This window comes from Dermacentor andersoni, chromosome 3, assembly GCF_023375885.2.
Source record: "Dermacentor andersoni chromosome 3, qqDerAnde1_hic_scaffold, whole genome shotgun sequence".
In the NCBI taxonomy this organism is placed as follows: Eukaryota; Metazoa; Arthropoda; class Arachnida; order Ixodida; family Ixodidae; genus Dermacentor; species Dermacentor andersoni.
The window spans coordinates 133,553,712-133,625,800 of NC_092816.1; the positions used below are offsets into that span (position 1 = coordinate 133,553,712).

Here is a 72,089-nt window from a genome sequence, read left to right on the forward strand (position 1 = left end):
ACAGCGAAAAAAATTAAAAAAGAAGAGGGGAGAGAAAAACCAGGGTGCAGTGGGACAATTGCATTTGTTAGATTTTAGCCTGCTTTGAACTCACTGTTCTAATCCCGCATAGTCAGAACAATCGTTAAAGGAACACAGCAATTCGGTGAGTTGGTAAGTTAACATTCTTTTCGTATATGTGCAGCGCGACGAAGACGTGTCATTCATTCTTTATCCCGCGTTTCTGGCGCGCTGCACATACCAAATCGTGCAAGTCAACAAGCTTTGATGCCAGGTGCACGCATTTCAGCGTGTACAGGAGTCATACTCGAGATATACACTGCTTTGTGTAAACAAGGCGGACGCTCCTCGCACATCCTGGTCCTTTCAGAGCTGGCCGGTCTCGGCCCTTATGCAGTAGCCACACCGGTTCGTCTCCGGCGCACGGCTGTCCGTCCTCACGGCAACGCGCAAGGAAATTTGCCACCTTTCGTGCTCGTTGTAATGTTTGGTGCGCTCGACACCGCCGTACTCGAATACAAGTGTATGACGTGTGTGTTCCTGCCTTCTGTCTTCGTCATATTGCGCTGCCCCATTAGGATGCTCAACCAGTACCAACTCGCCCAAACGTCGATCCTTCTACAAAGATGTGGACGTGCCCGGCAGGGTGCGCTGCAGTGACCATAGCATGGTAAGACCTTGAGTTAGCCTAGACTTGAGGAGGCAACGTAACAAACTGGTACATAAGAAGCCGATCAATGAGTTAGCAGTACGAGGGAAAGTAGTCATTCCAGATCAAGCTACAGAACAGGTATTCGGCCTTAGCTCAGGAAGAAGACCTTAATGTTGAAGCAATGAAGGATAATATTATGGGCATCATTAAGGAATGTGCAATAGAAGTCGATGGTAACTTCGTTACACAGGGTACCGGTAAGCTATCGCAGGAGACGAAGGATCTGATTAAAAAACGCATATGTATCATCATCATGAGCAGCCTGGTTACGCCTACTGCAAGGCAAAGGCCTCTCCCATACTTCTCCAACAACCCCGGTCCTGTACTATTTGTGGCCATGTCGTCCCTGCAAACTTCTTAATCTCATCCGCCCACCTAACTTTCTGCCGCCCCGTGCTACGCTTCCCTTCCCTTGGAATCCAGTCCGTAACCCTTAATGAACATCGGTTATCTTCCTTCGTCATTACATGTCCTGCCCATGCCCATTTCTTTTTCTTGATTTCAACTACGGTGTCATTAATTAGCGTTTGTCCCCTCACCCAATCTGCTCTTTTCTTATCCCTTAACGTTACTCCCATCATTCTTCTTCCCATAGCTCGTTGCGTCGTCCTCAATTTAATAGAGCCTTTTTCGTAAGCCTCCAGGTTTCGGCCCCGTAGGTGAGTACTGGCAAGACACAGCTATTATACACTTTTCTCTTGAGGGATAATGGCAACCTGCTGTTCATGATCTGAGAATACCTGCCAAACGCACCCCAGTCCATTCTTTTTCTTCTGATTATTTCCGTCTCATGATCCGGATCCGCCGTCACTACCTGTCCAAAGTAGATGTATTCCCATACCACTTCCAGTGCCTCGCTACCTATTGTAAATTGCTGTTCTCTTCTGAGACTGTTAAACATTATTTAGTTTTCTGCAGATTAATTTTTAGACCCACTCTTCTGCTTTGCCTCTCCAGGTCAGTGAGCATGCATTGCAGCTGGTCCCCTGAGTTACTAAGCAAGGCAATATCATCAGCGAATCGCAAGTTACTGAGGTGTTCTCCATTAAATGTTTTCCCCAATTCTTCCCTATGCAGGTCTCTGAATACCTCCTGTAAACACGCTGTGAATAGCATTGGAGAGATCGTATCTCCCTGCCTGGCGCCCTTATTTATTGGGATTTTGCTGCTTTCTTTATGGAGGACTACGGTGGCTGTGGAGCCGCTGTAGATATCTTTCAGTATTTTTATATACGGCTGGTCTACACCTCGATTCCGTAATGCCTGCATGACTGCTGAGCGTTCGACTGAATCAAACGCTTTCTCGTAATCAATGAAAGCTATATATAAGGGTTGGCTATATTCCGCACATTTCTCTATCACCTGATTGATCATGTGAATATGGTCTATTGTTGAGTCGGCTTTACGAAATCCTGCCTGGTCCTTTGGTTGACCGAAGTCTAAGGTGTTCCTGATTCTATTTGGGATTACCTTAGGAAATACTTTGTAGGCAATGGACAGTAAGCTGATCGCTTTATAATTTTTCAAGTATTTGGCGTACCCTTTCTTATGGATTAAGATTATGTTGGCGTTCTTCCAAGATTCCAGTACGCTCGAGGTCATGAGGCTTTGCGTATACAGGGTGGCCAGTTTTCCTAGAGCAATCTGCCCACAATCCTTCAACAAATCTGCTCTTACCTGATCCTCCCCAGCTACCTTCCCTCTTTGCATAGCTCCCAAGGCTTTCTTTACTTTTTCCGGCGTTACTTGTGGGAGGTCAGATTCCTCTAGACTATTTCTTCTTCCATTATTGTCGTAGGTGTCACTCCTACTGTATAAATCTCTATAGAACTCCTCAGCCACTTGAACTATCTCATGCATATTAGTAATGATATTGCCGGCTTTGTCTCTTAACGCATACATCTGATTCTTGCCTATTCCTAGTTTGTTCTTCAATGCTTTTAGGCTTCCTCCCTTCATGAGAGCATGTTCAATTCTATCCATATTTTACTTCCTTATGTCAGCTGTCTTACGCTTGTTGATTAACTTCGAAAGTTCTGCCAGTTCTATTCTAGCTGTAGGGTTAGAGGGTTTCATACATTGGCGTTTCTTGTTCAGATCTTTCGTCTCCTGCGATATCTTACTGGTATCCTGTCTAACGGAGTTACCACAGACTTCAATTGCACACTCCTCAATGATGTCCACAAGATTGTCGTTCATTGCTTCAGCACTAAGTTCCCCTTCCTGAGTTAAAGCCGAATACCTGTTCAGTAGTTTGATCTGGAATTCCTCTATTTTCCCTCTTACCGCTAACTCATGGATCGGCTTCTTATGTGCCAGTTTCTTCCGTTCCCTCCTCAGGTCTACTCTAATTCGAGTTCTCATCATCCTATGGTCACTGCAGCGCACCTTGCTGAGCACGTCCACATATTGTATGACGCCAGGGTTAGTGCAGAGTATGAAGTCTATTTCATTTCTAGTCTCGCCGTTCAGGCTCCTCCACGTCCACTTTCGGCTATGCCGCTTGCGGAAAAAGTATTCATTATCCGCATATTATTCTGTTCCGCAAACTCTACTAATAACTCTCCCCTGCTATTCCTAGTATCTATGCCATATTCCCCCACTGCCTTGTCTCCAGCCTGCATCTTGCCTACCTTGGCATTGAAGTCGCCCATCAGTATAGTGTATTTTGTTTTCACTCTACCCATCGCCGATACCACATCTTCACAGAAACTTTCGACTTCCTGGTCATCGTGACTGGATGTAGGGTTATAGACCTGTACAACCCTCATTTTGCACCTCTTATTAAGTTTCACAACAAGACCTGCCACGCTCTCGTTAATGCTATAGAATTTCTGTATGTTACCAGCTATATTCTTATTAATCAGGAATCCGACTCCTAGTTCTCGTCTCTGCGCTAAGCCCCGGTAACACAGGACTTGCCCGCTTTTTAGCACTGTATATGTTTCTTTTGGCCTCCTAACTTCACTGAGCCCTATTATATCCCATTCACTGCCCTCTAATTTCTCCAATAGCACTGCTAGACTCGCCTCACTAGATAACGTTCTAGCGTTAAACGTTGCCAGGTTCATATTCCAATGGCGGCCTGTCCGGCATTGGAATATGTATGAAAGCCCCGAACCCTACAGCTTGAATAGAACTTGCAGAACTTTCCAAGTTAATCAACAAGCGTAAGATAGGTGACATAAGGAAGTATAATATGGATAGAATTGAGCATGCTCTCAAGAAAGGAGGAAGCCTAAAAGCACTAAAGAAGAAACTAGGAATAGGCAAGAATCAGATGTCTGCGTTAAGAGACAAAGCCGGCAATATCATTACTAAATGGATAAGATATTTCAAGTGGCTAGGAGTTCTATAGAGATTTATACGGTACCAGTGGCATCCAAGACGATAATGGGAGAGGGAATAGTCAGGTAACAGCAGATATGTTGCAGGTTCGTGGGCAGATTGTTCTTTGAAAACTGGCCACCCTGTATACGCAATAAGGGGATGCCAAAGACTTGAAAAATTATAGACCGATCAGCTTACTGTCCGTTGCCTTCAAAGTATTTACTAGGGTAGTCGCAAATAGTGTCAGCAACACCTTAGACTTCTGTCAACCAAAGGACCAGGGAGGATTTCGTGAAGGCTACTTGACAATAGACCATATTCACACTATCAATCAGGCGATAGAGAAATGTGCGGAATATAAGCAAAATATATGACGTTCATTGATTACGAGAAAGCGTTTGATTCAGTCGAAACCTCAGCAGTCATGCAGGCATTACGGAATCAGGGTGCAGACGAGGCGTATGCAAAAATACTGAAATATATGTGTAGCGGCTCCACAGCGACCGTAGACGTCGATAAAGAAAGCAACACAATCCCAATAAAGAAGGGAGTCAGGCACGGATGCACGATCACTCCAATGCTATTCACAGCGTGTTTATAGCAGGTATTCAGAGACCTGGATTGGGAAGAATTGGGGATAAGAGTTAATGGAGAATGCCTTAGTAACTTGCCATACGCTGATATATTGTCTTGCTTAGTAACTCAAGGGACCAATTGCAATGCATGCTGACTGGCCTGGACAGGCAAAGTAGAAGGGTGGGTCTAAAAATTGATCTGCAGGAAACTAAAGCAATGTTTAACAGTCTCGGAAGAGAACAGCCGTTTACAATAGTTAGCGAGCCACTGGATTTGGTAAGGGAAGACATCTACTTAGGGCAGGTAGTGACCGCGGATCCCGATCATGTAACTGATATAATCACAAGAATAAAAATGGGCTGGAGTGCATTTGGCAGGCATTCTCAGATTATGAACAGCTGGTTGCCATTACCCCTCTAGAGAAAAGTGTATAACAGCTGTGCCTCACCAGTATACACCTACGGGGCAGAAATCCGGAGGCTTACGAAAAGGGTTCTACTTAACATGAGGACGATGCAACGAGCTAAGGAAAGAAGAATGATGGGTGTAACGTTAAGGGGTAAGAAGCGATGAGATTGGGTGAGGGAACAAACGCGAGTTAATGATATCTTAGTTGAAATCAAGAAAAAGAAATGGGCATGGGCAGGGCATGTAATATGGAGGGAAGATAACCGATGGTCTTTAAGGGTTACCGACTGGATCACAAAAGACGGGAAGCGTAGCAGGGGGCGGCAGAAAGTTGGGTGGGTGGTTGAGATTAAGAAGTTCGCAGGGACAACATGGCCCTATTTAGCACATGATCGGGGTAACTGGAGAAGTACGGGAGAGGTCTTTGCCCTGCAGTGGGCGTAGCCAGGCTGCTGCTGCTGATGATGATGAATCTGCGTTTGCAGTTCTGCGAACTGTGCCCGAATCTGGCATTTGTAGCAACGGAGAGCGTTGGGCATGTACGGCCTTACTCGAATTTTAGCATAGCCTGCCTCCATGGTTTCTGGCAGCATACTAGAACCAAATGTGAGAATCAGGTGCTCGATGTCGATTTCTTTCCTGTTACATCGTATTTCCATTCGGTTTGCGTTGATAACATTTCGCTTTTTACATTCTTCCAGAAGTTAAGTCTCAGTCATCTCCATCAAGTCATCAGCGAAAATCATTGCCCGAGTGGTCTTCATGATGTGGTGTGGGACCACTGAAACTGGTATGTCCTCGAAAGACACTAGGTTACTTAGTTTTTGCTCTTGTTTTTCATCATGAAGTTTCAAGAACAGGTCGACACTTGCCAGTGTCGATGCTTTATGCCTGGGCCAATCGCTTACGTTTTTGTTTTCGTTTGACATTTGTACACGCGAAACGGCGAGATCATTCACATTTCCTTTCCTGCTTTCTCAGAACAATAGCTTGATTGCTGGCCATATTTTCAATGTGTAGGCCCAAATATTTAAATACCGATTCGGTGCGTCTTGTTTATTAGGTTGATTAGGAAGTCTTGCAAGTGAACTATCCATAGGAAAAATTTAGTTTTTGACAGTAAAGCCAGCCGCCCACCGTGGAGTCCAAAAATGGGACGCCGGAAGTCTTACAAAAAAAACAAGTCATTCGGATGCCAAATATTCGTTTCAGCTATAACGAAACATATACAGCCAAGGTTGGTTGTTGTGCACAAGGTTAACCCTAGCAGCCATGAAAATAGGAAGAAAAAGAAGTGAAGAGAAGACAGGAAGGATTCAAAGTGAGAGAGAAAGACGCATGTTTGAGAGTTGAGCGAGAGGAAAAGCCAGCTGCCGATTTCCGCCTGGTCGGTCAGTCCGGGGGTGCCGTCTACGTGAGGCCAGGCCAATGTTATGTGTTGCCTCCGCCGAGGGTCCTTTGAGGTATACACAATCAGTATCAATTGAACCCCCTAGACACCCTTTTTCCTGAGCAAGGCTAAGTCGCGCACGGTTAAGCGCGAGAGAGTCCAACCCCAATGTGGTCGGGTAGGTGGTATTTAAACACGCCTACAGTCTCGTTACGCAAAGTACCTTAGTGGTTGATGCTGGGACGTGTTCGTAATATTTAACGAGCAGAAATAGCAAGATAACGCAAGTACTTGGAGTAGTGCCAGTAGCAAAGCATGAACACTGTTATTCTGAGCCCGAATTACCAGCGTCACCACAACATGCAGCCATATGTGCCGCCGCAATAACTTAGCGGCGGCATGCATCTCATGTTATGAGGCCGCGGCAAGGATTTCTGTCCAGGAAAGGCGCATTCCCATCAGGCAGGTTGCCAGAACGCTCAGGCGCGCTTAGAATTACCCGTAGTCACCCAAGCTGATTAAGCTCTTTCAATAAGGCGTCACTGGCAGGCATTCTGTAAATATCGGATGTTCACTTTCGTGAAGAACAACGAGACCGACGTATCTACAAGTTAAGCGGCGGCTTCGGTACATCAGCACATCGTTTGTACACATAATAACATACGTTTGTGGCAGCAGTATCTGCAGGGAATTCGGTTATGGCGAGAAAGGGGCGGTTTATTGATAGATAAGGGGACCTTGCGCACCAGTACGAGAAAAATAGGAACTTTCGTGAGTGCGTGCGAAGTAAGTACTGCGTTGGCACCCGCAACATAGCCTAGATGTGCTATCAATTGCTACATTAAGATTGCAGTGACCTAGAGTATTTAATGAAATGAAGCTGGCCTCACTGATGAGGAGCCACAGTTATGTAGTCCAAGCATGCGATGAAAACCACAGTAAATCCAGAGAAAGCATATGCGCAATCAATTGCCCTGTTTCCTTTCAAAGCATCAACATTAAAATGAAAGGAAATAAAGTGGATGACTTTCATCTGGTCTCATTATTGGTTCCTTGGTATGGTTGTGAACTGGCGACTAACGAAACTTCGTGCCCCTCGGCAACCGTTTGCTAGCCCTTCTTGCTAGTTGCATATAGCCGGATTTAAACAAGCGGCAACGCCCTACATCGCCAAGTCATCTGTGATGGGTTCTGGCGTCCTCGAAAAAAGAAACGGTATTATGCAATAAAATGCTATAAGCTTACTTGAGTTACTCAAAGAAATTGACGGGTTACTGCCTTTCGCACTCTTCAGTAGCTTAAAAGTGCGATCCGTCTTGCTCCGGCAACGCTGCCATACCTCGACCATACTCAAGTGGGTTTAATGAGTCATACTTTCCGTTTAACATACATCAAGATAATTTCATAGGGAATTTTCATGATCAATGTCTTCCAGTGAACTAGGACACCCTGAAAGCTCGTTGTGTTAATGTATGAACATCTGAATGATGCCGATAAAAAGAAATTACAGCAAGTAACGGCACGCGGTGCACTATTTAATAACAATGCCGGTTCACTGGTGTCGTTAGCTCGAATAAAAGGCGGAGAGACCGGCGTCACAGAAGTAAGTCTGATAATATGGAGAAGCAGCAACCAAGCCGGTTTTTTTTCAGACAGAAACGACACCACTACCACGTTGTTGCAGATATTTCAAATCACTCGCCAACGGTGTTGGGAGTGGACTTGCAGTGCACTTTTGGTATCGATGATCATGCTCTATTTGGCTTTTCGTATACTGTACCGCAGACCTGACATTAGATTTTGTGTCTAGCAAACGTAGGTTTAATGTACAAAATAAATTACCAGCCCTGTTCTCCGCCCATTATGGTTGGTCGTTCGTCACGCTGTGCTTCAACGAAGTTGACATATTCTGAACATTTCTTGATGAGCAGCTTAGGAGGTGCTGAACAATCGGTGCCGCTATCCAGCTACAAGAGAGTTTTGAGCAAGGCAAGAATAATTGTTGAAAACAAACCAGTTTCCTTAGGCATGATCTTCTGCATAGTCATTTTAATGCACCCGAAAAAAACAGAAGGAACACGAGTTTTCGATGTATGCTATACACCTTTCCACTTCACCACAAGGCACCTGAAACTTTATTTGTGGAAGTCTGGCTGACGTAAGATGCTCCAAATTAGTGTTGCGTCACCTTTACGTTTCTCGAGGAGGTCTGACATCTAACCTGCCACACGCAATCCCACTTTTATGAGATGCCATGCTACTTTAGCGTTGGGAATGATGGAAATACCGCAGTCCTGAAATAAAAAGATGATATTCTTGATTAGACTGAATTTCATGCCCTATTTTCTTCCTTTACGTCAAGTTCCGACGTCACGACTATCAACAGACTAGATGTATAAAGATAAATTTCATGAAGTTCATAATTCTTTGAGGGAGAATTTTTTCGCACTCTTGTGCTATTGCGCCATTTTGTTAGTATCAAATGCGCGTCACTTTGCCAGCGCAGGTTATGCGCCGTGTTCTCTGCAGGTTTCCGTGGCGCTGATTATTCACTTTAGAAAATTTGTTTCTGAGGCGCCTGCGCTATACTTCATGGATGATTCCTGCTTTTGCGACTAGAGGGGAACGAGGGTATTCGTGCTTGTCGACAACGCCTCTGCTACGCTGTACCGATACACTGCGGCGTCGTGCGTAACCAAAGCAAGTCAGGAACGCTGTTGGAGCTTACCTCTGTTTCCAGACTAACGTCCTCTTTGGTAGTGATAGGTGCTGGCTCGATAAAGAGAGACGATTTCTGATTCATTGCTCCGTGAAGCTTAACTGCCCAAACCAACACTGTGGCTATGTGAGACACCACCTAATGGAGGTCTCCGGATTAAGTTTGACTACTTGCGGTTGGAATTGCGCGCTTTCGGAGCTTTAAGTAAGAACCAGTTTTGCATTTATCTCCATCTAAGTGAGCCTGGAACAGAGCACTGAGGAGTAGGTCGCCATAACTACTCAGCTGCAGCGGCGGGTCCGGCTGGATCCGTTGAACGTGCCTGGCATAGCGACTTGCTCGAGCATGCAACGTTGTCTCTAATGCACTTGCGGAACGGGGGGTTGGGGGAGAGTAAGAGACTCATTATGACCTTGCAAGGGCATCAGAAACCGTGCTTGCCAGGCTTGTGTCTCTATCACCGGCGTTTTGTTCGTGTTAACTTCGACTCCTGCGTTCCCGATGCCGCTGTGACATCGCGGGTTGGTGCTTTTTATTCTTGCATTCTACTCGCTACTACCCCACAATGTTTTTTCGTCGCCGCCGGGATCTAACCCCCCAAGTTTCAGACCAGCACAACGCATCTATGAAAGGGCGCGTCGCACAGTCGTTCAGCGATCCTCAAGAAGTATCGCTGCGCGTTGATAACTTACTGCTTCTTGTGATGCCCGCCATACTGCAAACACGTATGTAAATGTGGCGTGGATTCGTCGCCACGCCACCAGTTCTTTCTTTTATTTATGCATGCCGTTTGTCGAATGAAACGTACGTCGCCCTTCTGGCGGGGGCTTCACTAAGCGATCCTGGAATCTTTATAACTTTATTGGGAAAGGGGGGAAGTGAGTTGGCTATTACCCGCCGTAGTGGTTTCGTGGCCGTGCGCTAGTAAGAACGAGGTAGGAAGGAGCCATTTGCACCTTGTGTTCGGCGGCTGCAACAGTGTCACAGCCAGGCACCAATCGAACCTAATAAGCACTGCGATTTGATACGGAGACCTGACTAAGACTTAGATATCCAGCGTTACATCACCGATGCCTGAAGATGATCACGTATTTGATTGCGCCAAATCCTTCTGGGCACTTTGCGCGAGCGATTTTTACCGTGGTTTCTGGCGAGCCTGCTCTTCTGGATATACCGTACACAGTCTTCTTCTCTGTGTTTCGCCACGTATAGCATTTTGGTGGAGGTGCGTGACCCTCATCCACGCCGCCAAGTTCTCCAGGGGTCACTACAATGAGCATGCCACCATGCCTCCCCGTGAATAGACCCCATGATCAATGACTTGGACTCGTGGGATTGCTGCAATTGCCACGCTTGCTCTCCTAGAATGCCTGGTAGGTGTTTTGGCCTGGACAAGGCTGACGTCGACGAATGAATGAAGCTTGATGAACGCGACAGAACTAATAACAGGTGGAACGCAACGATTATGCCTACGTACGATGTTCCAAACACATATTGACGAGTTATCTAGACGAGACATTTTCAAAGATACGCCACATTTTTGGCAACCTCCTTCGACGCAGCGTTGCCTCGAGAAAGGCTTTTGCAAAGCTTGTCCGGACATGAACAATGCCCTACGTCTAATTATTACAAGAAATCACGGTCGTTTGCCTCTAAGGAAACGACCAGATGTCTAAAACAAAGTCGCTAACACACTAAAAAAATCACGGGCGACATTTTCCACTTGCTTGTTTCTTCCAAGCCTCTACTATCCAAGCCATTATAAAAGAATGCCGTCGCTTTGGACAGCAGCACCATATCACGCAGCCCATCGCGCGTCGGCCTAATACCATGCGACAACGTCTTGTAAGGATCTATAGCGTCAGCCAACCCCCTGTTACAGCGTAGCCCACATCGTGCGCCATGGTTTTTCAGGCCGCCTATTCACCATCCGTCTCCGCCACGCCTACAAATCCACCACCTGCCACAATTGCGATGGTTCAGGACCTTGTCCGACCGGAATTCGAGAACAGCGTTCTCAACTCCTTCCACACGTCAAGACAACCCAGCGTCCACCACTTCTCTCGTGGCACTTCTCGTCGCCGACAGTTCTTTCCCGGCACATTTTGAAATTCGTCTAGATAGCGCCTCCGCATGTACCAATAACACTGACAAATTCTAAAAAAATGGCGCGAGAACTCAGTGCGTAAACACTTCACCTATAATGCTACTTGTGAAAATAAGAAGAAACATTGGACTCTTTCTCAGTACTTACCACAAACTTCTCTACAATCTTTTGCGTCTTCATGTCATAAGATAGGGTGTCTTGCTGTAGGAATGGGAAAAAATAAAAAGTGTTACAGGTAAAGGGAGTATTAGGTTTGCAGCTCGAGGAACCGCCTTATTGCAAACAGGGAAGACACAAAAAAATGTTCGTGTAAACATGCAATAAAAGCGTGTGCAAGTTTTAGACAACGAAACTGCCTGCAGTGACTGTACACTCTTGAATACGCGTTTCTTTTGCATGCATGATGACATGGGATGGAAGACTATGACAGAACCATATATACAACCTATATGCATATATATTTGAACTAGCAGACGCGCAGCGTGGTACGCACGTAGTCAGGCAAGTGGCTCGTCATATGTTCTAGTTCTTCACTTTCTTCCGCACGGGCGACTGCACTTCGCATTAGATCATAACTTATTCTTAGGGCTGCTGGAGCGTCATCTGAAGTTGGCTAGAATGTCATGCAAATACCCTAAGTGAACAATTTTGAACGGGATACAACACCTGTAACAGGGAAGGTGATTATTATTTTTTTTTTCAACAGGCCAGATTACGTAGTTCACTTTGCTTAACCTTGAAAAACCTTGTAAGGGACGGTGTAGGGTGAAAGCAGCTTCTCATGTGTACCGGTACAGCGATAAGAACACGGCATAAGAGCTAGAGTTGCAAGAGATATTTGAAAGTTCAGGGGGTGACTGTCCTCTTGGTCATTTGTGATACTTGTAGCACTCTGAGTCGATTGTACGTGACCTCACCAGGCATGCTACTGTGGACAGTGGTGCCATATTCTGAGTTATGTTATGGCACCGGAAAAAGAATGGCGCCAAACAGCATATAGGATAGTTGATGAAAAAGGTAGAAGGGGGAAACAGGTGCTGTTGTGAAGGCAAAATTTGTATGCAAGGGTCACTTACACAAGAGGCATTAGGCTATCCCAATTGCAATGATAGGCCAAAATGCACATTCGTGTTCAAAATGAGTTATGAAACGCTGCCCGAGGTCGAAAGGGCTTCATGATTGCATGGGGGCAGCAATACGCAAAAAAATGTTTATTTAACACTATTTAGAACACTGGTGAGTATTAAACTATGTTCTTTTTTCATGTTGCAGCCCATATTGAACGTTTCTTTACATAGACATCATCGTCTCTGACAAGGTTCTGACAAGGTTCTGACATCCCTGACATTCGCGTTCAAAATGAGTTATAGAACGGTGCCCGAGATCAACAGATCTTGAAGATTGAATGGCGGCCACAATACGCAAAAAAATAACTATTAACTAAACACTATTTCAAGCACTGGTGAGTATTAAACTATGTTTTTTTGCCTTCAGCGTCACCATGAAGCCTTGGAGCCCCTTCGACCGCGGAAACCATGTTGCAGCCCACATTGAACGTTTCTTTACACAGACATCATCTTTGACATGGTAAAATAAAATTGTTCATATAGTCAGTCGGTTTGTGCGAGATAGGGAGTTGTGTGCCGGCGTTCTATGGAGCAGGAACGAAGATTCTCTTCGACGACTTGCGACAGGAAGTAGTGGTTCTGGTTTGTGACCAGCTAATCAGGTGTGTGCATCTTGTGCATCTCGAAGGAGCCCAAAAACCTGTGTAGGCTGTTGGCAATCTTCACAGCCTGCGAAGCGGGCCAACTCCAGTGGAAGATATCAGGAGAAGCGAGAAAACGTTGCACGAAGCTGTACACGTCTGACCAGTAATTCCGACGTTGGTCTCCGTCGCAGGAATGATTGGTACCAAGGTGCCCTGTTCTAAGGTAGACCTGAACCATAGCAGGTGTTACACCTGTGCCACTTGCAACAAGGTGTCCTGTGGAGCTGCTCATGAACAGTAGGCTGGAGAGAATCGGGGACGGTCAGCAGGAAATTACGGCAACAAGAAGCCATGTTGCGTCGGTACATAACGTGCTCGCCTGAAGCGAACGCCACAGTTCGCGATTCAGGTGACTATTACCAAGCCCTCAATCGTTGAATGTCTTAACTCTTCTTTTAGCTTTTCTGTATCATTATTGACAATATGAGACATGGCTGGGAGATATGGAGATATTCCATCATCGCTCGCTGAACGCCACCGCTCAGTGACAGTCACCGTGCGGCGATGGAGCTGTAACAACGCGCTGGTGCCACACAGGGAGCGCCGCCCCGCCGGATATACTTTTGAAACGGACATGTCAGCTGGTGTACTCCCCCCTGTAAACGAAAATTTTGTCATGAGCGCTAATTTGGTGCTTGGTAGCCCAAATTTGGTGGGCCAAAAGACAAAAAACAATGAAAAACGCAAGCATGCTCTAATGAAAACTTCTTTTTTAATGCGCGAGGGTGAAACGCCCTCCTGTTTGTTGCCTGCGCAGGATTTCCTCTGCAGGTGTGAGCGGAAACCAGCAACACTTGCATTTATTTTTTTAGATTGGTTTGCTCTCGCACATCTGCTTTGCAACGTCCTTCTGCTTCTTTCTTTTTTTTTTTTTGTACTCTCAACATGTCCACAACCAATGTGTATTAAAACTTGTATTTTTCTGTTCAAGATGCACGAGCTAGCACGCCATGGCGCGCAGCGATTTTCTTTCGGCAAAACATGAGTAGGCAGAGAAACGTGCTTTATACACTGCTTTTCCAAGCGACGCTTGTAATATCTCACTCGTGTCGCTCTCAGTGTTCCCGTACGAAATAACCCAAGCCGCGAGAAAATAAAAATTACCTGTCGGGCTGCGGATTCGAACCAGTGCCCTTGGGTTGCGCGACCACAAAGCTAACCGTTTCAGCCACTTCCGCTTAATCATGCGCGCCCTTTAAAGCCGCGTTTTATATATGCGCGGAGAATTAGACGCAGCACAAGGCGCGAGGCAATCACAGGCTTCCCCTCCCTCCAGAGGAGAGAAAGGGTGTGATCGCGTGTTCGCTCGCCTCGCGTCCGCCTTTTCCCGCCAGTTTAGGCCAGGCAGTCAATGGGGAGGCCGCGTTGGGTTCGACCTGCCGAAGAGCAGGCTGCGTTGAAGGAAGGGCAGCTGGAGGGGCCGCGAGTCTTTCGTTCGCTCGAAGAATAGGCGGCGTTTGATGAATGTCGCCGGGAACTCGCTCGAGAAAGCGCTCTTCGTTGATGCGCTCACCTCGCCGTGAGAGAGCGCGAATCCGAGGTGTTACGAGAGCGAAGAGCCGCGGATCCCGAGCTTCGCTTGAAACTCCTCTTCGCAGTAGTGGAAGAGCGGTCAATTTTATTAGCAACCTATTGCGTAGCAGGGCATTCAATACGGAACAGTATAATGCAGTGCTGACTGTTTTAATTTTTAGTACAAATGGGTGCATTCTGTACTAGGATCATACACATACAAGAAAGCTTCTTACAATTTCGCATAGACAGAAAACTGCTGCAGAGGCCGTGTTAATCTTCTGTGCACAACAAAACTCCACTGAATCATTTTTTGTCGCAACACTTATCTATGATTACTAAAGACATTACCAATAGCATAGATCAACATCTTTCGCATACCAGTAAAAACAACTTGCTTTTGTATTACATACTACGGGTAAACTTGCTAGTCCAAAACGCGTTTTCTACCGAGTAAAATTTCTGCGCAGCCTTCTGCTGATGTGCCGATAAATATTTAGCAAATTATGCTGAACATGAATACAGCTTCTTTTTTCATGTATGGTTTCGTTGTGCGATACAACATGTAAGACCAGTAGAACTTCGTTCAGAGCTGTAACATTGCTAACAATGTAAAATTTTGAAATTCCGCATGAGAATATTCCAGATGTTCCTTTAAAATTTTCATGGACTTCAGTCTCTTCTATCAACATCCAAGCATAAACTAAACATTCACAAGTTAACTAACAACAAAAACACTGAGTTTCATGTGAAGGAATTGTAAATTTGAACTCTAAATAAAATCGGCTGCATTCAATGCAATCAGGACAACCTGGTCACTCCAATTTTTTTTGAACGTTTCGAAAACCTGCTTTAATACGTTGAATGTACACAATGCACTTTCATTTACAGATCTCATAGGCTCAGCTTCCTGCGAGCTGTTTTGAAGAGTAGATAGGACAGGTGTGAAGAGTTACGTTACGAGTTGAGTCGTTGGCTGGAGGTTATGTGTCACGAGACTTTCAAGGTCGACAAAATAAAGAAGCGAAAGTATATAAACCTAATATTATTGGTGACTTCGCTGAAGTGACGGCCCTGCCACTTTATTCATAATAATGAAACCAATGAAGGCAAGAGTGCCGAGCAACCTTAGTATTTGCACAACGTTGTCGAAGTAAGTTCAATGAGATTCAAGCATCCCAAGATCCATGTATGGTAGCTATGTAATAATTGAAAGAGGTGGGTGCAACCGTATGTGCAATTAATGTCTGCACAAGGACAACGCGGCACGCCGTTCTTGCAAATGTCGAAGTATTTCGTAAAAATACACTACTCCCGAGACCGTTGCAAGAACTATTCGAGCCACAATAAAGATAAGATATCAGTAAGGCAACTTTTTTCGCAATTTTCAAGCTTCTCGAGCTTTCTCATTGCAGCGGACGTTCTCTCACGTTGTTATTATTTTTTTAGAGCCACATTGATGTAATTTATGTGCAGCAAAAGGCCTGCACATAAGAACTGCTGCATCAGGTCTATGCAAAACTTTTCAGCGCAAAATAATTCATTGAGTGGACTGCAGCTTAATTTATCTTGCAGTACAATGGTCACGCCGTAACAGAGACGGAACACGCGAAAGTGCTCCAGAAAACATTTCTCCATATTCTTGCATTCCTGTTGCAACAATGGCGTGCCACCTGGCTCCACAAGAGTTGGTAGAACTATAGGCTAGCAAGATACCTCAACTTGATACCTTCCCCTGTGGTTAACACTCCTTCGGTAATCTCCGATACATTTCCCTATCATTCCTCAGTCGTTTGGTGAATCACGTGGTCTCTGGTGTGTATATTTTCTCCTCTCAGCTAGTTTCCTGCCATCCTCAACAGCGCTTCCCTTCTTTTAGCATCCATTCTATAACCCTAATGGTCCACGGGTTATCTAAACTACGCATTAAATGACCTGCCCACCACCGTTTTTTTCTCCTAATGTCAATTAGAATATCGCATATCCGCTATAGCTCTCTGATACACTCCGCTCTCTTCCTGTTCTAAACGTTGCGCCTAACATTCTTCGTTTCTTCGTTCTCTTGCCCGGCTAATGATCATGATCATTGTCTTCTGCATATAAATCTTCAACCCCACTCTTACACTCTCTCTTGTAGCTCATCCCCAGTGTTGCTAAACCGGACAATGTCATCTGCAAATCGAAGGGTGCTGACGTATTCACCGTTAATCTTCGCTATTAGGCATCCCCAGTTTGATAGCTTGAATACATCTTCCTAGCACGCAGTGAATAGAATTCGAGAGATTCTCTCTCCTTCTCCGACGTCTTTCTTTATAAATATATTCTTACTCTTCTGTGGAGCATTGAGGTACCTGTGAAATCTGTATATACTTACGTAAACCTTCTGTACTCCTTGATTACGCAATGCCTTTATGAGTGCTGGTATCACTACTGAATCAAATGCCTATTTGTAATCTACGAAAGCCGTATAGAGAGACTGATTGTATTTTGCGGATATCTCTGTTACCTGATTTATGGCATGGATGTGATGCATTGTAGATAATCCCTTCCTGAAGACCGCCTGTTCCTTCGGATGATTGGAGTCCAGTGTTGCTCCTATTCTATTGGAGATTATCCTGGTGCAAAGAAGCGGTAAGGCGTGCAGACACAAACACAAGAAAAGTGGACAACACGAACGCCGACTATCAACTAGAGGAAGCACTGAGGCGAAAAAAGAAAGAGGGCACAAGACTCATCTGCGCACGCTCTGGTGTGGTAGCACCATGTGTCATCCGGGTACAAGTGCCGGTCTATACTGCCGGTCTCGACCAGCACGTGAACGAGATTGCCGTGTGTTGCTACCAATCCAGAGCATGCGCAGATGAGTATTGTGTCTGCATTCTTTTTTTTCCTCTTAGTAGCATCCTTCACTTGACAGTCGGCGTTCGTGTTGTCCACTTCTCTTGTGTCCGTGTCTGCACGCCTTACCCCTTCTATGCATTATGAATCCCTACCAACTAGCTCACATTTCTGTCGTTCTTATCCTTGTGAATACTTGTATAATACTGGAAGAAAGCTAATGGGCCTATTATTTTTAAATTCTTTAACGCCTCCCTTTTTGTGGATTATTATAATCTTGACATTATTTCAGTTCTGTGGGCTCCTTCAAGTCGATGGACACTTCGTATAAACAGCCGCTAGCTTTGCAAGCATCATGTCTCCTCCATATTTGATTAAATTGACTGTTATCCCAACTTCTCCTGCCGCTTTTCCCCGTTTCCTGTCTTGCAAGGCCCTTCTAACTTCACCGCCAGTTATAGCAGGAGCCTCTGTAACCTGTTCATTACTACTTCCATTGGAGGTATCGTGGCTTCTCTGGGTACTGTACAGGTCAGTATACAATTCTTCCGCTGCTTTTACTACATCTTCCAGATTTATGATGATAATACCTTGCTTATTTTTCACTGCATACAAGTGGTTTCTGGTGTTAAGAGCGCAAAACGTAGAAGGGACACGAGACGGCAACACCACAAGGGCGGACTTTCAGCTACGTTCATTTGAAAGATACACGGCTTCTTATACAGTTGCCCACACGTCTCACAGAGGCGTAATTGCATATTATGTGAAACAGGCACTCTTTCGCACTCAACATAATAGTTGCACTTGCAAAAGCTCAACTTATTTTGTTTTTTGTTAGCAACAGGGACGACGTGCTAACACATTGCTCACGAAGTCTGTCAATCTCGGCTGCCTCCAAATTCTCCCAAACCAGTTGTTGATTGTGTGTTTTCAGCACTTCACAGTGTCTGAATTCTGCGGCACAAGTTCTAGAGGGGCAATCCCTGACGTGGATACCTAGATTCCTGTTCGCCTGCTCGACACTAAGTTTATGTTTCCTTTGTTTTTCGTTTTGTTTATTCTAGTTTCTCCTATATACTTTTGCCCCCATTTCAAAGGTATGGAATACACTCCGGCTTGTACGCAATCCACAAAGCGGCTCTGGTGAGTTATCGTGCACCCTTGCTTCTTTATCGGCTCTTCTGCATTGACGCGTCGGCAGAGGCTTTTCAGTTTATCCGGGGCAGTGAGCACAACATTAACTCCAGTTTTGCGCCCTATCTTCTTGAAGCGGCGAGATATGTCGTGAACGTATGGCACGGCCACAGTCCTTGGCTTTTCTGTAGTTTTTGTGTTCTCGCCGCCTTCCTCGCCATTGACACGCTCGAGCTTTAGGTTCTTGCTCATTCGTTGCGCCACACACACAAGAAGATATGACGGGAGACCAGCCCCAGTATGATGCGCGAGTATTTAAGCGCGTTTGATAAACGAACGTTTGCAGTGGTTGTCTTCGCCAGTTTTAACGCGCTGGTTGGAATGGCAGCGGCACCTTGTCGCCTCTGAGTTGATAAGCCAAGCAGACCTTTCCCCTAGCGAGCTCGAGTCGGAGATCAAGCCATCTCAAAGAGCCATGCGTCAGGACTTCGTGGGCAACAGCAAGCTCCTCAAACGCATGACTAAAGCACGTGAGTGCCTCCAAAAATGCGTTACTTTAATTAGTGCCGCGGCCATCACAGAGACTTAAGTAATCATCAAGATAACGAATGACTTTTCGGATGCTCGTTGTGGTTAGGGTACTCTGAAGTAATCTATCTTTCTGGCCAATCTACAACTCAATAAGTGCTGGCACAATACAGGACCATATACACACGTTGTGTTTCTGCAGGTACAAATTCCGCTCGTACATAACATGAACGGACTTCAGACATACAGGAGTTCCAGGGCCCACCAGTCAAAACCCTGCAAGCATTTTGAAAAGCGACAGCGCCGTGTCCATCGATGCATTTTTACAAGCACACCAGAATCTCATCTAGGGGGATCAAACAATATAGATCTTTAAAGTTTACAGAGCATGCTGCGAAGTCAGTGCGAGAACTGTCTCTTAAAACCCTTATTGCATCGTCTGAGAATTTCACCTGGAAAGGGCCGTCAACAGTTAGTAGGTTTAGTTTTTCCTGCAAGAACTGTGCAATCGTTTTCTGCCATGTGCCCTTCTCGGACACCATAACGCACAGGGGCCACTCATGTTTATGCGTTTTTACAGTGAAATATTTAACAGGGATAGGCGGGCTAGATGGTGGTCGATATTGGAATGCATCATGTAACCGCACAAAAACAAGGGACAAAGAAGGAACACACAAGACATGCGCCTGTCTTGTGTGTTCCTTCTCTGTCCCTTTGTTTTTGAGCGGTTACATGATGCTTTACAGTGAAAAACATATTAAGGAAAGATTTTTTGCTAATTATCGATGCTACCCACTAGGCGGTCGAGCTTGAGGTTTCCGCATAGCTTCTTTGCAGCTGACTTTGCTTTCTGCAAAAGCGATTTTTCAAGCATGTTAAAAACGGAACTGACGGCACCTAACGCCTTATTTTGGCAGACGTCTTTTGGCATCACAGCGAAGCCCTTCTCCTTGTCCGAAGTAAGCAACGAGAGCGAATGTTCTTTCATTATATAGGGTAAACTGGAAGATGGACAAACGAAAGGCTAAAAGAATGTAAACTTAACATCGAGAAGGCGAACAGGAATCTAGGTATTCACATCAGGTTTTGGCCCTCTAAAGCTTGTGCCGCAGAATTCCAACCTGTAAATTGCTGCAAAACACAACGACTAATTGGTTCGGGAGATCATCGAGGCAGCCAAGATTGCCAGACTTAGTGAGCATCGTGTTAGCACGCCGTCCTTGTTCCTAACAATAAACAACTTGAGCTTTTCTAAGTGGAATCATTGTCTTGACTGCGAAAAGTGCGTCTTTCACATTATGTGCAATGACCTGTCTGTGACAGGTGTGGGCAAATGCATAAGAAGCCGTGTATCTTTCAAATAAAGGTTAAGAACACGTAAAAGCTACACCAAATTTGAGAGTGCGAAGAAGCTATAAAAAGATATCTGCTTCTAAGCACAGGTTTAAAGGTGAAGCGCGCCTCGGTCGTCGTGCAGGTTGCTCCAATTTCTTATTTTAACTTAAACACAAACGGTGACTGTTATCTAATTGATTTTTATTAGCTCCTGCCTTGTTCATAAACATTCCAAGCTGGTAATCAACGGAATCTTCTCCAGTGTAACGAGTTCGTGCAGCAATCATTCAAATATCTTCCGTAAATATATATCCCGAAGTGTTCTGCTCCTGAGAAAAATGACGAACGACCGCCAACATATAATGACGCAAAATTTCTATCTGCTCCTGAGCTAGCATCAATCAGCTCATGAGCAATCGCCAACAGGTAGCTTCAGTTCTTTTCAACACTGCAGCAAAATGCGTCGCACCGAACGAAAACCATATTCACTAGAGAGAAATCAAGAAATATCTTTTCTTTTCTTCTTATAGCTGTTTTCATAAGGATAGCTCTTGCTTCCCTTATAACGGCTGCAGAAAAGGCGTGCTTACCTCTTGTTCACTGGGAAAAGGAAAGTTTCCGCCTTGCTGTTCCTTCGCGAGTTGCCACACAATAGATATGCTCAGGACGCAATATACTCTTTCGTCGGTTTTCCAACATTGCCGGAACATTCGCGGCCACAGAAAGCGAACCAGAAAGAAAGAAGATAGCGCCGAAATACGCAGAAGTTATTGTGTTTTCCGTTGGACATTAGGAAAATGGCGGCGCTTTATTGGCAACACCGAAACTTGCCTAATTGTCATCCACTGCTTACGACGCCTGATAACAACCTGGTATACACAGGAGGTGCTGTTTGCGCTAGCCCACGTTTACGCTGTAACCTTCTCCTGTTGGCAACGCCGTCGTCCATAATCGCCGACTTAGTTTGACAGCAACACACATTCAAAAACTGCCATCTTTACGACTAACCTCGGAGCCCAGGGGGCCAGGAATATTCTCCACAAATTTACTCAGTCATAAAATAAACGATACGTAGGCATTAAAGCTGCCACAAAACACAAATAGAAGAGCACAATTATTTTTTTTTGTAAAGCGAACCTTGATACGCCTTGCGTCCTAAACTTTAGGTAGGCAAAGTATCGCCATCTTAAGGATTTGTACGATGACGACTGCGTCATGTGCGTAGACAAGAAATCTCTTTCGGTGGGCTTGGCTTAAAACAAATTGCTGTGGCCAAAATTCATTTTGGGTGCTTTACCTGCTAAAAGAACAATCATATTAAGAGGCACAACGTAGCGAGGGATTCCGTTGCTATATTGAATACCGGGGATTCTTTACCGTGCAATACACTTTAGTCCACGAGTGCTTTTGCATATTGCCAACATCGAATGTCTCCGTCGAGCTCAGCAGCGCAACGTCATAGCCGCTAAACTACCGCAGCGCTTTTTGATGAGTCTGTGGGTACTTGTAACACAAATATGCTTCAATCATTAATAAAGGGGGGCCTTTTCCTGACAATACTATCACAGGCTCATTTTCAGCTATAGGACAGCATTGTGACGGAATTACGTAAAGTTCAAGGCACATTAAACGTACGTTAACAGGCTTGCACAAACCAGCGCAGCCGATTTATTGATTTCCTTTTTTCGGTGTTAAGTGAGTCAATGCATCTCCTAGTGCGAGAGCAGCAGCTGTTCATGCAGCACTGAGAGAGGACAAAAACGAAAATTTTGGTTGTAACCTACCCAGATGGCCCAAATTTTCTTCCGCGAGCACGGTACGATTGCCTGCAACAAAGCGTTAGACAATAACACGAGAGAACATAATGAGCAGTTGTTGGCAATCTTATAAAAGTTTTTGTGTTGCGGTGTTGATATTATTTTTTCTTGTAGCAAGAAACGCCAACAAAAGGTACCGTCTGGTCCGATTAGCTCAGGCATCCCAAGGTGACCTGTGGTATGCATGAGGCTTTCCGCTGAAATGTTCGCTGCTTCCTTCCGACTTGTTCACTGAATCTGTGCGACTACGCTTCAATATTACTAAGAACAGCACGGTGAACCACCAAACGAAACATCGGCACAAGGTCAACGTCCCACGTCAAGTATGGTCACTGGTACATTGGGCGTTCTCCTAAAATGGTACGTATGTAGAAAAAGAGAACATTTTTGCCGCAACTGTAGCGGTACCTAGTTCGAAACTGATGAAATCTTCAAAATGATATGACATGGCGGCTGTCAACTGATCGGATTAGGTTTGCAACTGCTACGTGTACCAGCCCTTTTTTTTTCGAAATGAGCTCATAGCAGGATACGAACAGATTACACAGTGAAGGGACACACGCAACGCTGCATGTGTGTCCCCTTCACTGTGTCCCCTGTTTCAGTTTCCGCAATGCCGTACCAACGAGCTCAAGTGGGCACTCTCCTAACGTGCCCTAAGGTAATGAGTTAAAATGCTAGCTAATAACGAATGACTAAAACACAAATTGTAAGCAGTGATTTCTCACGCAAATAACGCCCGTATATTGAGTAATCTACTCCAGGTGGCACAATGGCGGTATCTTCGGTAGGAGATTTTCGGTTCAGGTCAAAATTCTAGAAAACATCTGTTACATGGCTTCGTAGCTGTCATTCAGCACGTACAGGTTCTTTCACAAGTCAAGGTTAATCTATGTATTAACTTGGCCAAATGAAAGCCGAGCCTAATCAGGTATTGCGTTTACTGTACAGGGTGAAGTTCCACGGAGCTGCACCCACTGGAAATATTGAAATATGAACCACTTGCAGTACTTCCGCCAGTGTTTCATATTTGTAGTTACTCAACAAATGCTGTTCACTATGCTGTACGTATTCGATAGGGCTTACCTGAAGCTCCAAAGTTTTTAGTTCTTTTGCACAAGCTTGGCTCTCGTCACAAAGGCTCTTGAGAAACTGGTTGGCAAGCGAAAAAAAACACGATGCACGATTACTGCGGTGACGAATGAGTCACAAATTATATCACTTTTGTGCGTAGGCTGTACAACTTTGGTTTTATAAAAGTTACTTTCAGGCGGAGTCATACAGAACCGCGTTCAAATTGCAACCTGTTCCCATGTTTTTATTTCCACAGCGATAGCTCTCGAAGAAAGCCATACTAGCACGTTGTCGACTAGAAATGCATGATGAACCTATCTTTTACACTTCTTTCGCCACTCGATTTCTCAAATGACCCATCTCCTTGAACACATTCGCTCTTTCATACACCAAGAACAAGAGCTATGCTGCAGAGAGCTTCAGCAAACGCTTAAAATTATCAATGGGAAAGCTGATGAAGTTGAAAAGATGTGATTGCGGTTTCTTTGTGTAGCTTGTGGGCATGTACAGACATGTGGCACGTCACAAAATGCAGCGTGTAGTTTCACAGCCGTCTAAAGGTTGGCGCTAAAGGAAACAAATATCGCAGTAAATGTTAGTAACATGACCATGCAGTCGCCGATTTCGCTTTAGACACAGGCTGAAAAATAAAATAACATATTTTTATTCCCAATCAACGTAGAAAACAGTGTCTCAGGCTTAGATTATCTTTGGCGAAAGTGGCGTCCTGTTCCAAGGCGAGGGAAGCCTGCGCATTTTGACTCCTGTGAACATTGGTAGTATCAGGCCAAATCCTGCGCTAATAATATTTTCGCGATGTCCATCATTGCCAAAGTCCGGGCAGCCTGTATGCACATCGCACCGTGTCGGCAACACATCCGTACAATTTTTCAGCTGAACATTCGGAGCTACTTCGCGATGTCAGCCCCCGAGCTCTTAACCCCACGCCGTTTCATACAATTATTACTACAAGAAACTGGTTCTACGACAATTGCAAGCAGAGAGGTTCAGCCAGCATGATCCTCGACGGATATGCCTACATTTCGTTCTTCTGGCTTTAAACTTCATCGTGACCTTGCAAACTCACCATTCTCCATAAAGCTCAAAGCTCACCTTATAAATAACTAAACATTCATAAAATTGTCCAATGGCTCTATTCATGCAGTGCACATCTAGCAGAGAAGCCCAAAGCCCAATTCAAACCATTAGGCCACGAACGCACTCATTACCAAGTGGCATACACACATTAAAGAATTTATTGCGGGCAAGTCAGCGCGTGTCGATTTGGCCACCTAAACAGGCAGCAACGCTACCCTTAGTAGCAGTTGTGCGTGCTTTCTGCGTTTCGAAAACTACAGACTGTCTTGAAACTTAGGCCAGTAAAGGGATATAAGCGTAATGCACAAAGCCAGAAGACCATCTTAAGGCGCAAGCACGAAGAAGCAAACTATCATTTCTATGGTGGCTGAACGAGCGCAGCGCCAGAATTCCATCCAGTAATGATTTTAGGAAACTAGACGTTTGCCGACTTCCAGACGTTTATTTCCTGAACTGGACGTTTTAGGAAGTTTCGGCCGGGTAGCCAAAACTACCGGTTGAGACTTTGTTGTCTTTCCCTGGAAGTCGTTTTCTGCTAATATCCACACAGTGGACAGTCTATTTTGTTTGCTACTAGAGTGCTGATTGCCTGGCAGCTCATGTCTCTTTCTGACGCGTACCCTAGCCCAGCCAATCAGACCGTCAGCAGTAGACGAAGTGGACACTTACAGAATATCCCCCCCCCCCACAAGGTAGCCTTTTTCGCAAAGTCCTGTTCTCCAGAGCCCCACTGAAGGAGTTGTTCCTTCGACCAGTACATCTCTAACATTCAAGGGTACAGTCTTCGTACTTGCAATGTGATGAAGTGACGCAAGCTTAGGAACACATTCTTTTCCCCTGAATTCTTTTCTGCGAAAGAGACGGCTCACCTCCTCCATGAAGATCACGGTGGCCTCATTAGGCAGCTGCACTCGGATTTCTAGTAGAGCTTGGGTTCGCTCTCTGCGTACGCCGCTTGTGAATGCTTGCAGGAAGCCGCTTCGAAACAGGTGCCACGGCGTTAAGGCAGCTATTCTATTCTCGAACCACGTTCAGCCGGCGTCTTCCAATGCTAAAAAAACATGTCGCAGCTTCTCCTCGGAGTCCCAGTTGTTGAACGTTGCAGTTCATTCATAGGTCTCCAGCCAGAATTCTGGGGCTTCAGACGATGATCCATCGAAGGTTTGTGGGTAAGGTTGGTGGGTCCAGAGGTTGTTGCAGCAGAATGGTGGACACTGAGGTAGCTCGCTTCTTCTTGAGCTCTCTGATCTTTTCGAGAAAAGGTACGTATTCCAGTAGCAGTCCTTGCTGCCTACGGCTAGCTCGCTGGTCCTTGGCGATGTTGGTGTTGTCCACGGGCATCGATCACGGCTTGGCGGGGGCGTTCAGTACATGAATGCACTAACACCTCTACAAGATGTCACGTATTAGTGACGGTGAAGAAAGCAGCAAAGCTGTAAATGACAGAACTAGCGTCTTACTGGGCAAACCTGTGTCCCTAAAATCCATAATGTAATAATTGAATCTAAGCTTATACGCGGGGCCTCTACTAAAGGGGCAGTGGTTTTGCCATGTAAATATCGATAATGAATTATTCTAAGCTTAAACGCGGGGGCCTTAACTAAACGCGCAGCGACATGAAGCAAAAAATAAAAACACGATAATCGCTCTAAAGCTGCAGTAATCAACGGGCGATTGCTTGCATTCTTCGTCGAACAGCCGCGATCCACCACCACCGTCACTCTTGCTCGTGAAGCAGCAAAGGAAACTTAATTTGTGCCTGGCGAGTTTTTTGTACGTGTTAAAGCACCTAACTACGCAACAGTCCTTTTAAGACATCGCTGAAAGCTTACATGAGCGTTAAATCACAATCAAGAACACAAACGTGACAGCACGCGCATAGGCGCTGACGGGAATAGTGCTGCCTGAGCCCGCGTACGCTTCGTAGCATGGGCGACAGGCGGCGTTGTCGGCGTTGCGCGCATGGCGTATATTCTAGGCACTATAGTTTTATCAAGGGCGCTGCGGAATAGCCTGCCGCATACTCTACAGAAAGCGGCTTGAAGCAATGATAAAGGCGTCTGGATTCTCCACCAGCTCCATGTGGAGGCTCGGCCACATTAGTTCTTCAGCGCACTCATCACTGTTATTTATATAGAACACAGATTCTACGCAGTAACAGTTCGTAAATTTCCCCACCTGCGCAAGTCTGCAGTACTCTTTCAAGTCTTGATCTAGAGATTGGTTTGGTCTACTTGGTCTGCCAATAGGCGCATTGAACCTCAATAGTACAGTGGAGCTTAGCAGAACTTTCAAGTCTCTGTTCATTTATTTAGTTGTGGAAGGTATTCTCGCGGTGAAACTGAGGCAGCAGCAAGCGTTCGCTTCTCGCTGCCATCGGTCTTCATCACCTGAGCGTTTTGACAGCAGGTGCTCGTGGTCGTCGAGAGAGATGTGTCTGTCTGTACGTACGTGAGACCATGCTTGTCATAGGTGTGCCTAACAGTTCGGGGCACGTGTGCCCCTCCCCCGACAGTCAGAATTGAAAAGGAAAAGTAGGCCATTTACCCGCCTCTCTACGCGCACACAGTTGTGAAAGTGGGCACTGTTGGCTGCACACTGCACAAATACAACAAAACAACAGCTGAGGCCAAGTTCTGTCACAGAATCGGGTTGACATAGGTCCGGTTTATTTATCGCTTATCCCCTGCTTTCTGGCCTCGCCTCCACGTGGTGCAGTATAAGGTGCGTTACTCCGTACTTTGCGGTGCGAAACGCCTGCGGGACGTGCCTTGCACGTCTGCATTACTGAGAAAGATAATGCTAGGCTGTCCAAAACAAGTTTAATTTACCATCACTTGCATGATCCCGTGTTTGTTGGGGCCGACTAACCTAACCATCTTTAAGAACACAAAATTATATTTCCTTTTGTAATTTACCGTTATTTCATCATTTTTGCCATTTTAGCGATCTTGATTCTAGATTTTCTTACTTTTGTCTGTTTACGGCAAAGTTCGCTATTTAGCAATCAGCGGCATTTTTAATGACTTCAATCAACAGTTGGCGATATTTTAAGTACTCGTTGGTTATACAGGTTGCTTGAAAAATGGCCTTGATGAATGTGCTTTGGTATTCAAATGCCACATGTAAGTGGCCGAAACTCGCTGCACAATGCATAGGCTCCGGGACCATGATGAACCAACAGTTGCCTTCACATTAGTAGCCTACAAATTGTTATAGTGCTTCACAGCACAGTGGTCGCCATAGCCTTGACATTGAAGTCACTAAATAGACGTTTATTTATTATTCACAGAACCTACGGTGTCACTTAATCCATTCGATTGGTAGACGCTTGGAAAGCGTGTTAGAGAACTAATTACCAAAACCAAGTAGAATAACCTTTCCGTTGAGATTTAGAACACAGCAGATGAATAAGACATATTCACTATTGGAACGGCTTTGCTCGTGCACGCGCGACTGAACAAATCGCTTCTGCTTCTCACATCTTTGGGACCAATCAGTACGTCAGTGTATCTTTAAGCTAGATCAAGTGCGAAAAGATGGTATTTAGCCTGTACAAAGCTCGGATAATAGTCATTGGCATGTTCTAAACATGCGTCCAAGCGCGTTCCAAAGAATCTGGTTATGTTACCACGAAGATTGACAAGCACAAAAAATTTAGGGATAATATGCAGCCTAAATGTAATTTCACGCTAGGAAATCTACGTTGCCTATATTCTTTTGAATGGTGCAGGATTTGTAACCTTCCAACCTGAAGATAATGAAAAATTCAAGCTGTCATAATCCAGTATGTAAATATTAGAGGTAGACGATCGAATATGGACTTTTTGAAATGCGAATCGAATACGTATAGTAAGTATCGAATATCGAATAGACAAACGCAGACGCACAGATTTACAGCAGCAAATTTTTTTTCAGTATAGTTAGGAACACGCTTGCACGGAGCAGAGAGTTTTAAACACACGATAACAACAGTTATGAAAAGAACTACACGAATAGCCACTTGAAACCTTTAATCCTGGTGGTAAACAAGCTTTCCAATAATGACAGGCATTTGAAACTGATCAATTTCTCTAAAGCGCTTAATAAATATTTCTTGAAAAAATATCAGAACTTATGCAAAAACAAAAAAAAAACGCTAAGGAGGTATTTCTTTGCCCTAGAAAGAACACAGAGCCTTTTACAAGAACAAACATCATTGGTTGTAACGGAAGAAATAAAACTCCCACATGACCAGGCTGCAACAAATACCAATTGGTAGGTCATAAGCACAATTTAGCCGATTGTCAAGTATTCGACGAAAAGAAGGGGAACCGAGGAGCCCGGTTTTGTAAGAACGCTGGCACGTATTTGTTAGTCAGGACCATATGACAACAACAGATAATGAAGAAATGGAAAGCATACGATAAATTATTTGTAGTTTCAAATTGAAGCCCAAAAATGAGAAGCTCGTGAGAAATGGAGTAAAACTCAAATTTCTGACGGTGAGAGACGAATCCACAACCTCTGCATTACGCGCGCGTTGCACTACGAATTGTGATAAAGCGACAACGGCGGTTCCCACGTCCATGCAGAATTGCGTATTTATGTTTGTATACAAGATCCAGCGTGTTAATCAGCGCAAAACTTCCACCGCAAAGCTGAAGAAAAAAGTAAATTGTGGGGTTTTAAGTGCCAAAACCACGATGTGATTATGAGGCACGCCGTAGTGCCTGGGGACCCCGGAAATGTGGACCCTCATATGGTTGCTTAGCGTGCACCTAAATCTAAGTACTCGGGTGTTTTTGCCCCCATCCAAATGGGGCTGCAGTGGACGCGATTCGATCCCGCGACCTCGTGCTTAGCAGGTCAAAACCGTAGCCAATAAGCAACCATTAAGGAACACGCAAAACCGAAAACAACGCTTGTATCACCGATCTAGTTTCTGCATTGCGCAAAAAATCTTGTCGCTGTTTCACTTCTCATAATTATAATTTGCGATAGTGTCATCAGCAGGTGGAGAACAGTAACCCGATTTCAACAGTTGGTTGTTACGAAGTATTTGGTTACTTTTGATACTCGAAAATACTGAACAGTACATTTTTGAATACAAATAAAATATTCCCCACCAACTATTCATATTCGAAACTTCTATATTCGCCTATCCTATAGTAAATACATTACTAAAGCTAAAGCCCTCCGTACTCTGTTCGTAAATTCACCGTTTTCCTTCAGCTGCACGAACGTTAGACCAACATGACACGTATAGGTAAATTATTTACTTCACGCTAGGTTATATTAAAGTGTTTCAAAATACCTACATTCATAAAATCCCCTTCGCAGTTACAGCGACAGTTTCAGTGACTTTTTTTGTCTCACTCCAGTGACACGCTTCCTAAAACTTTGGCAACGCTAGACTGTAATCGTTCATAATGTACAATTTAAAACTTTATCTGTCCATGACAAAGATATATTTCACTGACGCATTTTCAGCCTTTTCTATTGGAATGGCGATCGGGTAATCTGCAAGAGAGGGGAACGTAACAGTGTACGTGCCAGCTGGACCCGCTTTGAGTTTGCATTCTCCACCCATTCGTAAATGTGAACATTTGTATAACCTCCAATGAATCTTCATCATCATCATCAGTCTATTTACGCCCACTACAGGGCAAAGGCCTCTCCCATACTTATACAACTACGCCGGTCACGTGCTAACTGTGGCCATGTTGTCCTTCGAACTTTTAATCTCATCATCCCACCTAACTTTCTACCACCGCCTGCTACACTTCCCTTCTCTTCGAATCCAGTACGTAACCCTTAATTACCACCGGTTATCTTCCCTCCTCATTACATGCCCTGCCCATGCCCATTTCTTTATCTTCATTTCAACTAAGATGTCGCTAACTCGCGTTTGTTCCGTCACCCAATGTGCTCTTTCCTTACCCCTCAACGTTACACTCATCATTGTCTTTTACATAGCTCGTTGGGTCGTCCTCAATTTAAGTTGAACTCTTTTCGTAAGCCTCCAGGTTTCTGCCCCGTAGGTGAGTACTGGTAAGACACAGCTGTTATACACTTGTATCTTGAGGGATATGGCAGCCTGCTGTTCATGACCTGAGAATGTCTGCCAAACACACCCCAGCCCATTCTTATTCTTCTTATTATTTCAGTCTCATGATCCAGATCCGCGGTCACTACCTGTCCTAAGTAGATGTATTCCCTTACCACTTCCTGTGCCTCGCTACCTATCGTAAACTGCTGTTCTCTTCCAAGACTGTTAAACGTTACTTTCGTGTTGTGCAAATTAATTTTTAGATCCACCCTTCTGCTTTGCGTGTCCAGGTCAGTGAGTATGTATTGCAGTTTGGCAATATCATCAGCGAATCGCTACTTACTAAGGTATTCTCCATTAACTCTTATTCCCAATTCTTTCCAATCCAGGTCTCTGAATCCCTCCTGTAAACACGCTGTGAATAGCACTGGAGAGATCGTATATCCCTGCCTGACTCCCTTCTTTATTGGGATTGTGTTGGTTTCTTTATGGAGGACTACGGTGGCTGTGGAGCTGCTATAGATATTTTGGTATTCTTACATACGGCTCATCTACACACTGATTCCGTAATGACTGATGAGGTTCCGACTGAATCAAACGCTTCCTCGTAATCAATGAAAGCTGTATATAAGGGGTGGTTATATTCCACACATTTCTCCATCATCTGATTGATAGTGTGTCTATCATCTATTGTTCAGTAGCCTTTACAAAATCCTGTCTGGTTCTTTGGCTGACAGAAGTATAAGGTGTTCCTGTTACTATCCGCGATTACCTTAGTAAGTACTTTGTAGACAACGGACAGTAAGCTCATCGGTCTATAGTTTTTTTTAGTCTGTGGCGTTCCCTTTCTTGTGGATTAAGATTATGTTAGAGTTCTTCCAAGATTCCAGTGCGCTCGAGTTCATGAGGCATTGCGTATACAGGGTGCCCAGTTTTTCTAGAACAATCTGCCCACCATCCTTCAACAAATCTGCTGAAACATAATCCTCCCCAGCTGCCTTCCCCCTTTGCATAGGTCTCAAGGCTTTCTTTATTCTTTCGGCGTTACCTGTGGGATGTCAAATTCATCTTGACCGTTCCCTCTTCCATTATCTTCGTGGGTGCCACTTGTACTGTATAAATCTCTATAGAAGTCATCAGCCACTTGAACTCAATATACATATTAGTAATGATATCCCCGGCTCTGTCTCTTAACGCATATATCTGATTCTTACCTATTTCTAGTTTCTTCTTCACTGCTTTTACGCTTCCTCCGTTCCTCAGAGCATGCTCAATTTTATTCGTATTATACTTCATTATGTCAACTACCTTACGCTTGTTGATTAACTTGGAAAGTTCTGTCAGTTATATTCTAGCTGCAGGGTTAGAGGCTTTCATACATTGGCGTTTCTTAATTAAATATTTCGTCTCCTGCGATCGCTTACAGGTATCCTGTCTAACGAAATCACCACCGACTTCTATTGCACACTCCTTAATGATGCCCATAAGATTGTCGTTCATTTCTTCAGCACTGAGGTCCTCTTCCTGAGTTAAAGCCGAATGCCTGTTCTGTATCTTGCTCCGGAATTCGTCTATTTTCCCTCTTACCACTAACTCACTGATCGGCTTCTTATGTACCAGTTTCTTTCGTGGCCTCCTCAAGTCTAGGCTAATTTGCGATATTACCATCCTATGGTCACTGCAGCGCAACTTGCCGAGCACGTCCACATCTTGTATGATGCCAGGGTTAGCGCAGAGTATGAGGTCTATTTCATTCCTAGTCTCGGCATTCGGGGTCCTCCACGTCCACTTTGGGTTATCCCACTTGCGGAAGAAGGTATTCATTATCTGTAAATTATTCTGTTCGGCAAACTGTACTAATAACTCTCCCCTGGTATTCTTATAACCTATGCCATATTCTCCCACTCACTTGTCTCAAGCCTGCTTCAGTATAGTGTATATTGTTTTGACTTTACCGATTGCCAATTCCACGTCTTCATGGAAGCTTTCGAACTTCCTGGTCATCATGACTGGATGTAGGAGCGTAGACCTGTGCGACCTTCAATTTCTACGTCTTATTAAGTTTCTCAACAAGACCTGCCACCCTCTCATTAATGCTACAGAATTCCGGTATGTTACCAGCTATATCCTTATTAATGGGGAATCAGATTCCTAGTTCTCGTCTCTCCGCTAAGCTTTGTAGCACTGGATATGCTTTTGTCCTCCTAACCTCACTGAGCCCTATTAGATCCCATTTACTGCCCGCTAATTCCTCCAATAGCACTGCTAGACTCGCCTCACTAGATAACGTTCTAGCGTTAAGCGTTGCCAAGTTCAGATTCCAATGGCAGCCTGTCCGGACCCAGAGATATTTAGCACCTTTTGCTGCCTCACAGGCCAGACAGCCGCGTGGACAGTTGCTTCGAAGCTGCTGGGGACTGAGGGCCGGTGTTTGAGTGTTGTATTCATATAGGAGGTTGTGGCAAAGTACTGCACCAGGGTGGCCAATGCTGCTCTGGTGAGGGAGTGCGTTACCGGTTCTGGTCACCGGGATCAGGCCGCACTCCAGGCCTGTTTATGCAATTTTATCAATACGTAGATTTTCTTTTTTTCAATCCAGTGGAAAATTGCGCGGCGCCAGGATTCGAATCACGATCCTCTTGCAGGCGAGGGGGATGCTCTACCTCTATGCCACCACTGCAACGTTTCCAACAATAGTTTCCAACAAGTCAACATGTCATTAACACATTAAATAAAAGAACGTGTCATCGTTGATAGGTAGGTGCGCTAACCTAACTTCCCCTGCCCTTGGAAGGAACCATGGAAGGAAGCCCTCAGAAGGAAGCTTTGTGGTGGTAAAGCATACGAAAAAAGAACATGTACTGCAGATGTCAAAAGGGGAAATCGTATGCAGGGTAGTGCAGCTGCCGTTGTTGGCGTGGGGCGTCAGTACGGACCAAGTAGCGGTGGCAGAACGAACCCAGGTGGCACGTGCTTGGAATATTGCTTTCCAATATATATATATATATATATATATATATATATATATATATATATATATATATATATATATATATATAGTGCGCCTGCGGCAGAAAGGATGCTGCACATAAGCCACCAAGGTTTGTGAGTGGTGGCACTGGCTCTAACGCTCCCGGGGTTAGTTCTTGTAGTAACACATAAATACCCCAGAAAGTGGATGGGGAGATGGCGCCGTGCTAGCTTTATTGGTAGAGCACAGCATGCGTAATGCGAAGACGTGGGATGGTTACCTACCTGCGGCACGTTGTTTTTTCATCCACTTTCAATTCAATTTATTTATAATTTATTTATTTCAATTAGTAAGTATAAGTAATTTCCCCTCTGTTGTCCATGGTGTCCTTATTTGTTGGCCTCTTATGACATGATTAATAAAAATCGGGCCCCTTGGTTAACCCCATTTCAGCTCCAGAGAGGAATTTGGCGTTTTCTCATCGGGTGAAGGACTGCTCTGCACCTTGGATTTCTGCCACGGGTAAGGGACCTGAATTCATTAGATTTGATTTCTTGCGGCGACCTAGTACCCATACGACTATTCTGAAAAGCTTGCTGAGGTTGCTGCATTTGTCATAGGTATATTAGATGCGCTTCTGAATGGTCTGCAATGGTAACTTGAAAGAACCTTAATTGGTGAAGGACCTTTACCCTGCAGCATATCTTGGGGCCAAACATTGAGTCAACAGAACCAATATGCTCTTTTCCTCCAGATTGTTCGGTTGAGAATCTGTTCAGTTTAACTATCTCAAGGCAGAAGATTTGCCGAATTCTTCTGGCAGTACCTTCTCTATTTAGGATCGAATATTTTTAGCATTTCAGAGACCCGATTCGCTACAAACGCTTCCTTCTTTTTCTTTTTTTTATTGTCCTCTGATACAGTCAAGATTATAGCGGGGTCGATTCAAGACGCCGTTATTCCTAAATCATTGAATACCTTCTGATCTATAGGTTGGGCTATCCTACCTGCAACTAGTGCTCCCATTAACTCAAGCTTTGGTACTGCCAACTTGATGGGTGTCACTCTAACAATACTGAGCATGAAGATTCTCCGAATAGCTTGAATTTAGTTTTGAGAGCGGACATATGCCACTGTCACTAGGCATAGGTGCACGAGTCACAGACTATGAGTACCTCGAATTTCTCTGGTCGGCAATCTGTTGGTGAAAATAGGTAGCGAGATGCACTGAATTTTTTTAGTTTCTACAAGCGGCTAGTGCATGTGACCTGTTTGCGCTCATGCTCCTCCGGAAGTCGAGTTCCATTCAAGTTTTTCGATCTATAGCAGTTGAAGAAACATTTCACCTTGGACGCTAAACAGACAATATATCCTAAGGGTCCGAAGATTCCACGGATAACACGAAGTACTGAACGATTCGTAGGTCGCGTATTACTCAAAGCAAGAAGTGCACAGTTCATGCTCAGTTGCAGGGTGTCATCCCTGTTTTGTGCTATATCAAATGCTTTACACGTTTTTAGGTGGCAGTATTGCATCTTGCCTGTGAAATTTCAGATGCGCTTCACCGGCGTTATTAAATTGTTCGTGCAGGAAAACAGAGTTCACCGACGATTTCATCAGCATCATTCCTGCGTACAAGTTCATTCCATCTTCTTTGCAGTTCAATCCAGTGAGCGAATCGTCTACATAGAACGAAAGCTTTAACTGATCTGCCATCATGCTATTGTCGCTAACGACATTGTCCAGATGATGTGGAATGGTTGCTTACAACAGCCGTGAACTTGTGGTGTGTGGTGTCCCTAAAAGGGGAGTCAAGTCATGCGCCACCTCTTCCAGTTGATCAAACTCAAATTCTGTGTGCATCGTTCTAATGCCAACACAAACTAAGAGCTATCGCGGTCTCTTTCTCGAATTGAAACTTTCAGAAACGCCTTCGGCACATCAGTAGTTAATCTCATACGTTGAGACGGAAATTTCAGTAACAGTTCTAGAACTTCGAGAATCAAATTTACTCGTTTGTCCAGAGACTCATTAATTGACGGAAAACTGGAGAGAGGAGGCGTCAGAAGCAACTAGTTTCGTTGTTAAACGATCTTCTTTCAGCACTTCCCGGTGAGGCATATATTAGATAAGCGGCACCTACCTCTCACATTAAGGCGCGAGCTCTGCTTGTTCATCAGTAATATACTGCATTACCTTTTATTATCCTAGCAGCAATTCCCTTTCTTTAAAAGCTGTCACAAGAAAGAAATAGTTATTCGCAAAGTTTCGCTGCGGTCGCCCTTCAAGTAGTCAATGCGACCCCTTCTTCATGGAAGAAAGATTTTGTAATAGCCATCGACTATAATAATAAACGATTAGAAGCTCTCAGGTAACGCATTCTGCTCAGTTGCGTCTTGCCATTAGGAATTCTCAGGGTTTCCAGTTCCCAAAACTGAGAGCTGTGCTGACTTGATCTTTGTCGTCCTCAGCATTTACAGGGTTTTGCAGTACACACAGCATGTAAAGCGAACTAGCGTGTTAAGATCTATTTCCTGTAGTACCTAAAAAGTACAACAAAAATTATAGTTCATGGGAACAATATTTGAATTCATGTGCCGTGTAATTTGAACTGTCAAAATAAATAACATCTGGTAATAATCAATCAGGTGTCCTCTGCTATCATCTCTTTTGCTTGATTCAGACATAGCTCCGTCGCCCTTTCTTTATTTCGTGCCACAAATTTATTTACAAACATAATGCTACTGACATAAACATGAATTGCTTGGAAAATCACGGAACTTTTCACTACATTCAGGCAGCACTTTGCGTTGTGCACTTGGTTCTGCCATGTGAAGCTCAAAAGGCGATCTTTCTGGCTCCTTCACAGCTTCATTTTGCCGAACGTGTTGGAATGCAGAACAAGATCCCCGGCTACCGGAAGCTTCAGTTTCCTCGCTGTATCTTGCGTCACAAAACTTTGGTTGCCTCCATCTATCACGGCTCATACAAAGCATCGTGGAGCGTCGGAACCTGCCCAGGCTGGAAACAGTCGGCATAAAAACTGGCTTTTCCCTCTTGCCTTTCTTGGAGTCGGATGTAGCAGCATTATACACTTTTTCAGCATGAGAAGCAGGCGATAACGCACTGCTGCCACCTTATTACAAGGAGAAGCATGTAGAGTTTTGCAGTTTACTAAGTAACGCTTCGACGACATTCACCTCAATGATGTGCCTTCATAGTGCAGCAAAAATAACGGAATTCACGGCTAAGACTGACTGTCTTTCTCTTATCTGACATGAGGGATCGGCATTCCTTTAAACGGTGGGGTATGTCGCATCAAAAACAGTAGGCTTCTTTCCTGCTGTCAGAATTGAAAGAATATTGAAAACATGAAACGTGAGGCTTCGAAAGAGGCCGTTGGTGATCGCGCCCAACGGAATCCAACCGCCTGAAGGAGCAAATTGCCTGCAAAAGTGATCTGCGTCCAAAAGGCATTTGTCTGCCTATTGAGTGCCTGCAAGAGGCAGGCGCAACGACTGTTCTGTTTGGAATATGGACTGAGTTCTCCCCCGACTGCGGTTCTGCAAACTTTAGGGAAATGTTCCTAGACGTGCAGATGTTACGCCTTCTTTAGAGGAAAGCGAGAATTAATTCATATCTAGAAACACTTTGCGCATGACATGGAGGAAAGAGAAAATTACAGACGTGATAAAAAACCACTGTGCAATGCCGCGATGACCAATCATAGACTGCTCACGTGACGGCATGTTTTGATTCAATCACCGCATGTTACAATCACATAAGCATGCGAAATAAGATTTATGATGGTAGTGCAGTTTAGTGAACGCATCCCGCCTTGTAAACGACAGTGTTTGCATTCTCTAGGATCGTCCACGATGCATTCCGACTGTGCTACTCCTGTTGGTGCATCTAGCTGCGCCGACGCATTTTGTGCGCTTTGAATGAATACTTTACCAGTAACCGACCAAACAAACGTGTGTTGCTACAACGATCAAAGCAGCAGAGGACACGCTTGGCGTAAGCCAACACATATACCTAGCTTCGAGCACAAGGTGGTCGTGATGCTGAGCAGACGACTGTACGCGCTGTGCTGAAGTTTACCGGAACCTGCCGTCGTCTGCATCAGCAGTCTTCTACATAGTATCATTGTTGATATTGTTACGAGGATGTTGGAAGTATAGAAGAGTATATTTACAACGGATATATACAAAATGAGTCTGAGTAGTTAAGATGACTGACCACCAACAACCCGCAGCAGCCAGCGTCTCGCAATCTTCTTCTTCCTAGCTTCGTTCATCCTTCCGAAACAACATTTTTGGGCGAGCTGTGACATGAAAAGAATTTGGCCGGTTATCTGTCTGCTTAGCTGCAACTGACTTAAATGTGCAAGCCTAGTAGTAGCATGTCAGCACACGGCATGCAAAAAAATTCGACTTAATAATTCGAAAAGGCAGTAATGATGACAAGCATCTCTTCACTAATTGAATCTTTCATAGACTTCATGGATCGCAGTAAATTCACCTTTTAGCAGTTAAACTGAACAAATAAAAAATCCAAGGACACCTAAATACTTTTTTCGAGTAATGAATCAAAAAGCATTAGTGTCGAATTGAACATCGCACAGTGTTCCAAATTAGCGCTACGAGTAACGTACCATAGCGGTACGTGGTGCCCGAGCCAGCAAGCAGCCGCACCCTGCGGGGCCAACGCTACATGCGACTAAGGTCCTGCGCGTCTTGAGACCGAGGAAGCAGCGTTGGCCACCAATACCGGCAGATGCACAGAGCAGCTAAACCCAGTGGGGTTGAGAGTTATGGATCGCGTTGTTGCTTCCGGGGCGAGAGCGGGCGTAACATGCCGTCGCGGCGGTTCCCTGTCCCCTCACGCAACACCTGGTGTGCTAAATCTCCAGCAGGTGTCACCTTTCGTCCGCTCTGTTCCGTGCAGGCGATGCGTCGCGGCCAATGGCAGTGCGAATGTTGGTGCCCCTTGACTGCTACAGATGACAGACGTCGACGTTTTTCGCTCCATACCATTTGACGTTTTTGCATCAAAGCAGTTACCAGAGCAAAAAAAAAAAAAATGATGGCTACTTTATATAAGCATGATATAAGCATGAAATGGCAACCGTCAAAGTAGGTTGCTTGGAGATAACACTAGCCAGAGTGTTAAAATGGGTGTGGTGCATGTTGGTTACAGCTTACCCTACCACACCGCACCACGCCATACTGTGGGCTGGTTGATATGGACACTGCCCAGCTAGAAAATGAAACCCGGCTGAAGGCGACACTGAAGGCCAGGGAGACGGTGCTCACTGCCCAGCTAGAAGAAGAAAAGCCATAGAATAAAGAAACAACTTAGAGAAGGGAAACTGTACCTTTCGCAGTGGTTCGAAAATAAGCAGCGGCAGCGCATGGAACTTACTTAGGTGGACGCCAGATGACGTTGCTCAATCCGGAAGCGGAAGTACACCTTTTTTTTTTAGAACAAAATCCAATATGGCCGCTTTTCGCCGGTCGCGTACGCTGGTACGCGCCGTGCTTGACCTGCCGGCTATGCGGCATGCCTCAATGCCTTCGCTGCCGCGTAACTGGTGCGTTCTAATTGCCAAGAGCCTCTACTGACGCCCATACAAACAAGCCACAAGTGAGTGAACAGAACGTGCGACTTTATTGGCAGAAGACAAGCAGTGTACATTCTCGTGCAATAGCAGAAATAAAATTAGCAAATTGGACAGTGTGCCACCTGTTCGCAGCGACAGTCGCCGTTAAAAATGCCCAAATTGCAGTGCGAAGCAATCGGGTGACGCAGGCATCTGCTGCCGCAGCCTACACAGCGACATGGACTACCCCGGATTTTAGCCGTTCACTCCTTTCCTACCTGCACGTTTCTTTTCTTTCGGGGGCCGCTAATGTGTGGCTCACACTTGGTGTCCCACATTATCTCAATATGGACAAGTCGCTTTCGTGGGCATCACCTTCATCAGCCACTTTTGCGGGCCTTTCCAACCATGTGGCTATCAACTTCATACGCATCGGACTATGTAAGCACGTATGCTGGTCTCCGTTCATGCCTAATCGCGGCCAAGAAACGCCAGAGGCACAATTTGCCCATGGCTGCAGCAGGAAAGGGCGAACGGGGAGCACGAATCACGGTGCATGAAAATTGGGAGTCTGTGTCGCTGTGCAGGTGGCAGGAGCGAATGCTTACTTCGAGAGACTGCTTCCCAATGCAACTGACCAGGCCGCCACATTCGAGAAGCATAACACGGCGACCATAACCAAGTAAGATAACATCGAAATTAAACAGCAATCAATCACCACATAAGGTTCAGACAATACATTATACATTGGCTACAAACCATATGGCAACAGTGAGCATTCACATACACGGGTCTCTTACGGTACATTCAGCCGCCCACCTACAGGCGTAATGCTTGCCTTCGTCGCACGTGGTGGTTTAGTAAGGAGCGACAACCATCAGCACAAACAGATTGGACAGAGTGTCCCACCTGTTTGCAGCGACAGTCGCTGTTAAAGATGAGCAACTTGCAGTGCGAAGCAATCGGGTGACGCAGGCATCTGCTGCCTCAGCCTACACAGCAACATGGAGCACCCATCATTTTAGCATTGACTCCTTTCCAACCTGCACGTTTCTTTTCTTTCGGAGGCCGCTAATGTGTGGCTCACACTTGGTGTACCACATTGTCTCAATATGGACAAGTCGCTTTCGCGGGCATCACCTTCATCAGCTGCTTTTGCGGGCCTTTCCAACCAACTTCATACACGTCCGACCATGTAAGCACGTATGCTGGTCTCCGTTCGTGCTTAATCGCAGCCGAGAAAGGCCAGAGGCACAATTTGCCCATGGCTGCAGCAGGAAAGGGTGAACGAGGAGCACAAATCACGGTGTGTGTAAATTGGGAGTCTATGTCGCTGTGCAGGCTGCAGGAGCAAATGCTCACTTCGAGAGGCTGCTTCCCAGTGCAACCGACCAGGCCGCAATATTAAGAAAAGATAACACTGCAACCGTAACCAAGTGACATAACAGCAAAATTAAACAGCAATCAGTCACCGCATGAGGTTCAGACAATACATTATACATTGGCTACGAACCATCTTACAGGCATAATGCTTGCCTTTGTCGCATGTGGTGGTCTGGTAACGTGCAACAACCAGCGGTACAAACAGATTGGACAGGGCCTCGCACCTATTTGAACCAACAGTTGCCATTGAAGATGAGCAACTTCCACTGCGAAGCAATCAGGTGACGCAGGCATGTGCTGACACAACCAACACAGCGGCATGGACTACCCTGCATTTTAGCGTTAACTCCTTTCCAACCTGCACATTTATTTTCTTTCGAGGGCCGCTAATGTGTGGCTCACACTTTCTGTCCCACTTTGTCTCAATGTGGACAAGTTGCTTTTGTGGGCATCACCTTCGGCAGCCATTTTCGCGGGCCTTTCCACCCATACGGCTATCAACTTCCTACACTTCGAACCATGTAAGCACATATGCTGGTCTCCGTTTTGAGCAAATCATGGCCGAGGTAGGCCACAAGCACAATTTGCCCATGGCTGCAGCAGGCAAGAACGAACGGGGAGCACCAGTTACGGTGTGTGTATACTGGGAGTCTATGTCGCTTTGTGGACTGCAGGAGCAAATGCTTACCTCGAGGGACTGCTTACCAATGAAACTGACCAGGCACCCATATCCGAGAAACATAACACAGTTACCACAACCAAGTGGCGCAGCAAAACCAGATTCTGCAATCAATCACTTCAGTGTAGCTTGCGCAAAGACCCAGGCTATTGAGGAAGAAGAGCAATCATCAAGGAGACTAGGAATATGGAAAATGAGAAAGCTTGCATTCAAGAGAGAAGCCAGTCTGCTCTGCAGGCAATCAAGGCTAAAAACATAAAGAAAAGTAAAATGGTGCATAGCACATGGTGCATAGGTTAATGCAAGCCACATGCCGATGCTGCATCAGCTATTTCAGGAGAAGAATTGTGCGTGACAACATACACTAGAAGATACTGCTACAGATATGTTAGGCTACTAGACAGTGACTGGTATTAAGTATCAGCAAGGAATCGGTTGACCTTTATGTTTGAATGAGGATGAATGATCTCTAACAAAAATGGGCAATGAAAAAGCTTGCATTTATAGATGAAAAAATACACTTGGCACAAACGGAATTGACATGGCTAGGAAGCTGATTAAGGGCAAACTGACGGAATTCGATCTTTTGGCCAGCGTCGTCCGTGCTTGGTCGGATGTTGCAGGTGCATCTGAAGACGAAGAATTTCTAGAAAGTCCTTTTTGAGTTACCTGGATGACTCAGCCAAATGTCCGTGCTGGTGGAATGGTGGCTGAAGCTCTTTTCAGTCTTAACACAGTCCTCTGCAGACTTGATATCTCATCCATATTCTTCTGCATGCGCTTCTTTGTTCGTGTTGTAAAAGCCTTGCGAATTCAGCTCCAGCCCCTTCCTGTTGGTGCAGATAGCAGCTCCTGTGATGACCAAGATGTGCTTGGCATAGACTCTGTTGGGGCAGAATTGTGACACACGAGATACAGCACAGATTAGCCAAGCTCATGTGTGTTTTATTTTACGTTCGAACCAATCATACTGAACCATAAATATGAACATTCATATATGCTGCAAACAGCAAGCCAATACAGCATATATCAAACTTATTTATTTCTGAACCACGTGTTGTTTACCTTGTAGTAGTAGCCAACGTCCACACAACGACCTTGTTGGAGCAGGCAGCAGCTTCTGTTTAGTGCGTGGAGTGTGTTGCGTTATACTGGTGCCGTCCTCATTACTGCATGTCTGGAACAGAAATTTTGACAGCATCAGAAATTGAAAAAGCAAAATTTTGCAATATGAAATGCAAAAAGGTGTGACATATATATAGCAATGGTTTGCGACTACAGAACACATGCAAATGTACACTGTCTGTTCTAGGGTGCTTAAGCAGCATGTTAAATAAATATTGCTATTGTCCATAAAATTGCTGTCTGCCTAACTAAAATGCATGTCAACAGCTTAAGTATTATTAAGATCACAAATGAGAACATTTGTGCGTTCATTTATACACTAGAAGAGATCACACTGCTGGTTCCATAAGCAAATGCATGAAAGTCATGAAGCTATTAGAACTGATGCATTATTTTTCTGCACGAACGTGATGCACCGCTTCACTACTGCGAAAATAAATGCCCAACGGTAAACCAAACTGAACAGCAAGAACATTTGGAACCAACAAGTACGAAATATGGGTGAATTATCATGCTTGCAACTGTTTAATACAATAAATTCTGTACTTTCACTTCATTTTACCAAAGGATTATTCGCTTTTGTGGACGAAAGAAGTTACCGGGGGACTCGAAAAAAAAGTTTAATATGTATATTGATAAGGCTACTCAGTCACCTACGACCACGGCTACAATAAGATGAAAAATGAGACGCGCGTTCCGATATCGCTCTTTCTTTCCTGCTTGTGTGTATAACGACAGCCTCGCAAGTAAAGGTTTATTTAGGAAACAGCAACTGAGATCCTGACTGCCCATATGTAATGCAGGATCTAGTTCGTTAACTTGTGCCCGCTTGGAAGGTAATGAGACGGATGTTATATAACGATTCAAGCAGCGGTGTTAAACGACTCACCGTTATTGCCGTTGTCAGCCGCAGCAAAATCCAGCTCCCGTTTCGATGCAGACGTGTTCCGAATGGCTCACGACCGACACCCAACTTCCGGGCTTACATGTCCGCTTGCAAACACGTAACTTCACCCCAAGTTAAATAACGCGAGACATCGAAGCGCAAGAAACTAGTTTTAGAAACAAAGATGCAGCCAGTCTGAGCGTACGAACGAATGAATCCGTGCCGCCGTGCACTCGAAAATACCGGTAAAAATTTTAAATCCAGGCCAGAGGTCACGTGAAAGATCGATGATGCTGAACGCTATTTGCCTTTATAATGACGAAGAAACAATAAACGTACTAAGAAAGAGTACAATATCTAATTAGCAATAATAATTTTGCCCTGTTTTTTATGTAACAAAAATGCTTCGGTAATTGAAAGAGAAAGTTTGTAAGATAAAATTGCGCTTATTACGTCACCCCTACCGGGAAATGTTGGAACTAACGTAAGCATCCCGAAGTGATCCTACTACGCTGGCTTTGTTAGCAGCCGCGCGCGGTCGATTTTTTCGCCCTCTGTGGCCATTTGTTGAACTTGAGAGTGTGCTACCCCTGGAAAAGCGGCGGAAGAAGGCGCCACGTATCATGGCGCCATCTCTCGAGGTGACGCAAATACTGCGCCACGGAATTCACAGGCTGCTGGCGTTCAAAAGGGGATAGGCAACCCTGTCTCAGCGCCACAAATGGCAATGAAATGTATGATGCGCTGCATCTGCGTTTTGAACGTTGCTATTGGAAAAGTCAAATAAAACTGCAGTGTACCATAAGTTATAACTGGAGTGATATTGTGAACACACATAAGGAAGAACTGGGAAGAAATATATCTTCTAACTTGTTGGCGCAATTACTAGGGTATGGAATTCAGTCCTGTACAAAAGCTATCGAGGCCAGAGACATTTTCTCAAGTTTTGACTGGCTGCCCTGATGATCTCGTCTTGTTATCACAACTTGCCCGTATGTTCTCGTTTAAGTACCCTGGTAACGGCTCTGGTCTTAGGCTCAGGGTCACTTGAAGGTCGCCGACAATGGGAGCTAAAAGCATTTCACCGTTAAAAAATATCATCATCAGCCTGGTTACGCCCACTGCAGGGCAAAGGCCTCTCTCGTACTTCTTCTACTACACCGGTCATGTACTAATTCTGGCCATGATGTCCCTGCAAAATTCTTAATCTCATCCGCCCACCTAACTTTCTGCCGTCCCCTGCTACGCTTCCCTTCCCTTGGAATCCAGTTCGTAAACCTCAACGAGCATCGGTTATCTTCCCTCCTCATTACATATTTTGCCCATGCCCATTTCTTTTTTTTTTATTTCAAATAAGGTGTCATTAACTCGCGTTTGTTCCCTCACCCAATCTACTCTTTTCTTATCCCTTAACGTTACACCTATCATTCTTCTTTCCATGGCTCGTTGCGTCATCCTCAATTTAAGTAGAACCCTTTTAGTAAGCCTCCATGTTTATGCCCCGTACGTGAGTACTGGTAAGACGCAGCTGTTATACACTTTTCTCTTGGGGGATAATGGCAACCTGCTGTTCATGATCTGAGAATGCCTGCCCAACGCACATCAGCCCATTCATATTCTTCTGATCATTTCAGTCTCATGATCCGGATCCGCGCTCACTACCTGTCCTAAGTAGATGTATTCCTTTACCACTTCCAGTGCCTCGCTACCTATCGTAAACTGCTGTTCTCTTCCGAGACTGTTAAACATTACTTTAGCCTTCTGCAGATTAATTTTTACACCCCCAAAAATATAGTGTGGGGCGAAGAAAGTGCTAAACCAGAGGAGATTTGACGACATTGAACAACTTCGTCTTGTCTAAACGCATTTGATAGAAGACTGATGTTACCGAATTTTTTTTGAAATGCTTTTGTCCAGTGTGAGCGTCTTCAGGCTGTGTTGGTCATTTGCCAAAATTCCCACCATCTCATAGTCCCACTATCTATGCAAGTATTAACACTTCCTGCTCCGAATCTTGCGTTCGGAGCAGAAGATTTATATTTTCTTCAAGACAACGTGAACCGAAAGGGATGGCAATAATAACAAAAATTTCATTGTCACAATACGTGCGAGCCGTGTATCACATGTTCTGTATGAATAAACGAGCTTAGGAAGCTTCAAATTTCGACATTTCCATCACATTCGCGCGATGAATGCAGAGAAATGATACATAAATTGTGTTTATGCAGCGTCTATTTTTTTTTTTTTTACGTTTTAGGTGGCACGTGAAATGGCGCAGCCTAGATATCTAATGTCAGAATGCAGTGACGTATGGGATTTTTTTTTTTTTCAATTTCAGAGAAAACGAATAATCTACAACGCAGGACTTTCACTAACATTTATGCCATTTTCGGCTGGTCGTTTCTGAGCGTTCTGGAGCGCTCTCGCGAGCGGCGTTGTCTTTGGCTGGTTGAAAGAGCGTGCGCGCCCTGCGTTCGGCTGGTTCTTCTCGATTGCTCTCCCGCATCTTGGAGCGCTCTGAGGCGCTCCGAGCCCTGTCATCGGAGCAGTCGTCGAGATTGAAACGTCATCACAGCGCCGCGTCGCTGCTGTTGGCGACGGCCCTCCGTAACCTAGGCAACCTAGGCCACTACACGCTGGCGTCTCGGCGAACGCCCGTCCCACCGGTGCGTCCAGCGGTTTTCCCGGTAGCGCCGGGAATTACAGATAGGCGAAACATCGGACGTTGGCAGTAGTCACGTGGTTTCTCATCTGCCATTTCCTCGTACGAGAATGAGTCGCACGTTCGGCTTGCGCGCTTGTCCTCTACCTCTGAGCTCGGGGAACGCCGGATCCGCCCGACTCTGCTTCGGATGATGGAGGCGACCAGTCGAAGATACCATTAGAGTTGCCGGAACTCTCATTTCTCACGTTAGTTTTGGCCTTTAGTTGTTTTATTCTTCTATACTTTTCTTACAGCGTTTTTAATTACTACTGGAATTGCTCGGCCAGAACAGTTTAAATATGATTCTGTTACTTGCCTTTATAACTACTTCGTTTGGCGGATACGGTCGAATATCGTTTATTATCGGAAGACAATCCCGCGCTGCGCGTTGAGTGGCTCGTCCAATCTCGGTTGCGTAGTAGACCACTGCGAATCAAAGACAGCAAGCGTTGGAAAACAAATCCTGCAAAGTTATCCCTATTATTATTGCATGCAGGTATCGCCGCGATGCGGTTCTGCAATGAAATGGTATCAAAATTTGTATCATATTTGTGGTGTTAACGACTGAGGACATTAAGTAGACAGGCCTGTTGCTGGTGTCCTCGACTGGTTTACTACTAAAGAGCACCAGGCAGTCCACAGTGAAATCATCGCTTCGAGCGACTGGAGGCATGTCATCTCATGCCACACTCCATCACGTATTTCTACCGTGCAACTGGTGGCTAATGCATTTAAATTATATTGGAGTGAAATATAGTTCAAAAACACGTGTTACTTTATTGAATGCAGAATATAATTTTTTTACGAATAATTCTCAGTTATAGGTGCGCTGCACTCTCCTTTGTGTAACGCCATCAATATGATTCTGTAATTGGCCACCACCCTTCGGACCAACGGCAAGCTAATTTAGCGACCTCGTTTTGCCGCAAATAAAGTTGTTTCTCGCTCTGTCTTTCTGTAGTTGCAATCTACTGTGCTAAAAGTAAACGTTTCTTTCTCACGTGGCAGTGTGCCTACAGCTATGCGGCCAAAAACAGACAGAGCGGCAAGGTTTCTTACTTTTGTGTTATGCAGGCTCTTGCTTGAATAAACAAAAAACGGTAAACTTAGGCTTTTGTATATGAAATGTTGAGTATCTTTAAAGCTTTCCGGCTAGATGAATTTTCCACAGGCATTCGAACTATAAATCCAAAACCCGCCGCTGTTTGGAAGGTCCGAGCATCGGACCTAAGATTGCTGGGTAGCGTAAACGGATCGTGGCAAATAATTAGTAAGTTTTAGTTTAGCGTTTGCAAGCGAACCTAAAAGCATTACGTACATAAAGAAATAGCGTCGTCCTCACTGCGCAAGTTCGGAACGTTTTTGGGTTTCTGCGGTTTACGTACACTATGATTGATTGTTTGATTGAGTAACTTTTATTTTACAGTCCTGCAGAACGCGTATTAGCACGTCGCGGGCCGCTCCCACATCGGGACCGACAGGCCTAGCCTGCCAGCCGCATCGTGGGCCTGCTGGACAGCCCAACGTTGCTCAGCCAGGAGTGGGTTGCGGAGGGCCGCCTCCCACCTGGCTGAGCTGAGGTCAGGGCTTGCTATAGAGATACATCCCCAGAGCATGTGCGAAAGTGTTGATCTATCCCCGCAAGCAGGGCACGCGTCATCAGTGTAAATCTCCGGATATATCGCATGTAACGTGAACAGGTTGGGATAGGTTTCTGTCTGCAACAGTCTGAATGTCAGTGCCTGACGCCTAGTGAGCTTGGGGTGAGGAGGAGGGTATTGTCGCCGCGAGAGATAGAAGTGTTTAAGAAGTTCATTATAAGTGGCAGGCGCGTCCCTACCATGCGTAACTCTCTCTTCGGCCGTTACAGCGCCAGAGCGGTCAGTCAGTGCGCGCGCGGCAGCGTGGGACGTCTCATTGAGGTTCGTGGGGACACCCGCCATGTGCCCACCATGTGCGCTATGATAACGTATGTTATTTGGCAAGTTTAACGTCCCTAATGTTTACGGACGCTAAGAAATAACGTTGTCGAACATGGCGGCACCCATGGCTCCCGCTTCAGCGTGAATTCTCGTGATGGCTACGCTTTCCCTCGTGTTGATCGCCAGAAACTATTGTAACGAGCTTTCGCTTTCTCTAAACTCACCTGAAAGGTTAGTTATGAGTGCATAGCGCGTCCATTTTCTGAGATCGTTCGGCGATTCTGGCGCCCACACGCCTAGCGAGACGCGTCCACATAGCAACAGCAGGACCGTTGCTAATGGACCGTCTTGGCTTGGATACGTTCGGCACGGGGCGCCAGACGGCGCCCTGTTTTATAACGTTTTCTTTACGTTTGTGTTTCCGTTAGGTAAACTAAAAGACTTGAAAGGACACGCCCCGTAACCTACCGTAAAGGTGCTTACGTTTAACGTACGTAAGGCGACAAACGCTATTCTAAAGCTGTCTATTGTCTCCCGTCGCGGTACGCGGGGCATTCAAGTTGCCTGTGCTCCACTGTCTCTGAGCGGCCACAGTTATCACAGTAGGGATTAGTGGTACGCCCTATGCGGTACAGATAATTGTTTGTGCATGGCACGATCAGTCCAAGACCATGGTACGATGTCCCTAAGTGTCGAGGAAGTGGTCGTGGAATTTTCTATCTCACTTGTGGATCAATATAAGCCAGAAAGCTGTCTTCGTAAAGCGGCAGATTCCGGAGGCGGTCTTTTTCTTGATATTCATATTTTTTTGCTATCTGCAAAGCATCGGCTTTAGTAAAAAATATTCTTCGGAAATTTTGGTATTGGAGTCCATTTCGGGCAGTTCAATCCGCTTTTTCGTTTCCCGAAATACCGGCATGGCCAGGTATCTACCGGAACGTGATGCATTGTCCAGCGATCTTGGCTTTGAGTCGAAGATAGGCGATGCCAAATACTGGAGGTTGATTATTACATCGCTTGCGCCTGTTCCACATACTTTGTAAGGCTGCTTTCGAATCCGTGAATCTCACGTATGTCTTTGGCGGCTGCTGTCGAAGTACATACACAAGAGCCTCCTTAAAGGCCAACTGCTACGAAATTTCACTTGCGCTTCGATGACTATATATGCGGAGCGTATACTATCAAAGTGATCTTGGTATTTTCGCAAGGATGCTAATTCCCTAATCATCTTATAAGCAGCTAATAAATAGCGCCTATGAAGACGACGCGTGCACCTGGCGGCAAATCGGTATCGATGAGGATATGGCGAATATGGAAGAACCGTACGCAAATGTTGCCCCATGTTACACCTAGGCATGTTGACGAATGTGTGTTTTGTGGCGCAAGGACCGCTTTGCGCCTAGGCAGCCAGGCGCATTGCTCGCTCATGATTTGCGAGTTGACGGGCGACTCTCTGGGCGAGCGGTCTCCGTGCTGCGCTCGTGATTTAAGCTTTTGCAAGAATGCCGATGCGTTGCGGGGCCGTCGGGTGCTCGAAGAAGTACTCCAACACGAGCAATGCCTTTGCAGTACGCAACGCTGAGTAGAGAAAGGCTGAACACATATTTCCTGTTCTAGCTTTCAGAGTGAATTTAAAGCGCGGACCACGGTGCAGCAGGCAAGTGTGACGCGGTTTAGCCCCCGCGCACAAAGCATGTAAACTGCAGTTGACGAAGAGGCACCAGCTAGATTTCAACAGCACTACATTATTATCTGCTTGGCAACCGCTTTCGCGGGTTGACTATAAGTACTATATGCTGCGGTGGAGAACGAGAACCAAAGGCAACGTGCTAATGGGTATTACTCCATGCGCCTCCGCGCGAAAGCCATAGTAACGCATTCGTCTGGCGACAATTTCAGAACCCTTGAATTTAGCTACGCCGATATATGTGCCACTGCTCACTGTAGATGTTGTTGGTCGGTACTGCGCGAGTGCGCCGCCCTCCAAACGCAAATGTCCGCATACATTGTGATGCTGACACCACGAGGCAGGTTTTAATTTCAGATGCATGAGGACTAAATTAAATAATAGCTGGCTTAACACAGCTCTCTCTGGTACTCCTTTTCCAATGGCATAAAGCGCCATCGGGCCACCCGGGGTTGGTTGAAAGGTTGGTGACCTTGAAGATAGCCAACAAGCCATGCGGAAAGCCGTCCTCCAAGGACCAAGAGTTTCAAAATCATCAACTATTGGTTTATGATAGGCAGAGTCATAGGCTGCCTTAATGTGCAAACATTCCTTAGTATGCGTGTTCGCTGAAACTAATTCTTTTTCAATTCATGAGACCAAGGCAACTAAGCAACTAAGCAGAGATATGAGTCATAAGGTTGCCTAATTTGTTGGCGGTTTGCCTGGCTTCAGTATAGGAATAACTTTCGCAAGCTTCCATTCCGTAGTAACCTCGTGATCTGCCCATACAGCGTTGTAGTACTCCAGAAAACGTAGGCGAGATGCGCGGCATATATTTTCGAGCGCATCATAACTCACATCTTTATGGCCAGGTGATGATCGCTTGCTTGTGTCACCAAATGCTACCATGAAATCTTCCATTCTGTATGTCCAGAATCATTAAAAGCGGTAACTTAAATCCTAAATTCTCACATCATCAACCAAGACACAAAACACATTGTGCCACCAGCTAACCTTAATCCTTAACATCACCTATTCCCCCATTTGGAAACTTTTTCCTGCCTACTACTCAATTTATTATACTCTTTCATGGTTTTACGTTTATATCAACTGTACGACCCCCTTTTCCCATGTACACCGGCCCCCGCCCGCTTCTGCGCCGTCACCCTCCTATTTGTTATTCCGGTTTTGGTTCCTCCCCTCTTATTTCTGTTTTTGTCTATTTCCTATTACATGTTTTTGAAACACCCTCACCAACACGTTCAGAAGTCCCAGACGTCATTATACCTTTTTCGGCGCCTGAGCCACACAGCGTATCGCCGTGTCTGTATACGGCCGTAACGACACCTACGTTCATCCGGGGCTAACGGCCCCTGAAAGACCTTGCCGCTACCTTCCAGATACGCCATACATTGCATCCCAGACTCCTTGTCACCATCTTAACTACTTCAAAATTACTCGACGCATTGCTGCTATGCTACTAAAGTCACGCTTTCAACTCAGGGTTTCTTTTTTTGCCTGTTGTGTTACTCGCGCACTGACCGCCTAACCGGCTCTTCTAATGCCACAAACAACATGCCGCCGACGACACCTCTTAATGCTCCCTAACCTCTCGCTTCCCCAACGCCCTCCCATGCCCCCTTCCTTTTTTTCGTGTTCTTTCTACCCGCCCCCCTTTTTTTTCTCTCGCCTGTCCTTTTCTTTCTTTACTTTTCTCCCCGCCTTCCCACTCCCCCGCTCTTGTCCCCTCGTCTTGGGAACGGTGCTCACAGATATAGGCAACAGCGGTCATTACCTCTGAAGTCTCTCCCTTTATAACCAGCCGCCACCGACGACGAACGCACGTGAAGTCGCTGCACTGACCCTTTAAAACTATGATGCCGAGGATGACGAGGCCACCTTTGACGAAGATAGGTCCTCCAATCGAAACGCTGGCCAGCCTTTCTGAGGCACCTTATCCCTGTTTACAAATTTTATACTCCATTCTATATGGTAATTCTAAGTCAGTAAGCGTCGCTCGAGGCGAGCTAGGCGGAAGACTTTCAATTTGTAGAGAAAGCTTTACCTCCCTTGGGAGCAACCTACAGTACTTCTCTGCCACCTCTTTCAATGATGCGGGCTCAGGTAATGACAGCGATATAAAAGGGTAAAGCTGTTGTGGCTCTTTGCGAATACCTCTGACAACTTGCCAGATTTTGTTCAGCGGTTTCCGTATGCCCATCGTACCCACAAAAGTTCCTCCACCTTTTTCGGTTCAGTATGGTGAGGCAAAGCCGCATTTGTCTTTGTGCCCGTCAACAAGTTCTGAGCTTCCGTATTATTAGCACGTATAGCCTACCTTTCGGCACGCCTTTGAATGGCGCATAACCTTTCTAATTCTTCGTCGTTAGCAGGTACATTACGATGCTTAGTGGCAGAGCGGATACTTTGAAGCAGTGAGCTGTACTCGGTATTAATTCTGCATTCGTAATCGAGGCTGTTATGTCTACGGCTGCTGTGTAAGTTTCCCAGTCTACGACATGAGTTTCCCTTTTCTGGACGACGTCCGAAAATGAAGGGCAGAGATTAGGATCGGGTAGTGATCGCTGCTGTGAGTCTCGAAATCTGTACACCAGCCGAACATAAAGGCAACTTCTCTTATGCGAATGTGACGTCAGTGCAGCTAAGTCTTCGTGTTTGTTAGGTATCTTGTGCTGCCATCATTCAGGAGCTCTATATTGTATCTTGCAACAAGGATCACCAGTTCAGCACCAGTATGTGAACTGCCCCAGATCTCGTTAAGAGCACTAAAACCGCCACAAATAGTATGTGGAGATTGATACCCTTGTCTCTCGAGGGATAAGGGCAACCTGCTGTTCATGATCTGAGAATGCTTGCCAAACGCAGCCCAGCCCATTCTTCTGATTATTTCAGTCTCATGATCCGGATCCGCGGTCATTACCTGTCCTAAGTAGATGTATTCCCTTACCACTTCCAATGCCTCGCTACCTATCGTAAACTGCTGTTCTCTTCCGAGACTGTTAAACATGACCTTAGTTTTCTGCACATTAATTTTGAGACCCACCCTTCTACTTTGCCTCTCCAGGTCAGTGAGCATGCATTGCAATTGGTCCCCTGAGTTACTATGCAAGGCAATATCATCAGCGAATCGCAAGTTACTAAGATATTCCCCATTAACTCTTATCCCCAATTCTTCCCAATCCAGGTCTCTGAATACCTCTTGTAAACACGCTGTGAATAGCATTGGAGAGATCGTATCTCCCTGCCTGACGCCCTTCTTTATTGGGATTTTGTTGCTTTTTTTATGGAGGACTACGCTGGCTGTAGAGCCGCTATAGATATCTTTCAGTATCTTTACATACGGCTCGTCTACACCCTGATTCCGTAATGCCTAAATGACTGCTGAGGTCTCGACTGAATCAAACGCGTTCTCGTAATCAATGAAAGCTATATATAAGGGTTGGTTATATTCCGCACATTTCTCTATCACCTGAGTGATAGTGTGAAATGTCTATTGTTGAGCAGCCTTTACGAAATCCTGCCTGGTCCTTTGGTTGACAGAAGTCTAAGGTGTTCCGCATTCTATTGGCGATTACCTTAGTAAATACTTTGTAGGCAACGCACAGTAAGCTGATCGGTCTCTAATTTTTCAAGTCTTTGGCGTCTCCTTTCTTATGGATTAGGATTATGTTAGCGTTCTTCCAAGAATTCGGTACGCTTGAAGTCATTAGGCATTGCGTATACATGGTGGCCAGTTTTTCTAGAACAATCTGCCCACCCTCCTTCAAGATATCTTCTGTTACCGGATCCTCCCCAGCTGCCTTCCCCCTTTGCATAGCTCCCAAGGCTTTCTTTACTTCTTCCGGCGTTACTTGTGGGAGTTCAAGTTCCTCTAGACTATTCTCCCTTCCATTAGCGTCGTGGGTGCCACTGGTACTGTATAAATCTCTATAGAACTCCTCAGCCACTGTAACTATCTCATCCATATTAGTAATGATATTGTGGGCTTTGTCTCTTAACGCATAGATCAGATTCTTGCCTATACCTAGTTTCTTCTTCACTGTTTTTAGGCTTCCTCCTTTCCTCAGAGCATGTTCAATTCTGTCCATATTATACTTCCTTATGTGAGCTGTCTTACGCTTGTTGATTAACTTGGAAAGTTCGGCCAGTTCTATTGTAGCAGTATGGTTAGAGGCTTTCATACATTGGCGTTTCTTGATGAGATCTTTCGTTTCCTGCGATAGCTTACTGGCATCCTGTCTAACGGAGTTACCGCCGAATTCTATTGCACACTCCTTAATGATGCCCATAAAATTATTGTTCATATCTTCAACACTAAGGTTCTCTTCCTGAGTTAAAGCCGAATGCCTGATCTGTAGCTTGATCCGGAATACCTCTATTTTCCCTCTTACCGCTAACTCATTGATCGGCTTCTTATGTACCAGTTTCTATCGTTCCCTCTTGAAGTCTAGTCTAATTCTAGTTCTTACCATCCTATAGTCACTGAAGCGCACCTACCCGAGCACGTCCGCATCTTGTATGATGCCAGGGTTAGCGCAGAGTATGAGGTCTATTTCATTTCTAGTCTCGCCATTCGGGCTCCTCCACGTCCACTTTCGGCTATCCCGCTTGCGGAAGAAGGTATTCATTATCCGCATATTATTCTGTTCTGCAAATTCTACTAATAACTCTCCCCTACTATTCCTAGAGCCTACGCCATATTCCGCCACTGACTTGTCTCCAGCCTGCTTGTTGCCTACCGTGACATTGAAGTCGCCCATCAGCACACTGTATTTTGTTTTGACTTTACCCATCGCCGATTCCACGTCTTCATAGAAGCTTTCGACTTCCTGGTCATCATGACCGGATGTAGGGGCGTAGACCTGTACGACCTTCAATTTGTACCTCGTATTAAGTGTCACAACAAGACCTGCCACCCTGTCGTTAATGATATAGAATTCCTGTATGTTACCAGCTATATTCTTCGCGGGCTTCGTTCGGGCGGGCGACAGCGGAGGCCCGCTACGCTTCTGCTTCGGCCCCGTGGGCTTCGGGAGCCGCTTGCTGTGCTTCTCTCGCAGGACGGTGACTTCCAGATCGGCGATCGTTCAGAGCAAAGAAAAAGAGCAAGAACCAACTCTACGCTTGCTAAAGATAACTTAAAATTACAGACAAGCGCTGGAAAGCCAGCCCATCTCACTCGCCGTCTTCGCCTTCTTCTTTCAGGCCAATTGGAATATTATTTTATTCTATATCTTCACAATAACACGGAGCAGGTGGAAAAAAGGCTAAATCAATTGACGAGGTACCCAACAGTTTAAAGAAAACAGGGTCAGGAGCTATTCCGTAAAACACAAATTCATCGCTTTAAATGTTGTATGTTGTGACGGGAAATTTTTTGGCACGATGGTAACCTTCATAATTTCTGAAAGGGTTTACTGTACCTAAAGCTGTGTACCCACTGGATACACTCTTAAAAGACTCTTTAACGCTCCGAGCCCGCTTCTTCCAGGTCACGAACGGCATGCGCGTTATCAGCCTGACATAGCATTCTCGACAGGACAATATCGAGCGCAGAGCTTTCAAGAAAGGAAACGCAAGCTAATCCGATGACGAATATTGTTGTGGGACAAATATACACCAAAGGGTGCAAATCTTTTAATAGTGCGCATTCTAAGAAAATATTACACCCTTTGGGGTGTATATTTGCCACAGAGCAATAATCGTCCTTTGTCTTGCTCGCATTTCCTTTCATAAAAAACGCTGCGCTCGTTACTTTCCTGTCGAGAATGCTCTGTCATGCTGATAACGCGCATGCCGTTCGTGACTTGGAAGTACCGGGCTCGCAGCGCTATATAAAGTAAATGCGGGCAAGACAGATGACTAATATCATTGTGGGACAAATGTACACCCCAAATGATGCAATTTTTTTTAAAGAGTGTAGTACTTTATAGACGCGCTACGTACTGATAATCTCAGAGCCACAGCACAGATTTTGATGCGCTCCCGACCTTCGCATTAAACGTAACTCTAGATACGGGCATTATCACAATGATTACAGAAAATCCTACTTTCATGGTCATCCACATCAGAGGCTTCGCACCGTGACATGACGTGGCTTTGTAGAATTAAAATTTTCAGAAATATTTGAAGAGGTTTCTGGTGTGTACTCGTTGAATAAATGGGGCTACAATTTCAGTTACTGCTCTGGCTTTGGCCAAGCTCACATTACATTTTCGCGCTCTGTTTTAGCATATAACCTTACCGCAGGAACATGCACCGCCTCACATGCAGTAGTCGATGGCGGGAACTAAAGAGAAACTGGTTTCAATTGAATTTTGAAAGAAGCAAGATTGTGAAAGAGATCATCAAAGACCACCTGGTAGATATCATTTATCGAAATGAAACTGAAAAATTACGTGATGCGCTCCTTAGCTGCGCAGTGCAGTTAACTCTAGAGACAAGTACTATGACAATGATTACTGGTAATCCTACCTTCACGGGCGTCCACATCACAGGCTTCGCACCATGACACGGCGTAGCATAGTAGAATCAAAATTTTCGGAAACATTTAGAGACGCTTCTGGTATGTACTCGTGCAAATCGCACCACTAATAGTGCTGCCCAAAATAAAGGAAGTGGGGGCACCCTACTTATATGCCAGCTTTAGAAAGAGAAGCAGACAGCTTCTTTTTTTCTCCTTTCTCATGGCAACCCTCGGCACGATCATTATAAAATAGCGGAACGTGCCTCGCCTGTCGTTTTTCATGTTTCGCCGACATGGGTTACGTTATTTATTGCTCTCGCCCTTCATCGGTGATGGGCAGGAGAGCTCGTGTACATCGTCGTCCTTGTTGGTTCAGGTTGTGAAGAAACAAAGCGCACCGTTCATTAGCGAACATAACCGACGTGTTTCACCAGAACACTTTGCAGTCTACGACATTGCCGCTGAGTAAAAAAAAAAAATCTGGTAGTTAACTTGCCTACCTCTGCAATTCGCCTACATCTGCCGAAACGAGAAATAAAGAACATGGTAGGCTCCGAAGGTGACCTCGGAAATTAGGCGTACAGTTAATACAGTTCTGTCGTATACAATGGGTGCGTCGGTTTGCGCCGGCGACAGAGTCTTAGTTGGGGTGTCATAATAAACATGCGGCCCGGACAGGCCGCATGTTTATTATGACACCCCAACTAAGACTCTGTCGCCGGCGCAAGCCGACGGACAGGCCGCCATTGGAATATGAACCTGGCAACGTTTAACGCTAGAACGTTATCTAGTGAGGCGAGTCTAGCAGTGCTATTGGCGGCATTAGAGGGCAGTAAATGGGATATAATGGGGCTCAATGAAGTTAGGAGGCCAAAAGAAGCATATACAGTGCTAAAAAGCGGGCACGTCCTGTGCTACCGGGGCTTAGCAGAGAGACGAGAACTAGGAGTCGGATTCCTGATTAATAAGAACATAGCTGGTAACATACAGGAATTATATAGCATTAACGAGAGGGTGGCATGTCTTGTTGTGAAACTTAATAAGAGGTACAAAATGAAGGTTGTACAGGCCTACGCCCCTACATCTAGTCATGATGACCAGGAAGTCGAAAGCTTCCATGGAGACGTGGAATCGGCGATGGGTAAAGTCAAAACAAAATACAGTATACTGATGGGCGATTTCAATGCCAGGATAGGCAAGAAGCAGGCCGGAGACAAGTCAGTGGGGGAATATGGCATAGGCTCTAGGAATAGCAGAGGAGAGTTATTAGTAGAGTTTGCAGAACAGAATAATATGCGGATAATGAATACCTTTTTCCGCAAGCGGGTTGGCCGAAAGTGGACGTGGAGGAGCCCGAATGGTGAGACTAGAAATGAAATCGACTTCATACTCTGCGCGAACCCTGGCATCATACAAAATGTAGACGTGCTCGGCAAGGTGCGCTGCAGTGACCATAGGATGGTAAGAACTCGAATTAGCCTTGACTTGAGGAGGGAACGGAAGAAACTGGTACATAAGAAGCCAATCAATGAGTTAGCGGTAAGAGGGAAACTAGAGGAATTCCGGATCAAGCTACAGAACAGGTATTCGGCTTTAACCCAAGAAGAGGACCATAGTGTTGAAGCAATGAACGGCAATCTTATGGGCATCTTTAAGGAGTGCGCAATAGAAGTCGGTGGTAACGTCGTTAAACAGGAAACCAGTAAGCTATCGCAGGAGACGAAAGATCTGATCAAGAAACGCCAATGTATGAAAGCCTCTAACCCTACAGCTAGAATAGAACTGGCAGAACTTTCTAAGTTAATCAACAAGCGTAAGACAGCGGACATAAGGAACTATAATATGGATAGAATTGAACAGGCTCTCAGGAACTGAGGAAGCCTAATAGCAGTGAAGAAGAAACTAGGAATAGGCAAGAATCAGATGTGTGCGTTAAGAGACAAAGCCGGCAATATCGTTACTAATCTGGATGAGATAGTTGAAGTGGCTGAAGAGTTTTATAGAGATTTATACAGTACCAGTAACACCCACGACGATAAGGTGAGAGAGAATAGGCTAGAGGAACTTGAAATCCCACAAGTAACACCAGAAGAGGTAAAGAACGCCTTGGGAGCTATGCAAAGGGGCAGTTGGGGAGGATCAGGTAACAGCAGATTTGTTGAAGGATGGTGGGAACACTGTCCTAGAAAGATTGGCCGCCCTATATACCCAATGCCTCATGACCTCGAACGTACCGGAATCTTGGAAGAACGCTAACATAATCCTAATCCATAAGAAAGGGGACGCCAAAGACTTGAAAAATTATAGACCGATCAGCTTACTGTCCGTTGCCTACAAAGTATTTACTAAGGTAATCGCAAATAGAATCAGGAATACCTTAGATTTCTGTCAACCAAAGGACCAGGCAGGATTCCGTAAAGGCTACTCAACAATAGACCATATTCACACTATCAATCAGGTGATACAGAAATGTGCGGAATATAACCAACCCTTATATATAGCCTTCATTGATTACGAAAAAGCATTTGATTCAGTCGAAACCTCAGCAGTCATGAAGGCACTACGGAATCAGGGTGTAGATGAGCCATATTTAAATATACTGGAAGATATCTATAGCGGTTCCACAGCCACCGTAATCCTCCACAAAGAAAGCAACAAAATCCCAATAAAGAAAGGCGTCAGACAGGGAGATACGATATCTCCAATGCTATTCACAGCATGTTTACAGGAGGTATTCAGAGACCTGGAGTGGGAAGAATTAAGGATAAAAGTTGATGGAGAATACCTTAGCAACTTGCGATTCGCTGATGATATTGCCTTGCTTAGTAACTCAGGAGACCAATTGCAATGCATGCTCACTGACCTGGAGAGGCAAAGCAGAAGGGTGGGTCTGAAAATTAATGTTTAACAGTCTCGGAAGAGAACAGCAGCTTACGATAGGTAGCGAGGCACTGGAAGTGGTAAGGGAATACATGTACTTAGGGCAGGTAGTGACCACGGATCCGGATCATGAGACTGAAATAACCAGAATAATAAGAATGGGCTGGGGTGCCTTTGGCAGGCATTCTCAAATCATGAACAGCAGGTTGCCACTATCCCTCAAGAGGAAAGTGTATAACAGCGGTGTGTTACCAGTACTCACTTACGGGGCAGAAACCTGGAGGCTTACGAAAAGGGTTCTGCTGAAATTGAGGACGACACAACGAGCTATGGAAAGAATGATAGGTGTAACGTTAAGGGATAAGAAAAGAGCAGATTGGGTGAGGGAACAAACGCGGGTAAATGACATCTTAGTTGAAATCAAGAAAAAGAAATGGGCATGGGCCGGACATGTAATGAGGAGGGAAGATAACCGATGGTCATTGAGGGTTACGGACTGGATTCCAAAGGAAGGGAAGCGTAGTAAGGGGCGGCAGAAAGTTAGGTGGGCGGATGACATTAAGACGTTTGCAGGGACGACATGGCCACAATTAGTACATGACCGGGGTAGTTGGAGAAGTATGGGAGAGGCCTTTGCCCTGCAGTGGGCGTAACTAGGCTGATGATGATGAATAAACATGCGCATTTTATCATCTCTTGGTAATCGCAATTATTTAGCTAATGCGCAGAACAGGCATATAGTATGGAAAGTAGGACAGCGCTTTTTTAGAGCGAAGCTTTCTTTCCGAATCCTTACGGTCTTTGCAGGACGCAGCTGTTCTTGATGTCTTGCCGAAAATCTCCTGCTCAGAATGGTATGACGCGGTATTTGTAGATTCAAGCCTGTCCAGAAGCAGCATCTCTTAACGATAGGGCCACCCAATATTCTTTTTTATCCTATTATGCTCCCAAGATCAAGCATTTAGCATACTATAACATCATCAGATCAAAGCTAAAGTATGCTTGTACAGTTTGGCACCCCTACACTAAACAGAATATTGAGACACTGGAGTCAATGCAGAGAAAAGCCGTACGCAAATTCTTTTTTCAAGATGCCGTAGTAGAGATTCACCTTCCGATTTAATGAAAAAAACATGCCATCCTATCACTGCAAGCGCGAAGGAAAATTCAGACTAAAATTTCGGCTTTTACTTACGAACAATAAATTTTCTATGAGTGTTTAGTGAGCTCATCTTATGCCCACTACTACTCGTCGTACAAGGCATCATCATGATCAATCTCTAATTCTATACCATACCAAAATAAACGTCTTTAAGTATTATTTTTTTCCTGCACAATTGAGGTTTGGAAAAAGCTGCCTTTTAAAGTTATTATGACGATTGAATCTATTGACAAATTGATTGCTTCTTGTTCATATGCATGTTTCACACTGCATAAGTTTTCTCATGTTACTATAAAACCTGTCTCATTGTAAATTAGCGCTTATGTTTTGTGCTGTCAGTACGCTGAATGTATATTGTGCATTGTTGTATTTTTGCTGGGGCGCGCTGTGAAGGCCTGCAGTATTCGATAAATAAATAAATAAGCGTGCGCATGAGTCCCTCGTAACACCGGTAGGGAGCTCTATGGCGCGATTAGCGCGTGCTTGACGTACCATAGCACGTCTGAGAGCAGTTCTGTATAAGTGCGTGGGAGCATGTGCGGATCACATGCCCGCACGCTAGTTTTCCTTTGGCTATTGACGCAAGAATGAAGCGGGTGAATGTGAAGCAAAACCTTACTCCTCTCTTTTCTACATTTCTCCGCACGATTCGTCCCTGAACAAATATCCATCTGCGTCTTCGTCATCGTGACATTACTGATTCTACACAGTTTATGCAAATCGTAGCATGCACTCGCTTGACCTGCTGTTTGCATTTCGCCATACCTTGTGAACAGGTGTGGTGTGTGACCATAAACGTGGCACGACATTAACGTTGTCAGCTGTGCCGTGCACCAAGAAACACATCATGTGATTTAATGTTGCATGTAATGGTAAGGGCAACTGTCCCGACTGCATTTATTTCATAGCATTTCATTAGCACCGTAAAGAAATTTTCAAGGAACTAACCATCACGCTCCCGCTCCCACGTTGACCGTCACACTCAGCCCAAATGACGTCACCTACAACAAGGCGCGTAGGCCACGTTTGGCCTGAGACAGCACGGCGGCGGAAGTGGCGACTCCTGCAGTGTTCATAGGATAGCTTTCGGAATATTACGAAACAAACATCTGGTAGTGTAACGCGAAATGTAACCCCTGAACTAAGAATACGGGACTGAAAGAGACAGACAAGGCGATCGCTGATCTACGAACTGACTTTTATTTCTCCGCATGCGGCTGCATATATCGCCAGAGCACGCGCAGAAAACCACAAAGATATACACAGCATATGCGTTTGGGATCCTATCATCTGCAATAAGAAGTCCCCTGCTGGACAGGTGTGCTCTTTCGCTAGTGGTCAGAGCTATAGAAGTGGTGCTTTTCTTGAAATTCTGACCAGATCAAAATGGGGTAGGCAGGCACGGTCTCTGCATTGAGCCACCAAGTATACACAGTGTACTGTTTCTTCAGTGACAGAATGTCCTGTAGTTTTTTTTTTTTTCTGTAGAATTACGACCGCATGAAACAGTGATGCGATACACGACAGGTTGCTGGCATTGCCCGTTTTTCTTCCCGTTCGTATTGCAGATTCCCCATTACTTGTTTGTATTCACGTGTCTGGACATGGTCGATGCCCTGTTTGCAGCGAAAAACAGACTTCGGGCTCTGTGTGCATGTAATCATTTTAAGACTGACTCACGCCGCCATGAATACATAGTAAGACGGCAGGAGGCTCTCATACGTCACCGCTCTTTCACGTAGTCTTGCTGCGGTTCTTGCATTTCGACTATTGAAGCATCGCCTCGCATATGGCACTTAACATTTTTCTGGGCATATCCCGACCTGTGGTACCAACCTTTGAAGCTTACCTCCAAAGACTGTAAAACATGCCATTGTGACGCGATCATCGTACGGTCAATGATAAAAGTGCAGAACCGAGACATTGCTTCACGGTTCTCGAATAGCTGGATGCATACGAAAGCACACCTATCTTGCAAGGAGGTTCATATCTGTGTAAAACGTCCCCGCGTTGAAATCAAACAATCAAATCATGAATTTTTCCTTTTGAAACGAGAAGGATGGAGCAGCCACTAAACACTAGTTTGGCAAGCAACTTTACGATGGAACTGTCACTATATTGGCAACAAGAAAAGGGACAGAAAGAAAATCTACGAACATGTACGATCATTGGGCACTTCATCAACAAGCGCTGGTCCAGACAGAGCATTTTCTCAGCACTTTGAGATACAGAAGTAGAAAATCGTACTCTGGGACAGAAACTGGAAAAGAAAGAACTACAACACCTGAACCATTCAAGCAAACAATCATTATCACAGAGAGGATATACGATGATTGTATACTGGGAAGAAGCATATTCAGCATTCGGTGGCAGGAGGACGAGGTCAACACAGTTTTGTGATAATTTATTTCACAAGCGCGGAAGTGTGTCATCGATTCCTAGAAATAGTTATTTAGAGGTCTAGGAAGAAATTCTCCTCCTGTACCTCGTGTATTACAGACGTAGTGTATTTTTATTTAACATTGACAGGTTAACATTAATCGAACCATTGTCCTTATTACCTGTAGAGTGTAATTGTGAGAGGTCATAGCTCCTGAGGTTCATAATCTTCATTACTAGTTATGATAGGATGCCTCGCGCATGAGAATATTAAGGAATACTTTTGTTATTCAAAATGCTTTTTCGACAAAACTAATAATATGTTATTTTGTTCTAGATGTCCGTTCAGGTAAAATGTATTGATTGTTATGCAATAAGACAATAATTTTGCACAGCTTTCCGTGTTCTTGATCGACGTGTTTCTCCCACGTCCCAGGTTGGGTTTTATATGCATACATGCCTAAAAGTTTTGCATAATTCACCTTCCATAGCTTATATGATCCGATGTAACGTGAGGCAATTCGATAGTTTTTTTTTTCAGGTTTGAAGTGGACTGCCTTTGGCTTTTGCGAGCCGGTAGGTAAGAAATGTTGTTTCTCCAGAGAATAAAATCGAGGTAATACGCTAACCCCTTTCTTCAATCTCTTTTGTTTCTCATCCTGCAATCAGCGATCTTGTGTCTTCTTTGTATCAGAGGATGGAAACTTCATGGCTTGATATAACACACTATAAATTCTTGATGCGAATACAAAAGGAAAGCTGTCTCAATGTCCTTTGTACCCTGCTTGTGTGATTCTACGCAAAACGTCCTAGACCCCAAAAGGGACCATCGCCAATTCTCTTGGAAAGAAATTTAGCTTGTAAGTGATTCTGTCAATGAGGTTTCACCAAATTATTTTCCCCATGAAAACTGTTTGGTGATGTAAGCGTTCTGTGAAATTTCCACTAAGTAGCAAAACAAGGTTGAAGTAGTTAGCATGTACAATCTACAATGGCATTATATTACACAGAAAGAAAATGTTATGTTAGACCATTGTACTGGAGTAGTTATTTCATGTGACATCATAGTGAACACATTTCTTAATGTTCCGCAATAATTTCGCTGAATTGATGATGTGTTGTGTTTAGTGGCGCAAGGGCCAGGTTTGGCCAAAGAGCGCCATGACAAGTGTTAAAGTTGACGATGTATTATGGAAGATGTGATTTGGCTGTAAAGTGGCCTAAAAATAGTCGCTGTAAAGTGCGTAAAATCTATGTGCTATAAAATTATGGCGATGATTATTGACGAGTACTATGAACATTAAAATCCATCGTAGAAGGATGATGCAAATTATAAAATATATAAGATGGTAAAATTACTTGCAGCACTGCTGCCTCGCCAGAGCCCTTGAACCACAAGGGCCTAGAGGCATGTGCTATTCAAAATAATTATCATAGCTCCATCCTCTGAAGAGAGGAGACGCTACGAACATATGGGGCTAAAAACATGAAACACAACATCTTTCAGATAACTTAGGACTGCGATGGTCTCAAATAGCGGTTCTGGGCCGAGTAACATTACTGGATGAAGGGGGATCTGCTGGCGGTATGCTAAGGGAAAATGTTTCTTTCTTTCATATTCGGCTTTCCGACACTCCAGAGGAACGTGGAGGACGGTCAGCCTCTCCCCGCATCTACCACAGGTTGGAGGCTCGTTTCCAGTGAGTAAAAAGTTATGTGTGCCAAATGTGTGTCCTATTCTTAGACGACAGAATAGGACATCTGTCTGGCGTGATTTTGTTACGGAAGGCCAGAATCCTAACTGTGGCTTTATCACGTGGAGCTTATTATTTGTTTCCGAGTCCCATAGGCGTTGCCACTGGTTCCGTAGTTTCCTCCGTAAGAAGGGCTTCAGGTCTGTGACAGGAACTGCAGCGGTGTGATTAGCAGAGTGTGATGCAACTGACGTGGCCATCTGGTCCGCCACAACGTTACCTTCGATGCCCCTATGACCTGGCACCCAGCATATGATGACATGCTGATTACCTATATAGGCTTTACACAGAGCAGAATAGAGTTCGTTAATTACCGGATTATTGTGGTTAGAGAATGCCATCAAGGCCTTCATAACACTAAGGGAATCCGTATATATGACTGCTTTCTGGAGTTTTGTTTTTCTGATATGCATCACAGCCGACAATAGTGCGTAGGCCTCAGCCGTAAAGATACTAGTTTCCGCATGTAGTACATCGGTTTCCGAGAAGTATGGCCCGACGGCTGCGTAGGACACCCCGTCGTGTGACTTTGATGCATCCGTGTAGAACTCCGTGCAGGAGTGTTTGTGCTGGAGTTCCCGGAAATGCATTTGGATTTCAATGTCTGAAGCGTGTTTCGTAACTTGCATGAAAGATATATCGCATTGTACGAGCTGCCACTCCCAAGGAGGTAGCAGCTTGGCTGGAGGCATTAGGCAGAGCTCGAGGAGTGGGACATGCATTTGATCACTAAGCTCCCTCACACGTAGCGAGAAAGGCTGTCTTACTGAGGGACGATTATGAAAGAGTGTAGCATATGTCATATCGTTAACGGTATTGAAACATGGATGTTGAGGGTTAGAGTGGACTTTTAGGAAATAACTTTGGCTGATGTATGTTCTTTGAAAATGGAGTGACCACTCATTTGATTCTACATACAGACTTTCAATGGGACTTGTCCTAAAAGCGCCCGTGGCTAAGCGGATACCTAGATGGTGAATAGGGTCTAGCATTTTTAGCGCACTTGGGGCGGCAGAGTGATAAATCACGGCACCATAGTCTAGTCGTGATCGAATGAGGCTTTTATAGAGGTTCATTAAGCACTTTCTGTCACTACCCCACGTAGTCTGGGATAGAAGTTTGATTATGTTCATTGTTTTTAGACACTTTTCTTTAAGATGTTTAATGTGGGGGACGAAAGTGAGTTTGTAGTCAAGTATGACACCTAGAAATTTGTGCTCTTTGTTTACTGGTATCTGTTGTCCACACATTTGTAAGCAAGGATCCGGAACTAGGCCTCTCTTCCTTGTGAACAGCACACAAGAACTCTTTTGAGGATTGATTTTAAATCCGTTTTTCTCTGCCCACTGTGACACCTTGTTCAAACCATGCTGTACCTGTCTCTCGCAGACAGTGAGATTGCAGGATTTGAATCCTATCTGTATATCGTCTACGTAGACGGAGTAGAAAATAGCTGGTGGTAAAGATGCACGAAGCGTGTTCATTTTGACGACAAAGAGCGTGCAGCTGAGTACGCCACCCTGGGGTACCCCAGTTTCCTGTATGAATGTACGCGACAGTGCAGGACCTATTTTCACTCGAAATGTACGGTTCTCTAGGTAGCTCTCTATAATATTTAACATATTGCCGCGGATACCTAGCGCGGGAAGATCGCGCAGGATTCCGTACCGCCAGGTTGTGTCGTACGCTTTTTCCATATCCAGAAATACAGATAAGAAAGATTGCTTGTGCACGAATGCATCGCGAATGCTCGCTTCGATGCGCACAAGATGATCGGTTGTAGATCGCCCTTCCCGAAAACCACACTGAAATGGGTCAAGCATTTTCCTGGACTCTAGGAGATGCACGAGACGGCGATTGATCATTTTTTCAAATACCTTACAAAGGCAACTTGTCAGGGCTATCGGGCGGTAACTTGCCACTGAGGAAGGATCTTTGCCTTGTTTCAAAACCGGGATCACTATAGCTTCTTTCCATGCAGTCGGGAGGTATCCCGCAGCCCAAATGGTGTTGAAAAGTGTGACTAGTGTAACTTTGGTGTCTTTATGTAAGTTTTGATCATTTCATACATGATCCTGTCAGATCCCGGTGCAGAGCTCTTGCATGCACTCAAGGCAGCTCTCAACTCGGCAATGCTAAAAGGACAGTTGTATGGTTCATTCTGTTGACATTTTCTCATGAGTGGCTTACATTCTTCTATTTGTTTATATTTGAGAAAGGATTGCGAGTAATGGTTGGCACTTGACACGCTCTCAAAGTGCTCCCCAAGTGAGTCCGCCTGATCTTGTAGGGTATCGCCTTCTGTGTTTACCAAAGGGAGTGCATGTGCTTGTCGCCCTCTTATCCTATTGACCCTGTTCCAGGCTTTCGCCTCATCCCTGAACGAGTTAATACTCGATAGAAACATCTGCCAACTTTCTCGTCTGGCCTGTCGGCGGGTTCGCCTGCCTTCGGATTTTACTTTTTTAAAGTTGACTAGATTCTCTGCAGTGGGAGAAGCGCGTAGCAACCCCCACGCCCTGTTCTGTTTTTTACGAGCGATCCTACAATCGTCGTTCCACCATGGGACACGTCGTTTGCAGGCCAAGCCTTTTACTTCTGATATGCATTTAAATGCGACATCTATTATGAATACTGTAAAAAACTCGACTGCAGCGTCAATTCCTAACGAAGACAGGTCAGCCCATGAGATACTAGTTAGAGATCGAAATTTCTCCCAATCAGCTGTCTCAATCTTCCACCTAGGAGCGTATGGTGGATATTCGTTTTCTTTATATGATCTTAGCAGTATAGGGAAGTGGTCGCTACCGTAAGGGTTGTCGGTAACTTCCCATTCAAGTTCAGGCAGTACAGACGGGGAGACTATACTAAGATCTATTGACGAAAAGGATCGGTTTGCAAGAGAGTAATATGTGGGTTCTTTCTTATTGAGAAGGCACGCTCCAGAAGAAAAAAGGAACTGCTCAACAAGGCGACCTCGCGCATCTATACGAGAGTCGCCCCACAGGGAGCTGTGCGCATTGAAATCGCCAAGAAGAGCATAAGGTTCTGGCAATTGATCGATCAAGGAGTGAAATTCATGTTTGTTCAGTTGGTAATGCGGGGCTATGTAAAGGGAGCAAATGGTGATGAGTTTGTTTAGTAGGACAACTCGAACCGCCACTGCTTCAAGGGGCGTTTGTAGCTGTAGAGGTTGACACGCAATACTTCTATGAGTAAGAATCGCAACACCACCCGATGATGCGACGGCATCATCGCGATCTTTGCGAAACGTAACATACGTACGGAGAAAGTTTGTGTGTTTAGATTTTAAGTGTGTTTCCTGTAAACACAGCACTTTTGGATTATGTTTGTGGATGAGTTCTTGCAAATCATCAAGGTTTCTAAGGAGACCTCTGATGTTCCATTGAATGATTTGTGTATCCATGTTTAAGGTAAATTGGTGCTGTGTTTACGGAAACGGAGTGGATGCCTTATATTACAGAGCCCTTTCGAGGCCCTGTAATAGGTGTTTTGTTCTTTTTGAAGCGTTCGAGCGATTCTCGACGCTCCTTAGGCGTTTGGTGCGCCTTGGGGACAGGTGTAGTGTCCATTGCCTCGTGTGAGACGCCGGACAAGCGCTCTTGCGAGCGAGAGGTTTTCAGAGGGAGTCCCGCCTTGGAGGGCAAGACCCCTGCGCCCACCAGCCCGGAGGTCGATGGGGCTCCCTGAGGGATTTGGCTGCGCTGGCCGTTGCCAGCGCTGGAGGGGGCCTCGGAGGTAGGGGCAGCCTCGGCTGCGCCCACCTTCGGGGTCGATGGCTCCGTCTGCTCTGTTGGCGGAGCAGCGCTAGCTGCAACCACCGTGGGGGCAGATGGCGTGACTGGCGACTCACTGACTGTGGGTCGGACAGCCGCCGGAGGCCGTTGTGACGCTGCCCCCTGACGCGCCACATCGGTAAAAGTTTTCCTGGGCAGGTACGATACCCGCCTACGTGCCTCCTTGAAACTTATATTTTCCTTTACTTTTATTGTTACAATTTCCTTTTCCTTTTTCCACGATGGGCACGACCGCGAGTACGCGGCGTGCTCCCCATCACAGTTTACACAGTGGAGAGTGTTTGCACAAGCTTCAGTGGCGTGTTCAAGGGCACTGCATTTGGCGCATGTTTGGCGGCCTCGGCAGCTCTGCGAGCTGTGGCCAAAACGTTGGCATTTGAAACATCTCAAGGGATTTGGCACATACGGGCGTACACGAAGCTTGATGTACCCGGCCTCGATTGACTCGGGCAGGACACTTGAATTGAAGGTGAGTATTAGGTGTTTGGTCGGAATTTCTTTACCGTCTCGCCTTATCTTGATCCTTTTGACATTTATGACATTCTGTTCGCTGAAGCCCTCCAAGAGCTCAGCCTCAGAGAGCTCCAGCAAATCATCGTCCGAGACAACGCCGCGGGAGGTATTCATCGTGCGGTGCGGGGTTACTACTACTTGGGTCTCCCCAAATGATACTAGCTGAGGCAGTTTTTCAAATTGCTTCTGATCGCGGAGCTCCAGGAGGAGGTCTCCGCTAGCCATCCTCGACACCTTATATCCTGGACCAAAAACTTCGGTAAGAGACTTAGATACAAGGAACGGGGAAATTGTTCGCACTTGTTTAGCTGGTTTGTCAGAGTGGATCACGTGAAAACGAGGGAAGGATTCTTTTTGTCGACCAAAAAACTGGAATAAATCATCGGTGCGCCCTCTTTTCTGAGGGCGATCAGGAAGTGGAGGGAAGGATGTTGCCATAAAGGAATTGAGTTTTCGGCAATAACGCCAGCCACCCACCATGGAGTCCTACAAGGGGACGCTACAGAGACTGTAAGAACAGGCCCTGTAAACGCCAGCTGTACGTCATCACTATAACCAAATATGAAATAACCTAGGTTGGTTAATCACACAAGGTTAACCCTTGCTGCCTGGAAAATATGGAAGTAAGCGGAAGGAAGGAGAAGACAGGAAAGATGAAAAGTGAGAGAAAGACGAAGGCTGGAGGGAGAGAGAGACAGGAAAAGGCAACTACCGATTTCCCCCGGGTGGGTCAGTCCGGGGGGGCCGTCTATGTGAAGCAGAGGCCAAAGGGGTGTGTTGCGTCCGCCGGGGGGCCTTAAAGGTCCAGACACCCAGCATCGGCTCAACCCCCAGGATCCCCCTTTCCCCAGACACGGCTAAGCCGCGCACGGCTACACGCGGGAGGGTCCGACCCTCGTGTGCTCGGGTCCGTGGTGTCGCAACACACCAAACGCCTGCTGACGCAGACGCCCCTGCGGGGGTTCGCTGAATTAAAAACAAAAAGAAGTTCTGCGTTTTCAGAAATCTTTTGTATGAAGATCGTCATCGTTCCAGCCACAATATTTTTGGTTATCGTTGCCCATTACTATAGCTTATGCTAAAAGAATGTAAACAAATTCACTTCAATAGGAATTTCTATATTACAAGCTCAAAGGTTTGTGTGTATAATGAGCAATCTCACATATATTTATTTGGAGGGCCTTAATGCGTAATTGAGGTGTGAAGGTCGTCAGAGTGACTTGTTGCCGAATTCGGGAGTAATATTTTGGAAAAGTACTTGATTTCATAGTCGAACGTAATTTCTACCATAAATTATAGCAACGGGGCAAAATATTAAAAAAAGCATTTCTAGCCTAAACGTTAACGATATTTTTGCAAAGGATTTCTGTAAAAAGAACATGCTTTCGCTTTTTAACTGGCCCAAAAATAAGACGGAAAATAAATATATGTGTTCTCCTCTGCGTCGCATCAATAAGAATTTCCTTTAGCTACCTCCTGCCGCCGAATTTTGGCCTATCCCCCTCAGTGGGTGAGAGCCATAATAGAGGTTCATTATCAGCATCATCAACTCAATCACGTTATTTTCGTCGTAATAAACATAACTGCTACTCAAGAAACGGAAACAGAAATTATTATATATTTACTATTAAATAATACGAATAGTACAGATCAATAGATTAACACGAAGCAAGAAGTTCATATTACGTTTCCACTGAGAACCATGGCCAATTCCCCCCCCCCCCCTCGTGAGTACGTGCCAAAAGTTGAAGGAAGAAGAAGAAGAACAAGAACAAGTTGGGCTACGAATTATGCCGGTAGGTCATTTTCATCTGACATTGTATTTAGTTCATGACATGAATCACAGTGAATATTCAGTGCTGCAAACAGTCATTATTTTTGTAGTTGCTCCATGAATGATTATTTTGCAAGCTTAGCCGCACTGAAACGAGGAAGCTTAAGAAAGCTAAAGAAAACCTATGTCAGGGGAGCTATTAGGTAAAGCGATTCCAAACTTTGTATTCCACTTAGGCCACTAACCCTTCACGATTGGCCAAAAACGTTTTGCACAAACCCCATTTCGCCCGTCGGTCACGCAACATCACGAAAACCGCGGAAACTGCGTCTGAGATGGCGTGCACACTGATTGTGCATTATTAGGCCGAACCAGCAAAAAATAATTATTTCCCATTCTGCGGCTTTCTTATCATTAGCCCTGCTCTAGTGGTTGAAATTTCCCGGGCCACGCCCGCTTCGCCCGACTCTCACGCGACGTCTCAAAATTGCGAAAACTCATCACGTCAAAGTGATGGGCGCGCATTGAAGGTGCATTCCCATGCCGAACAAAACTGAGTTTCTTTCAGAATAGCCGGACGCTGCCCCGTTCGGAAAGTGATAAAAGATGGTTGCCCGCCGATCGCCCTGGCACGCTGGCACTACCTACTCGGAGCTGCCGAGGAGAATGGTTTTCTATGCGTATAATAAAAATTTTTGCCCGTCAAAATAACGTATAATACATCTCTATACTAACTCTTCGCTGAGGATCCGTTTTAGCGACATTTTCAGCCTTTTGATGCACGCCGCCTCAATTTTCGACCCATCACCGCAAGCTAAGCAAAGCCCGTATACCAATCGCAGACGCCGGCACCGCACTACTCATCCGGTTATAATCTTTCACTCAGCTTGCTCGTACCTACCGAAACCCTCTACATTTCTATTATAAGCTGATTCAATAAATGAAACTTTAATATTCGCTTTGAAAGCAAACAAACGTGACCTCCTATGAAAGAGGAGATCATTTGATTGGGCTGTCAAATCAACGCTGCGTGTTGCCACTCGGGGCTTGCGTCGGTGGTGACGTACGTTTGACGTCACACGTTTGGGACAAAATCATAATGGAGTAGTTTTGTGCCCTAATTTTTTGTTTTCCAAACATATTCCTTTCAGCGCCAATGAACACTCATACTTCATTGTCGGTGTCGGTATATTTAATCACAAATTAATCCGTAAGTTACGGAACGATAATGCATATGCATTGAGATAGTGGGACGTTCCCCGTTTGTAACTCAATTTATGCCGTCTTTTGCATATTTTAAGCTATACTGTCCAAGCGTCTTGTGCCTATACCTCTTATCATTTGCCACCCTCACTGGAAAAGCGCAGCAAGAAGTGCCTTGAAGCAACATTTTATTTCTCTTCATGACACAAGTTTAGTCGTGATGACATGTGTTAAAAGTGCGCATTACTAATTTGCTGTTATACCTCCACACCCGAACCACCCGCGAGGCGAACACAAAGAGAACTTACTAAACACGTCGTTATCACACTGAAGGATGTTGCGCCCTCTCTGGTTGAGCGCTCTTCCAACTTTTTCGCAATCAGACGACACTTTCAGTGTTTCTCTAGAAGGCGTGTTGCTTCGTTAGGCGGTGGCAAAATGCTCGTACATTCTTTTTGATTTTGCATGTTGGCAATCTGAATAACAAGAAGAATAAAAGAAATACCTGCAGCTTACACACAGATGTCATAGTGATCCAAATTTACATTTTACCAGTCGGAGTTACTGCAATAGGCAAATCAGGCTGCATTAGGTAAGTATAACTGCAGGAGTGGTATCCTCTGGCAATTACTTTCGGAACTGCTTCTATTTCTTCTTTTTTTTAGCTTTCACGAGCCTAGCACCGGACCCGTTCCGCGTCTACGGCCCGTAGCTTTCTGGCATTGTGCCAACTGTGCTAAGACCACAAACCGGGAAGGCTGATGCCTGCAGACGCCGACGCGTCCGGCGCTAGTG

The 72,089-nt window shown here is 45.2% G+C and overlaps 1 long non-coding RNA gene across 1 annotated transcript; it reads right to left on the reverse strand.

Moving 5' to 3' along the window:
• Nucleotides 1-8,528: 8,528 nt before the first annotated feature.
• LOC126525257 (uncharacterized) lies at nt 8,529-23,989 on the reverse strand. Its single transcript, XR_008611075.2, has 4 exons — nt 23,264-23,989; nt 22,145-22,186; nt 11,390-11,443; nt 8,529-8,710 (listed from the first exon to the last, which is right to left on the reverse strand). It is a non-coding gene; the product is annotated as an uncharacterized lncRNA (long non-coding RNA).
• Between the last annotated feature and the right edge of the window lie 48,100 nt (nt 23,990-72,089).